The sequence below is a fragment of the Oryza brachyantha genome, chromosome 1 (assembly GCF_000231095.2).
Source record: "Oryza brachyantha chromosome 1, ObraRS2, whole genome shotgun sequence".
In the NCBI taxonomy this organism is placed as follows: domain Eukaryota; kingdom Viridiplantae; phylum Streptophyta; class Magnoliopsida; order Poales; family Poaceae; genus Oryza; species Oryza brachyantha.
In genome coordinates, this window is record NC_023163.2 from 8,700,491 (window position 1) to 8,760,933 (window position 60,443).

The following is a 60,443-nucleotide window of genomic DNA, read 5'->3' on the forward strand; positions in this document are numbered from 1 at the left end:
AACATAATTAATACTCTCTCTATCCACATTTGATAGCCAGCAAGCCGGCTATAAAGGCATGTTCAATGGTAGAGCCCATTATGAACTCTATCTCAAGCCATATTAGTAGAAAAAACTCTTTATACAAAGGACTATTTTTCAAGTTGACTCTTCATAATTACAGACTAATTAATTGCTCGTTCACATTCCATCTGATCAGCATCTCTGATTAGAGTCAGCAACACACTACCACACAACATCCAGATACTGCAACACAAAAGCGAAGAAACCAAAACCCGAGCACTGTAGTAGCAGCTCAATTTGAAGAGAATTGCCATTAAGATTTTGTCCTTTATCTGAATGGTGCTCCTTGGATATCTGCTTGCTGTCACTTTGCTTCAGATCACTCTCTCAGTTTGGGCCTGCAAATACATCAACAAAAAATCACAACCGTTTCATCAACAAATGACAAGGCAACAAAGAAGTCAGGGGCTTAATATGGATCTTGCTTCTTTCATGGTGCTCTACTTGAACCGTTCAAGTTGAGCAGGACCATGCATGACAGTGGAATGGATGGCACTCCACTTGAACCACTGTTGTGTGACCATCTGGATGAACCGAAAGAAAAGTCACATGGAAGAGAAAATTAGACTTTGGAGAGTATTGGGACTGTGAGAGAGCCTGACCGCCTGAGTACATCAGCCGACCGCGAGAGTCCATTCGCTCTACTACCAATCTACCATCAGTCAACGCACGCTGCTTTAGTTGTAGGTCAATAGGGCCGTCTTGTCCCAGTGGTGGAGGTTGTATTTAATAATCAACATGCATATTTTCTTTATTTAATAATTTATTTTTCATTTTCAAAAATATATATGACATTTTTACAGTTGTAGTGTACTGCTTAAATTATAGATTAGTGAACAACCTACACAGGTTCTTAGTCCGTGTATTTCTCTGGACCCGAAGGATTCAATTAGTCATTTAAAATTAACAAGACGTCTTCTCTAACTTTAAAATTCTAACCTAAAACCTTCTTAGTTTTTGCATTATCTATTAAATGGTATTTTCTTAGTATTTTGTATTAATATGGTCATACAGGTATGCAAATGACTATATTATTTTACTTATCTTTCTAGCACCATGTATATATTTCCCTATCTCCACCCCTTTCTTGTCCTACCCTTCTTCCAGCACCAGAGGTGGTGTAGGATGGATGGCTCAAAGAAGAGGCCTCTTCCTCTATTGCTCTAATGTGACGGGGGGATGGGGTTGGAAGTTGGAACCCAACAAGCAACTACCCTGTTGCTCTAGGCGCGACTCCCGCCGTTCATCCGCATCTTCCATTGTCCTTCCTCTTGATTCACCACGTCATCGCCATAGACCACCTTGATCTCCACCATCCTTCGGGAGCTAGCTTTTTCCAAATTTCCCCTTTTTCAAGCATGGAGAAGACCAGAGCTATGTTGGTTAAGTCGGTCAGATCAGAGCTACGTTGGGTATTGGTGACTAAGTCACTCGCGACTCCTTTGGGGTGATCCGATTGCCTATCATGCAGACACACACAACAGATGATTAATGGATTTTAGGAGATAAGTCAATTTGAAGATGCGATCTGTCATGTGAGAGGGTAGATTATCTTGGACATTACTTTCTACATAGATGTTTTTGGGCATAAAATTTGAAGAATGGTGAATGAAGGATGATGAAAATCACTTGGTATACTATAGGGTAGATCTTATAGAAGGCAAAACAAACAGAAATAAGAAAATAGATTGCTATCAACTTTGTAATATAACTGTGTCAAAAAAAAAAAGTAAGTGCAAAATTTATATAGGCATGTTAACACTGCCTTTAAGCTTCTATTCCAAAAGAATGAATCTATTGTTATGTGCCATGTATCAATTAGTCAATCTTAACCTTCAAGTTGAACCATGATCCCAAACTTTTGAAATATGTATTAGAACCAAGATAATCTTCTTAGCAATGACACTTGAATGTTATAGCCACAAGAAGGTGCTAGCTAGAACCTCCAATGTCTACCAAATCATGTGAAAAGTGTGACAACATCTTTTCTGTATCCCCTGACTATTAGGATCCGTGGAATGTTCTCTACAAGCATATCCATGTATTCCATGTAGCAATAGGCTAGGTGGTTCAATGGTGGCGGTGGGAGGCTCACAAGCACCACAATTGCCATCCTGGAGTACCTAAGGATAGTAGCATTCAGTTTTAACATCGTGTAGAGAAACTTATCAACCTTTTGTTCATCAACCACAACTTGCTTTCCACCCTCCATTAGGGGTTGGCCTTCACGTTTGGCAGCTTCTTTCAACTTGGAGATGTATGTTCTAGTTCTACTTTGCGCAATTTTATACACTTCATGGTCATCCTTCTTTGATACATTATTGTGGCTTGTATGTGCTTCCCATGACTTCATAGTCACAACAATAACATCAGCCTGCATCCTTAGATCATACAAGAATTTTTTCACGTCAACTTTTAACTCATCAGCCTCAGTATCTTCTTCGGCTATGCAGAACACTTGAATCTTACAACTCTCAAAGCTTTCTTTGGTGAGTAGGAGTTGAGACAGTAGAAGCATCAATCCCCCATCCCTCACAATCCAATACAGGTCAATTGACCCATATTGTCTCTGATACTCATTAGGCCATTCATCTAGTCCTTTCACAATGACAACAGCCTTGTTAGCAATAATACAATCATTTATGATGCTCACAAATGTTGATGGAATCTGTGTTAGATTCTCACGACGCCAGATTTCTGGGTATCGCATCACAACAATGTTTGGTTTCAAATTCCCTAAGCCCATGGTCTGAACAATGCTACGAAAACCATTAGATGTTGAGGGTGCTACAATAATCTCTGCAACGCCCTCGCAACGCTTATAGTCAATATAAGCACTCAATTGACGACATGCTGTCTTTGCATCCTCTGCAGATTCATGATAGTCACCTTCAATAATGGAGACAAATATTGACATACCACGACCCTTTTTCTTCATGCAATTGGCAAAATCCGCGAGTTTTGGATGGCATGAGATAGTATCTGGAAGTTTACCCCAAGGGCGACAAAATATGAGAGGAATAGGGTACCAATTCTTCGGATGAACTTGATTTGCTGAAAAAAAAATCTAAAAGTTATCACACTGTGTCAAAAAATTCTAGAAAAGCTTGTTTAAATTCCACACAAAAAAACATACCTCCCATTGATCGAATACTTCTCAATGCTAGTTGAAAGTATGCACTCTTAAATCCATCTCCCCAGTCCCCAGCCTTTCCTTTTAAGCTAACATAGTAGTATATGAGGCTTGCAAGGGCAAGAGAGACCAAAGTAAAAGTCCAAGATATCATAAACATGATGACTGGAAATTAAGGGAAAAAGTCATATGTCAATATGCTACACCATTAAGAGTGCATGCTATTTACTCATGATAATAAAAAAACTAGGTTGCAAAAGAGACATAGTGCAACAATTTCAATTGATGCCTACCATCCCAACTTTAACATTTTATTTTTCATAATTACGAGGAAGAGCTTCATGTAATTCAAGATAAAGTATGAACATGTTCATCTCCTTCCAACATTTGTAACAAAAGCATCACACAAAGAAAAAAGAAACGATTAAGACTAGAAAATATTCCATCATTTGTTATTGCTGCACATCACCTTGGAGACCACATCAGACCCTAACACACTATCCTAGAATCCTTGTCCATAAAAATATTAAATGATTCCATTATCACATAATCACATATTTTAGATTTATAGACATTTATTTAGACACTTTGAATTATTTCTTCATAATTTCTTCCTAAATATTCATTCAGTTAAACTAAGATGTTCCCCGATGTAATTTTGTATATATTTAATAAATGAAAATACACTGCTAGGCAAAGTCCTGGTAGTATTTCCAGTCAAAAAAATTAAGCCATATTATATGAACTCTGACATTTCTTTTATTACAACAGAACAATGTACTTGTAGATAAATATATTGCAAGTTATTTAGTTATTATTCATCAATAGTGCTAAGCTATCAAATGTAAAGTTAAGGGACGAGAAATTGTACCAATACAAATTAATGCTCCAATGAGAGAAAGGCTCCAGTGGTGCAACTTCCATCTAGGACGCCAGCTAGGAGCATCAAGGAGGTCAAGCAGAAAGCATGACAAGTTCACACCAGCATAACATAGAAGAAAAAACATGGTGATAGTGGGTGTAATTAGATCTAAATTTCCAATGATGACACATGCCACACATATGAAACTTGTAAATAGAGTTGCCACATGAGGCTCAGACCCTTCAGAAGCCTTAAAATAATTAAGCACAGGTAGGATGTCATCATTTGCTATTGCTGCAAGTAATCTTGGAGCCCCTGTTAGACTTTGTAGGGCCGCACCTAAAGTAGACAAAATAATACCGGCATAAATTACTATTGGAGAGGGCCAAGCAACTGTAGCACAAAGAAGCCTGCAAAGAGAAAAATGTTGTTTATTTTATCAACTAATAGAAATTTGAACTTATATTTTAGATTTGTGGCACTCATGCACAAAAACATGATTATTACTTAGTATGTTCATAAGTTATATATATATATATATATGTTCTTCATTGTTTGAAAGTCAATATAAAAATCATCTACCACTTTCTTTTGTAACATTTCATATTCAAAGAAATGAAAAATATTAATTACCATTGTGACAATAGGAACCTATAGACATATAATAAAAAATAAATAAGGAAGCACGCTAAACCATGTCGACACTTCTAATAATTGCTAAAAGTTCGTTGACAATGCTATTTCAACAACCTTGGATGGGGAGATCTCCATAATGCTGGACATGGAGTGAACAATATTTACCAAAAAATGTGGAATATTGATCTTCATAAATATGACCTTCACTCGTAATAAAAAATTTTAGCTATTCTTAACTAATGCAGAAGGTATAAAATGAATAACTAAAACTACAAGGACGGTAATGCTCCATGGTGTCACAAAGTTAAAAACGACACGCATTAGTCACTAGGAAATATTGTTTTAGCACTCATTAAAATATGCATGTGTATTCCATGTGTTTTAATGGATCTCAAGAGTTTTTCTAGAAGTCTAAGGGTAAAAAAGAAACTTATATACATGTAGTCATATTATATCAACAAAAAGTATAGGTTTACATATGCAAACAATGCAATACTTTACCAAAATATTGTACTAATGCATGAAGTTTGATGATATGTTGTAAATAAAGTTCAAACCTATCAGTTAGAAGCCCCTCTCTTGTAGACAAGGCTCCGAACAAAAACACAGACAATACATACATCACCGTAGTTGAAATGGTAGCATGTAACGTTCCAACTGGTATTGAATATTGTGTGTCTTTTAATGAGGCAGATCGGTTTGAACCAGCCATGATTCCTGTAACTGCTGGGAAATAGAGACCCAATAAAGCACTGAAAGAATAAACTAAAAATAGTTAGAGAGTGCATATTGAATCTATTGAATAGAAAAAGAAAAGTTGTGATCAGCTATAACATTTTAAATAAAAGCATCAATTAAAAAAGGAGGACAAACTTAAAATCCCAATATATATGCCCATTTGGATCAGGAACTCCAGCGTTGTTTGTGCATTGGTAGTTTGAACTCCAGTTGTCTTTCATTGTGGTTATACTCAAACCAGTTATCCACTCTATGTAGGAGAAAAACATCATTAGAAATATGACGGAAGAAAAAAATTAACACTAATTGGCAAAATGGTACTTACTTGAAGCATGTGGCCTTGGTGCAATGAAGATACCAATGAAAATGCACATGATTGAGAGAAGGACTGGTACTAAAAAAGCAGGTGCAACTTTATTGATAATCTTTACACCACCAAAGACAACAAAACAAAGCAGTATGGTGATGATGATGCCATAGAGCTGGAGGTCATGCAAGCTGGGTGTTGAGATAGTGGTTGCACTTCTGTTTGTGGTACCATTTACTAACACATTGCTCACCACTGTTACACTTTCTGCTGTTTAAAATCGTTACAAGTTAATTCAAATAAAAATGAATAAACAATAAAATTTAGTAAATGGAAAACATATATCTACATCACAAAAGAGATAAAAAATATGAATTTAGCATTCAAATGAACAAGTTGCATACGAAAATTATAACAATTTACTTCTCACAGTTGCATGAAATCGTCTCCTAGTTACACATTTACATAACCTTACATTTCATTATAAATTGGAAAAAAGCCATACCCCCACCCTAGACACACAAAAGCATTTTATGAAATTATATAGAGGACCCTAAACTTCAAAACCATCGTCTAAGCCACATAATTTACAGTAACCCCTAAAGTGGTTGTGCAATAGTTTTGCCAACTTTACATATGTGTTGGATAACTTTGGCTATAATTATAAGGGTGCACGACAAACACAATAGACATACAAGGTAAAATCATGACTAAATTCACTCGTTTTATCACATTTTTCTCTTGTGCCAATATCAAAATATAGTATGAGTCAAGAACTAATTATTGACAAAGTAAAAGTATGCCGTCTTCGTTAGCTAAAACCTTCATAAAAGTATTAACATTTGCAGAGCGACTTTAGGGGGGCTATATCTAGTGGTTAGATGACTTGGTTTTAAAGTTTAGGATACTAAATAGATTTTGGTGTAAAATTAAGTAGAATATATGCACTTTTCCATCTAAATTTTACATAAAAACAACTTCCACAACATGAAATAAATATATTTTGGACACTCGTTGTACTATGATTTTTAGAAATAAGTCAATATTATGGTACCTATATATTTAATTGGTAATTGACTTTATTAAAGAATTGATAGATCACTCACCGCCTCTGATTTAAATTTACTTCCCTGATAGTGACCTAGTTTACTAAAAAAACAAGGTAACATTAGAAAAGAAATATAATTGTAAAACCTTGTAATGCATGTGTGTAAGTTTTAGTAACAAATATGAAAACTTAATAATTTAGGAGAGAAATGGTATTTTGTAGACATGTAAAGTATCAAAACAAAACCTTATTTAATTTGTACTATATTGTTGTTCCAATTCATTATATTCTGCATAATGATACTATATAGTAATGGCTTCATGTGCTTGTATACATATATTGTGCTAACTTATTTTTTATTGCTTTCATGTCTTACAGCGATAATTTTTAAAAGGATATATTCTATTCATGAAGAAATGTCCAAATTTATTGATTTATTAATTATGGCATTCTAAAACATACTAACAACATGTGCATGAATAGAATTCTCAAATAGAGTACCTTGAAAAAACCCCGCAGAAGGAACGGCATCCAAAAAAGTTTCTACAGCTCCCAACACGTACCTAGAAATAATGGTTCATATTGATAAGAGAACACCAGAAAATGCATCTTATGAACAAGGAGTGTGAAATAGCGAAGTGTAAACTGTACGTGTACATCACTCAAAAAAAATCAAAGATTAAATGAAAGATATATAGCGTAAAATCTCACCAAGCACAATAAACAACTCCTATTTTGTCACATACTGTAATATTCATTGGTTTTTAGTTGTTTGTTTCTCTTTTCTCTTATACATACTACCGATGGTGCAATATATAGTGTTTCCCTTTGAATGTTAATTTCTCTAAAGAATGTGTGTGTGTCTATATATATATATATATATATATATGCATATATATATGCATGTTTTGCACCAAACCTAAATATTGCCTAATATCAAATAAGAAAATAAAGGCACTATCTGAGAGCTTCAATTTTATGAAGATACCTTTCGTTAAATACTATAATAATTAAATAGTGAGAAAGAGAATCCTCATGCTAGTCCAACCATACAAAAAATATATGCATGATGGAATACAACACTAACATATCTTTGACCAAAAGCAGACATAAACAAAAAGGACTCTTCGGAAGGACACCATCAAGTAGTTGGAATGTTTGGACAAACACTTACATGGCTCCAGCAACAGCATTTCCAAGGAAGAAACACAATCCAATACTAACTCCAACTTCTGGACCAAGTGCCCTACCAATGAGATAGTAAGGACCACCACCCTGAGTAGCAAAAAATACATATGAGTTGGATAATTAATGGTGGAGATAGGCGAAAAGACTAATTAATGTTCAAGCCATAGGCTATGTTGAGTATTTAGCATTTGGTCTCAAATGGCCTATAATTTTCCCCAAAAATATAATTATATAAACCAACTATTCCAACATACCTTCATCGCGCCATTTGTCGCGATTGCACTTAATGATATCGTTGTTAAAAATGTACATGAACCACAAAATATGACTAAAACAAGTGACTGCCATATGCCTCCCATACCAACAATCCTGTAGAAATCAGAATAGAAAAGGTTGGTTGCTAATGGTATAAATATATTTGGTCAAATTAGGCATGGTGTAATTTGAAGAGAGAGTCAAATTTTACAATGTCAAATATTTAATATAAGAATAAATTGGCAACAACTTGGTTATATAGTAGTAAATAAAGAGAGCAAATGTAACACGATATCATGAAGGCATCACTTAGGAAGTCACATTTGCATTATAAGATACTTGATTATAAAGAAATGTAAAATTACCCGACATGTCATATATGTATGTCATAAATTAGCTAGTAATTCGAAAGACAGAATTGCAACTAAATGGAGACACCTTGCACTGAATGCAGAAGTAGAAAAGATAGATACAAAGTTACCAGGTAAACCGAATGTAATAGATTATTCCCAAGATGTTCTGCAAGCATGGCACAAAAACACCCATCATGGTACCAAGTTTAGGTTCAGTTTCCTGTACAATAATGGAAACAATATAATCAAGGTATATCCAGAAAGTGTGGCTCCTTCGGTCTTGGTGGCTGTAAGCTCCGACGTCATAGGTTTTTTCATGTTTCACTTGAATTTGATTAACTATTATTCTTCTTAACTAAAGATATTACGTATGTTATATGTATTTTTGTTTTCTAATATTTTTTCACAAAATGATGGTAATGACCTTCCTAAAAAACAAAGCCAAAAATTGAATCAAAGTATAGCCTCATAGCAATGCAGAACGGTAAACTAAACTTCAACTAGTAGAATGGAAAAATCATGTGAAGGGAAATAACCTTGTGGTGTCCAATGGCAATCCCTGCATTTTCTCCATCCATAGGACTAGCAGATGTTTGACCTTGTTCACCTACCATGCTGTTTAGACTTAATAAAATGTATGAGATGGTTTGAACTATTTTCATAGTGTACATTAAAATGATTATTCCTTGATACATATGCTCAATATATGATAAACATAAATATGAGTAAGCAAATTTAGAAACATGTGATCGTACCTCTTAAGCCCTAATATTGTAACCAGAGAGTCAAAACCAAATAGCTCAAGCTTTGAATCGCTTTGAGATCTATTAGAGCTATGCCCAATTGAAGAAGCCATAGACATTCTTGCATCAGTGTGTAGTTTAGTTCCCAACTTGGACTTGATATACCTAATTTATAGATAACCGAATAAATCAAATTTTGCATATATCCTATCACTAAATAAATCATTTCATATAATTAATAACCATATAATCTTGGTAATAAGAATGTAATGACTATGACTGTTACGTTTCAATGGTGAAAAACAGTGTAGTTTAAAGGGCAGTTCAATGGTTTGTATCAGTTCATTAATTCTTTTATAGATAGATTTTGACCTATTCAAATTGACAAATTAGTATAGGATTACATAGTGAAATAATTATCTTAGTAAGACATTTTAAGAAGCAACATAAGAATTCATGTGTGAATCATTCATCCCTTTGTTCATATAGGTAATTTCACATGCTAAGTCTATCTAGAAGAGAAATTCATATGCTGAGATCAAATATTAGGAATTAGACTACAAGAAGATCTAACAACTTACAATTGACCACTAAACAATGCAGAGCCTACTAATTAAATTCTATTCTAACCTCCCTTTGTTCATAAAGGTAATGTGCTGAGTCCATCCAAAAAAAATTCATATGTTGAGATCAAATATTAGAAATTAGACTAAAAACATATATAACAACTTACAACTAACCACTAAACAATGCAGAGTCTACTAATTAAATTCATATTCTAACCAAAACTATAATAGCTCAACTGATAGACCTAAAAAGACATTCCGTGCATGATGGGTGAAGTGTTTAAATCTTAAGAACATCGTTAAAGATGCAATTCTATTATGTTTTGGAAATTGTTTGAATAAAGAAACAAGGACTACAACATCGAAAGCTTCTCTAATTACAAAACACAAGGTTATAAGAGCACATATTTGATCAATGTGACACTATAGGTATGTGTATTGCTCCAACAAATTAACCTAAATGAATTATACTACTCATAACTTTGAGCGGTAGCTATACCAACTATTCTAAAATAGAAAAACAATTGAATAAGTATTGGCACAAAAAAAATTAGGACACTACAAATCAACTTACTCAATTAGCACCCAATTTCTTACTCGATGTGGTGAATTATGATAACAAAGCAAAAATAGAAAAAGAGGAACATAGCGTGTAAGAACACAAGTTTGGACAGTTTTCTAGGGCTTTCTCTTTGGAATCAAGTCTATGAGTCCCATTACATTGTTCTATCGTCTATATAATATATGAAAGTTTAATGATCTCTAATATTTTGTTACATAAGTATATCTCGACCTCAAATATGGTTAGCCAGACCCAAGAGCATGCTCACTGTGCATGCAACAACAAAAATACATGCACTCATAGTTGTCGATCATGCACTTGGCCAAACACTTCTATGATGACATTTGATGTGTACAAACCAATGAAATACTTCTAGTTTTTTGTTTGTATTAATTGGTTTGAGAGCGTGTACAAAACAATTGAAATACTTCTAGCTTTTTGTTTGTATTAATTGGTTTGAGAGCACTGTAGGAATATAATTAACAATGATCAATTTATTATTGTAAACTTTTTTAGATGAGCTAAAAAACATTGTGAGACGTTGTGCATGCAAAATTAGCACCAATAAATTCCTTAGTTCTCTCTTATAAAATATTGTTTTTGTTCATTCAAAACTCTAGGTGAACAAGGATTTGGATCAATATTGATGTCAGTTGGTCTAATTCTTTGACGAATGATAAACTAATGTAATGGACATGCTTATTAGCTATGAACGGATCAATTTAGCCATGTATAGATGGATCTTCTTTTTTTTCCTTTTACCATGGCATAATAAAAGCACTATTGCGCTTTTACGGAAAAAGCTAGTGTTTTTAATATTAGTTTATTATCCATGGGATACTTATGTTATAATTGTCATTTAGTGTGTATACTACATTTAAATTGCTACTACAATGCACACCTATAAAACTTAAAAATGCAAACAAGGTATGCAATTGCACCTTGTAATGCCATCTGAATCATAATGCTCATTTTTTTGTAAATATAACACAAGTAGAATGAGAGTGAAGAAGGCATTAATCCTAACATCACATAATGCTCTTCCTAAATCCCAATAGCCCAATATAGCAAAATAGATCTGCCATAATCATCTGTTGTAGCAATATGAATACATGATAAACTATTAAAATAGCCAATAATAGAGCAAGAGGAGCTTATTAGACCCATTACCTCATCAATTCTGCCTGCCTTGTTTAATAATATTACTGATAATGCAAAACCAAGAAAGTCCATGTTATCGATAATAGTGATACAAATTTTGATGATCCCTAGGTTGACTCCCCATAAATAACCATCACTCAAAATGTGCACGAAATGGATGTGCGTCATGTGTCAATATGACCCTATAGAGGATTCAGTAGAAGATCCAAACTCCATGGATTCCATGAGGATGAAGGCATGGTCGTGTGACTCCACCAATCAATACCATTGTTACTACGCCGAGGTCTTCTCATTAGAAATCCTAAACCCCCTCCTTCTATTCCACAAGGGTTTGCCATGCATATGGTAACGAGAAGGGGATGTGGCTGTCTACTTCGAGCGGTGCCATAATGGTGAGGATGAAACGAGGGATAGGTGGTGGGCAGGGAAATAAAGGTGAGATACGAATAAAGATGAGACAAAAGGTCCAATGAATGATCAAATGATTTTTATTTGCACCAACCATATTCGAGATATTTTGAGTCAACACTATGACTCATACTACATTGTTGTAATTGCTTCTATATATATAATACATGAAAGTTTAATAATCGTCCATCCCATTACCTCTAACATCCTCATGCTCATGCAGAAACACATGCACACGTGCATATGAACTATACACTTGATTATTTACTTCTTTGAATGTGTTTAGTGTGCATGCAACAATAGAAACATATGTACTCACATTTGTTGACTATACACCAGTCAACCGGTCCCCAGAGTAAGCTAAGAGTTCAAAGGACTTGAATTGTTACTTGTATTGATTCGTTTGAATGTGAGAAGCACAACATGTAGTAGCATCAATAGTTCTTGTATAGTTACAATATTCATAAAATGGATTGAAAAACATTTTAAGACCTTGTATTTGCAAAATTAACACCAATGAATTATTTAATTCTATCCTTAAAATCTACTTTTATTTAGAACACCAGTTGAACAACAAAGATTTGGATGCAATACTACAATAGTTCATATCCAAGTCATTTGGTCTAATTTTCTATGAACACCAAAAAACTAATGCCATGGACATGTTTATTAGCCATAAAGGCATCAATTCATACTTGCATATATGAACCTCACCTCTCGCTCTTGAAAATGTAATTCTATGACCAAGGTACCATGGCATAAACGAATCTATATGGTTTGTATACTAGTTTAGTTTGCATTGTCAAGGTGACCAAAAAGCATTGATTGGGGAAAGCTTAGCATTCTATAATAATTAAAAGTAGTTCATGCTTCTAGGATATCTATGCTACAATTTCCATTTAGCACCGACACTACATTTCAAGATGAAAGTGCAGTGCACTCATGCATAACACAAAAGTATGACAAAATTAAACAAGTCATGCAATTAGACCTAGTAATACCGTCTTAATCACAATATGTAACTTAGGTAAATCTAAACTTTGTAACACCGATACAATGAGAAAGTCCAGAGTCATCAACATAATGCTCTCCCCAAACTAGTACAGCCTAATAAAGTAGAATATGCCCACCATAATTATCAAGCATAACAACAAGGATACTTGATAAACTATGCAATGACCAACAGAGCAGGAGGATCTACACTTTATCACCACATCAATTCACTTTTGACTAATAATATTAATGATAGTGCAAAACCACAAAAAATCATATCATCAGTAATGCTAATTGAATACTGATGATCCTTAGGTCTCCTACCTAGAAACAAATGTGGCACACAAAATATGTGAAATGAGTGTGCAATGTGACATCACCTGGGGCCTGTAGAGGATTCGACGGAAGATCCAAACTCCATGGGCGCCATTTGGATGACAGCGCGACCATGCGACTCCACTGTATTGTATCGTTGTTGCGGCACCGTTGACTCCTCTTCGAGGATCCTGAACCCTCCTCCTTCCATTCTACAAGTATCAATGATCGAATAACAAGGTACAAGGAAATCTATGTAAAATCTAGAGATAGTTATACATAGATATGACTCCTAAATGATTGGTATTGGCATTGGTATTGTTGTAGTTTCCTATGAGAAAAACTAAAAGAACAGGAAGGCACAAGATTTTTCATGCGGTTGCCAATGAGGATAGGATGAGGCCACCGAGGTAACAGGGATGAGAGAAGGGATAGGTGACAGGAATGTGAAGGTGGGCGAGAAAAGGTAGGAGAGGAGGCAAGAGATATGATGGATGATCAAGTGGTTTTTTTTTACATCGTGGGATTTGGATCCGGGATCTTTGGATTCAATACTATGACTCACATTACATTGTTCTAGCTACTGCTATATATAGAACACATGGAAATTTAATGATTGTCCATCCCATGATCTCTATCATTCTAATGTAGGAACACATGCACTCACTCATGCCATCCACTCATTTGGTCAGCTATTCCTAAGAGCGCGCTTGGTGCACCTGCAACAGTAAAAACAAATGTACCCATGAGTACTCGCTCGGCTTGATCTAGAAGAGAATGGAGTGGATCAAGCACTAACAAGAAATTATGAATGTCACCAAAGTTTCCAAATGTCAACCATTGCCATTGCTACCAATGCCAACCATCATCTAAATTTGAAAGGGCACATCATAGATTGATCGAGTATCAATAAAGGGAGATCAAACCTTCTGTATGAGGCTAATATTACAACCTTCTCGAGGTAATAGTTTAGTCTAAGGGTGGTTTCATCGTACCTTCAACAAAGACACAATTATTGTTGTATTTAAACTTATTGCTTATTTTTATTTTTGAGAATAAATTTCGTCAATGATGTCTCTCCCTCAAAGCAAATCCATCAATAATATTCTATCTCTACAACAAAAATTTACTCTTACCAGAGTATTTATTTGGTATGACATTTGTTTGCTATCTGAGATTTACTCATACAAACCATTGTACATCATAAGATTATTATCTTGACAAAACATCCAAATAATGTTTATGACTTTTCTTTAGCGATTTCACTTGAGCCTCAGTTGCATTTTCATTGGATCCAATGTGACCAACCCATGCTCATGCCATGGACTTTGTTCTGTATCCAAGTTTTCTCAGAGAAAAGTATTAACAAGAAGTGACATATTTATTTCCATTGACACTTTCAACTGGATTCTTTGTTATTTCCCTAAACAATCTATCCATAGCCACTCCTTTTGCCAACACCATAATATCCATGCATTAATAGGAATGGCATCCCCAGAATGTGTATTGTCATGAGGTACATCATTTCCCCATGATGAGTTATTTGCCTAGACAGTTAGGTAATATCCTTGCAATGAGATTTCTCCTTATGCTCTAACTTAAGGCCCATGGATTGTGTTCGTATGAGTCCTTGCCACTATGCCATCCATAGTTTTTGTCAAGAACTAGATTCATTTTCAACAATCCTCATAAAAAAAACTAAGATGGTGCTCAATAGTGCTGTTGGTTAAATGTGACCATGGTACCTGGGTATCAATCACTATCAAACTTTATGGTTAATTCCCTTATAAGCAACATCATTCGTGTTCTATCAATCAACAATACATTTGTGACCAATACAAAACCAATATAGCATATATTATACTAATAATAAACAAGATTTATTCATTTACCTATTTTTTGACCTGTTATTCATTTATCTATTTTGATATATGTGTGTTTTAAGGACTTGCTTAGGTAAAATAGTACTCCCTCCGGTAAAATATAGGGGCTATTGCATAACTAACCCTATTTTAAGAGCTAACTGTATATTTGACCTCTTTTTTTTTCACTCTCCAGATTTGACCCCGGTTTTCAAATTTGAAGTAGTCGTCTGACCCTAATGTTAGGGAACCGTGAGAAATCAGAATAAAAAACGAAAAAAAAGAAATGGACACGTGAAAAGAAAAAAACTACCCCCTCATCTAACCTTATCCCCTTCCTTCTTTTCCTAGTAGAGTCTTTCCCCAGCGTGTGGCGGTAGCGGGCAGCAGTGGGAGGCGGTGGCAGTGGGAGGACACGGGTGACGACGGCGCGAGGCGGTGGGCGACGGGCTCGTGTGGCGGCGCCGTGTGTCAGTGGGTGGCAGCTGTGTGAGGCGGCAAGCGTCAGGCGTCGGGCTCGTGCGGCACCAGCGGGAGGCCACAAGCGCTAGGCTCATGTGGGGAGGCAAGGGAACCAGAGCTCGATCGGTGTCACGTCATTTTTGGCCGGTTCCAAGGTAGGCAGGGCATGCAGTTAGATGCAGCGCGTGGAGACGATGATGGCTGGTGTTCATAGTCGTCCATGTACGTACGAGCTGCACAGGGAAGCCTCCTCCTCCTCCCTTTGGTGAGCGAGTTGGAAACCTACGCTGGTCTTCCGCTCCTGTGTGCCTTCGGACAAAGCGGGTGAGGAGAGGACTAGTTAATGGTGCGGCTAAGCGTGTGTGCGTCTCCTTGCTCTCTTTGGCGGGGAAGCAAACTGTATGCAATTTGGCAATTTTGGGTAGTATGCTACCAAAATTTTGTTAAACATAGGTGAAACCATGTCAAAATTTTGTTTAAATTAATTCAAATTTGAGCTAAATTTAGTTCAAATTTTAGTACAATTTGTCAATTTAATCAAACTTCAGTCAAATATTAATCAAATTTGTCTCAAAATATTAAACATAAATCAAACATTACAATTAAATTATTTGTTACAAGGGACAAATGTACCAAATTGGGCCAAATATGCAATAAGCATTTAGAAAGTAGGGTCAAATATGCAAGGGTAAAAACGTCCATTTATGTCTCATTTGACACCGTTATGCTCACTTAACATAGGGTCAGCCGACTGCTTCAAATTTGAAAACCGGGGTCAAATCTGCAAAGTGAAAAAAAGGGGGTCAAATTTGTAGTTAGTTCTCAAAATAGGGTCAGTTATGCAATAGCCCCTAAAATATATTTGTCATTTAGGACCAGATTTTCTCGAACTTCTAAAATTCTGACAAGCAATTTTGTTTTGAGATAAATTTGTAAAACCTAATAGTTTATGATATTATGGTAGTTCTTATCGATGGGAATCTTTGCATATCATCATTTGTGTTGTATTTAAACTAACCATTTAAGAAATAATCAATTGTCAGAATTTTAGAAGTTTAACCATCTTGTTCTAAATGACAAATATTTTTGACTAATGACAAATATTTTTGACTGGACGGTGTCAACATAGTACTTGTAATGCCCTGGATTTTCACTAACCTAGAATGTCACACATATATATAATATCGATCATCTAATCACAAAATAATTAGTTATAATATATTGGAACCAAATTCAAGTTAGAGGTGTGTGTAAGTTAGGATGAATAGGATGCTACTTCCCGCCCTTGCATGTTGATATCTCACTGTAACTAAAAGAACTAAATTAAACACAAGGGTGAATATACAATATTCAACAAGTAAAATATGAAACAAAATATACATTAAATATTTTGAATTATGGAGCAACAAGAATCAATTCCATTCTTTGAAAAGTAACTCCAAATTCAATTTAATGGTAGTTCTCATCCTGGGCAAATATGAATAAACACAACATTCAATGAAATAGTAGGTGTTTTCTTAAGAATGTATGCTACGGTCGTGACATATTTGAAAAATATAACAAGCTTTAGTAAGGGAGATATTTGCCTTTATGCAGTGAGTCTAGATTTATACCAATGCAATGGTATGAACATGGAATTCTTCCTTCCTCCGAAGGGTTCTACTCAGTATTCCGATTAGAATATACAATTGTGCAAACCCACTATTGCTACCAAATGCATATGCAACTAACATGTCCCATAGTGACAAAATTTTATACTAGCTGGTTACTTTGATTAGTATAGAACTAGGTCTCCAACAGTTGTTAACACCATAAAAGAAAGTTACAATGATTAAGACTTAGTACTTGATGTGCCATGATTAATAGGTGTGTGCAATTGTGTGATTTATTTATCCCCATAGTTACTTGGAAGTATGAAATAGATTACATTGTTTAATAATGTAGGTATCATAGTTTATGACTGGGACAAAATGCTATATTCTTATTTATCCCCGTAGTATACTCTATGTATCCTATATTCTTATTTCATGGTGGAATGAGATAAGTCATCGAGACGTAAGGTTGGAGAACCTTATGGGTTCTTGCCTATGCATACATCTGTGAGGTGTTTATTGCCATGGGAATAGTGGTATTCCGGTATGAAAAACATTGCTATTACTCATTAGGGGGAGTATATGCTATATGTTGATTGTCATTGATAAGACCTCTTAATCTTGTGGTGTGGGATGTTTTGGTGCTTAGCGATAACATATGTTGAGACTAAGTATTTCAATAAGTTGGAAGGATTAGGTTGAATTTTAACATCAAGATAAGAATATTAATGGATATGTTGATGAATAAGAATCTAAAAGATAAAAATCACTGATGATGATCAAGCAAAGATGTTGAGATTTAGGGTAGGAAGTGGGTTTATTTGTTAAGATAGTGAAGACCAACCAATGCTCGGCTGCACTAGACCATGTGGTCGTGAAGGACAAGTAGAGGTATGGCATCGACAACCAATGTAGTGATAAAGAGTGAGTAAAGACTGTGTTGATGGGCCATGCAAGGGGCTATGTTAAGTTATAGATGATTAGAATCAATCAAATAAACAAGAGAAATGTTGTCAACCACCAAGGTAAAGAAAGAAGATGGCACAAAGGCATCTGTATTGGTACAGTTTTTCTAGTTGCATTTGAGTATTGGAATGAAGTACTATTAAGAGGGATGCAATGTTAGATATTTTTGCATATGCTTCGGTGCTTAAAGTGAAATTTACTAGTGCTTCCTTGAGAAATAAAAGTCTTGACATATCCTCTGAGCGTATTTTAACCTTGTTTTTTTTCGGGTTGGGTAGTCGTCTCACTAAGTTTTCAATAGACCCTAAGTTTGTTGAAAACAAACTCTGGAACACCGAATTATGACCCTTTTTCGAAGTGTTACTAGAAATGGTCATAATTTTGTGCTTGGTTAAGGAGGAGTATAAGTTCTAGTCTTAGGTACTGAAGGTACTGGTCAAGACTCTATGTTTGACCAAGGAGATTAACCAAAAGTTTTGATCTCACTGAACCTGACGTTTCAATCCCAAATCTATGAATAATTGCAAGCCTTTCGGGCTTGAGTATTTACATTTCGCATATTTCTCCATTCTTAGCAGTTAAGTTTGGGCACTAGACCTATCCAAGGCCAAATAATCCTTCCCAAATCTCTTTGTGGTGGTTCTTCGTGCGAGAGATATCAGAAGAGAAAATTGTATTGAGAGGTGACGAGGACATCTCCACCAAGGATATAACGATGGTAAGTCCACAAATTGAACCAGTGTTAGAAGGACCAATCTGTAACACCCTGGGTTTTCACCAACCTGGTGTGCTACACAAAACACGCAAAAAGCACTACATCAGAAACTTCATGGAGTCACATATATGAGATCATCTAATCACTATGTAATCTGTCGTAATATATTGAAACTAAATTAGAGTTGGAGGTGTGTGTAAGTGTCGAGTAATAGGGTGCTACTTCCCGTCCATGTATGTTATGATACTCATCAGTACCTAAAAACCAAATAAAATACAAGGGTGAGTATAAAATGCTCAGCAAGTACAATATGGAACTAAAAACATATATTAGATATTTGGAAATACATGGCAAAAAGAATCAGTTATCTTCTTTGAAAAGAAACTTGAAATTTCATTCAACGATAGTTCCCATCCTGGGCAGGGCAGACATGAATAAACACCAAATATAATAAAATAGTAGTTCCTCTCTCAGACAAACATGGACAACCTTTTAGCATTACCGGTAAGCCGAGTAAGCGAGACCAACACTTACTATAAGGATCATTATGAAAAATCAACTGAAATACTCCATGGCTTCGCATGGCGCTTGATTGAGTTAAGCGAAAAATAACTAGAATCATGAAACTTGAAAACGAAATGAGGAACTCAATTATCAACTCAAAACATGAATATTTAATTTGAATAATAATATGAAATTAGGTTCAATAATTATGCACAACCAAGTAAATATATGTATAAGAAAATAATGATAGCATAGCATTTCAGTCGTCACATCTCAATCATATAAGTTCGTCATGCACTTGTCTCAACCCTTGACGCTAAGTTTAGCTCAACATCTCCCAAGTTTGAACCCCCCACACCTATCGAGTGTAACATCATATAAAATCTATATACGTGACTAGCTAATAGTACATGGAATACTGAATGCGTTTACAATGATAAAACATAAAAACTCTATTTATTCCGTCAACCTGTATTTAACTATCTGTGGGGATATACTGAAATAAACAGGAATCTCACATGCCCGACTGTCCAGGATGCAGTTGCGCATAGAAAAGGTATAACAGCACAAGCTCAGTGAAGAATACTTACTTAGCAGCGGAAATATGGTACGTCGGCCTAGCTTTTGAAAAGACCACCCAAGCAGCAAGCAGAAGACCCAATAACACCACAGGCGAGCCTGAGCGAAGGAAGCGACCCTAACACGAGCAACCTTGACGTAGACCTGCTCTTCTGAACCACATTTTATGCAAGGGGTGAGTACGAACGTACCCAGCAAACCATGATCCAAGAAATACAAGTAGAATACATGCAAGTAGTACAAGGATATAGGGTTCATCAAGATGGTTTATAACAAGCCTATTGTAAATAGTTTTCCCCTATTTTGATAAGCAGTTTATTTGTAAACATTTATAAATCGACAGTTTAAAACGTGGCAATGTCAATCACCAAATCCTCATCTTATTCCAATCAAAATTTTAATTATAAAATCTACTCATACCATAAGAAATAGGAATCACCCAATGACACATCTCCAATAAACGGGAGCACGGCATATTCGAATACAATACGACTCTGCAGCATCTGCCCAGCTTTACCAACACGATACCACGACTGGATCAGAGTCGAGATAATAGAACCGTTCATTAGTCCCACTTACTACTAGTACCGCCCAGTGGGATACCGTCTATCCTAGCAGTCGGGCACTCGCTCAGCCATAAGCAAGGCATAGTAGGGTCGCTGCTTTCACGGGTGCCACTGTTGTGAGATCATGTCAACTTGGCCCGCGGCCTCTTACACATGTCCACTCCTATATGCTCCTCGAGCCTCTAACAGTCGTTCATATAGTGGAACCACGTACTAGGTTAAGTCCGATTACTCGGTCCTGTGGATGGGCACGAACTATATCACTTTCCATGGCATAAGAGGGTTTTTATCCTTATATCCGAGGAAGCAATTAAATTAACACATCATATACATACAGTAATACATGTCATAATATCCACAACATCAACCTTCACCCGGAGTCGCCTTCCATATCACTCAAGGCGAGTGATTTATATCAAAACAATATTTTATGCAACCCGATAGCGTCATCAGGTGACGACGGGCAAAACAGATGTATATGTGTAGAAGTTTGGTGGTATTATCCACTATAATATTAATCTGATGAAGTGTTCATCCTATACCTAGGTTATCAGGGAACATGGTATGGTGGTTTATGGTATCGGCAATAATAGTAAATTAAGTACAGGGCGATAACTAATGTAACATGGTTATTTGAAAGTAAGAATACGCCAAAATAACTTTGCAAGTAAATAATATATAAAATAACTAAGTGGTTCTCTACTTAGGTTCTCAAGATGATCAAAGGATGGTTTCGTGGCTTGCTTTGCAATATGTGGTTTTCTGGGAACTTCAACGCAATCGTCTGGGTCCACGTCAGCTCATGCAACGACTTGATAGACTTTTCTTCCACACGATCTAGCGCACTCACACAAGAACAAGCAATAAACAAAATCATAAAACTAAAAGCTATAAATAAACAATAAAATAACAACAGAAGTTGGAGCTAGCTGAAGAGAAATAACAGCTGGATAGGTGATTGGAGAGATTTGGAAGGCTTTTAGACTGATCTAGGATTAACATCATGATGGTATAGCTAGATGGTTACGATCTAGAATTAGAGCGGTGGATGATAGATATCGAAAGTGAGTGATATCAAGGAATTGCGTTATGATTTTATGTGACTTTGCATAATGTGGGATTGATTTAAATACCACATAAATGGAAATTGAGTATACTCGGGATGAAGGTTGAAATTTGAAGAAAATACACATAGACAGTGGCTGGTTGAAGTTTAGGGCTTGTTAAGCTTGGATAGGAATAAGAGTTTAAACTATAAATGGGGAGGCTATGTGGTAGTGTGTTGAAAGAGAAAACGATAAGTCTGAGGAGGTTATTTTGTGATAAACAAGGTAAGCTTGGAGTTGGGAGGATGTTGATAACTGGATCAATGTGCGAGTCGGGATACCATGGTCGTAAGACAGCTTGAAGTGGTGGTTTAAAAGAATATTGTGGCAAATTGACGGATGGATGGATTTGAATAGGCTTTAGTTGTTTCCAAGAATAAGATTAGTTTTGAAAGTTCATAGAGATATGACTTGGGCTTATAGTTGCAACCGATGATGATGGAGGCTAGAGTTATGTGGTGGGATGATCATGCTATGGTCATATGTGGCTCTATAAGATGAGTGGGTGGTTTCATGTGTTAAGCGCCAGGCAGACTTAGTGTTTAACCCAAAATATTGTCATGAAAATGGAAATTGATATAGATAAAGGAATATAAATGGGTATATAATCGGTAAATGGTTATGGATGATTAAATAAGAAACAATATTAACTATATGAATTGCACACGCATTTAAAATTAAAATGTGTATTGAAACAGAATAAATGAATCATGTATAGTTGGCTCGAATTAAATGAGTGGTTAGACCATGATGGCAGACTGCTAAGTTGTTGAACTAAATCAATAACTCAATTCATACATGGTTTAGTGTATAAGAATAGAAGAATTTAGGAATTAAATGAGGTCGGGTCAAAAGAAATAACATGAAATCGACGTTTCAAATATCGTCGATATATTAGGATAAACTTTAAATTTGACTATATAATTATTTAGTATAGCAGAGTGGCTAACCAAATAATAATACAACGAGTCAAAGGTCTAAGTTGATTTCGAGTGGTTTCGCCGGTACTAGAGAATAGTAACCCTAGGATTAAAATTATGGTTTTGACTTTGAAGTCTTGGATGACGACGAAACTATCGCCGTTGAATTTGGAATGACTCAAAGAGTTGGATGATGGTTTCGGATTTTAAATCCGGGATTTGAAGGTCAAAGAATTATTCAACTCGAAGAAAAGAATAATTTTCGGATTTATTTTGGATAGAAAAAGAAATTAGGATGGACTCTAATTATTTTATTTTCTTTCTCCCATTTATTTATTTATTTATTTTTCTTTTCTTTCTTTTATTTTTCTCCTTCTCCTTTTCTTTTTTTTTCTTTTCCTTTCTCTTTTTTTTTTTCTCCTCCTCCTTTCTTCTTCCTGCGTTCTTCTTTTTTTTTTCTTTCTCGTTCTTCTTTCTCCGTTCTCCTGTGCAGGCGACAGAGGAGGGGCTGGTGGCTAGGAGGGCAGTGGGGTCAGGGAGCCGAGGGGGTTCCATTCCCCTCGGTGGCGGCGCCCAGAACGATGGTGAGATGGCCGGCGGCAGCGGTCTGTGCAGGACGACGGCGGCGGCCATGGCAGCGCTAGCTCCGGCGAGCTCCGGTGAGGGCAGCGGCCGGGGAAGGTCCAGGTAAGGGATGCGAAGCTTTCTGTAGCCTCAGCCGAGGCCGGGGAAGCCGGGAGCAGCGGCGCGACGTACGCCGGTAAAGGTAGAACAGGGGAGCGATGGCCGGCGGTGGCGCCGGTGGGTTCTGGCGGTGATTAGGCTTGGGAAAGTGAGGGGAAAGAGGCACACTGTTAAGGCGAAGGTGATGGATACCTTGATTTGGAAGAAGAGACAACGAGGCCGCCGAATTTCTCAAGAACGGTGCCGGCGGCTGCACTGTGACCGGCGGTGTCACCGGCGCGAGCTTGGGGAGGCTTCTGGGAAGGAGAAAAGAGGATCGAGAGCTTCACTTTCCTCCGGGGTGTCGGCAGCGGGAGAGGAGGGATTGGAGAGAGAGGGCAGAGGCGGTGAAGAGAGGCGGCGGCCGGGTGAATGACGAAGAGGGAGAGATGACGACTTGGCTGAGCTCTGCTTCATGTCGGTTCGAGGTGAGGTCGCATATGCGATGGCAACGCGTGGGCGCTGGCGTGGCGAGAGGTGTCGACGGCAGCAGCTACGTGGCCGTGGTCGGCAAAACGACGACGGCGTCGGCGCCCACAGGGAGGAAGTGAGAGAGAGAAACAGGGCTGGGCGGATGGATAGATAAACAAAACCAAACAACGATTCGCGCGAGATCGATGGTAAATCAGAGTAATCGGATTTACGGGTTTTTTTTATGTTGGAGATAAATTTAATATATTTAAGATATTAGGATAAAATATGAATATGAGAGATTTTGGTTTGGGTTATTTTGAGTAGATGTGTATGGCTCAAGATTTTGATAGCGGTGATTTGATATTGAAAATTTATAGGGGAAATTGAATTTGATGTTTGATATTTCAGAAGATGACGACAGATAAAAAGATAAAAGAAAAAGATTATGAGAGTTTAGAAGCTCCAACTTGACAAAACAGAGGATGAAACTTTAAAACATTTTTGTAAAAATTTTACCCTAAAATTTCTAGTATGTTACCCTACCCATACTGATTTATTCACCATTTTACACTTAAATCATAAACCGTCTAACGGAAAGAGAAAAATTGATAGCATTTGGGATATAAAAAGAAAATTTTCTGCAACTTTTGTTTTGGGAACGAAATCATGTGAGGCCTCTATCAGTCTCAGTTTAAAGGAAACAAAATACGCTGCACCAGTTCCCGACCCGACTAGCAGCACTATTTTTAGTGTTTCTCCTAAACCGTTTATCGGAATTGAACGAAACCAGCAGTGTTAGGGAAATAACGACAGTGGATACAAACTTTAGTTAGGTCATAGAATCTCGATCAATAAATCCCATATTGAAAAAATGGGTTCAACCCTAGATCAAAATTTTAAACTTGTACAACCGGTAAAACAAGTGGTTTCTATTAGAAATTTAAACTTACATAAACTAAAAGCAATTTACCCTTATGGATTGAACACCCAAAAGTTATAAGAATGTGAGGAATTCACAAGAAAAGCACCAATTTCCTTTTATTTTTCCTCTTTTCCTTCTTCTCTGCCTTCCTCTTTGTCTTCTCCTTTGCCTTGATGATCGTAAGCAGCAATAGCAAATTAGCAGCAGCAGCGATGGCGGCGGCAACCAGGCGAGCAGCGGCAGCAGCAGCAAAACAACCTGGCGGCAAGGGCTGGATCGATCTAGCAATAGATCGATCTGTTCGTTGGCTGGATGGATTTTATTGGATAGACATACATTTGTTATCTGATAGGACTCTATATGTGGCTGGATTGATATATCTCTTCTTTTCTCTTTTTCCCTATTGGTTAAATAGAGGATATTAATGAAACTCCCATGGTCAAAATTAATTCAACAACTGTGAATTTATCTGGACTTCGTCTAATATAAACTTATACTCTATTTTGCACTACTCAATGAACCCTACACATCCATGATCTCCGATCGTCGATTTAAGAAATAGTAAAGAAGTTGAATATTTTGCACATCCTATTAATTGTTACCGAAAAAAAACCCTATTTGAATAGCAGAGTATTACACAATCACACGTGATCCTCTGTCAACTTAAATTATCAGGTGAATGCATTCATGGGATTGGAGAAGCATGTTTATTGAATTGGATACTAGTAAGTGTTTGTGATGATGTTATTGTACTCAGGAACAAAGGGCGAGATGAGCATGTGTGACATGATAAAGGTATATTGTCTATGCCTCGACATCCTGCACAATGTCAGATTCAAACAAGCGTAGTCGTTGATCCATAAGTCTGTTTAGGGTGTATGGGTACTTGATGGAAAAGTCCTAAATTCTACTTCCATATGGATGCGTCCTTGTCTCCATATTCTACTCCAATCAGTTGAAATTACCAAAACAATATGCCAAAATCAATCGGTGCTGCTTCACAAGTTTTGGGCCGTAGGCCCATGTATCAAATTGAGTCTGTTAGGGACGCGTCTTAGTGTTAGACAATGAACCCAACTTGTCCTTCCACCTATAGGTTCCCCTTAGACGCCATATATCAACTTGGGATTTGTTTATATCAAAGTTTAGCTTTGCTATTTTACCGTGTAATCCCATGATCGATTACATTGTTAGTTTGCTTGTTTCAGAACCCCACCTTTTGATACTCTTGCTAATTTAATCTTATTATCTTTATTTTGTAATTCGAGTTGCTTATCCACCTTGTTCTTGCTAGTTATTGATTGCTTGCAGAAACAAACAACCTCGTGATTGGGCTGACCGTACATCCTTGAGATCACAACTAGAGATGACAACGGGGACTCGCGACCCGAGATCCGATGGGTATTTACTGTATTAGGGTACGGGTATGAACTAGATATTTCACCCGTGGGTAAGTAATCGAGCGCATACCTTCACCCGATGGGTACACAGGTATTAAAACGTTCTTATGATCTCCATACTCGTTTACCCATGGGTAATAAATACCCACAAGTTCAAATGCAAGTCCTGACCCAATATCAAATTAGCCTAGTCCAATTAATAAAAATCCTAGGTATTTAAGCCATCCATCCCTTTCTCACCACACTATATGATAATATGAATGTGTGATGTCTTAAGTATTTAGTGTCTACTATAATCTACTATATGAAAACTATATAATTTAGATTGTTTTAAACTGTTGTGGGTATATGGGTGACCCGACGGGTGAGATTTACCCAAGCGGGTATAGGTTTGAGAAAATTTTTTTGACGGTACTAAATTTTGCTAGTGGATATGGGTCTGAAGTACCAATACTCGATGGGAATTTACCCATTGCCATCCCTAATTACAAATGCCTCTGGAGTTGCTGTAACAATATCTAAGGCGCAACGTCCCTATACAATTATAGTCAGATCGCCAACGTCGCTCCACTCAGCTAGCTTATCCTCTTATCGAAAGATCAGGACACCCTTTCCTACATCAAGAGGTGTCAATGTTGATGGCTAGTGAGCTTCACTCCATTGTTTGAGCACTTGACTACTTGAGTTCATAACAGGCAACTCCTCGATTGTGTTTATTACTCCAGGAGATTAAGGTCTCTGGATGGTTAGGACTTATCAGTGAGCTCCCAATATTGTGGTCAGCCAACAAAAAGTTTTTTGAATATATTTACTTATCGCCATAATGAAAAGGGTAACCGAGTGATACTTAAGCTTGATCTTGGAGGTTGATTTGTAAAACAAGCTTTCAATAGAGGTAGTTGCTCATGGTCCAAGTTTGGATCTTTGGTGGTCACTTGAAATGGTGTTTTGCCTTGGTGGTTGGTTAGAGATCACAACTTCATCCGTGGTGCTTGTTTGATGAGGCTTGAGATTGAGATAGATCCAACCGCTTTAGTTCGTCAACAGAGACGTAAGATCTTGGGGTCCAAACTTTGGAAAACAAATCGGTCTATGTCTCTCTTGTGTTATTACCATTGTTGCTCTTTATATTGCTCAATCTACTCTTCTGATGGCTTGTGTTTGTTGGTGAACTTATTTACGACTCATATACATTTGTTGTCACTTTTTACTCATGTACATTGCATGTTACTTCTTACTAATATACATTGCTTGTCACTTTTTAGTTCAAGTAGAGTTTCAATTTATGAAAAGATTGATATTGTGATTACTTTGGTTCCTATGGAACAGAACCACTAGGTACTATTTGTGACCAGAAGTTCTATGTGTGAATTTAATAAATGTTAGGAAACAATTATGCAACCCCTCTAGGTGTCATCAAGGTCCTTTCAATTAGAATACCTGAAAGATATGTATCGACAATATAGATCAACAGTAATACACAGGTGCATAGATCAATGGTTAGATATAGACACGGGGTTATACAGGTCTAGGCTCTCGATATACGAGATAACACCGTACTCTGTTTGGCAATTGTATTTGGTGATGATCGGATCAACTAGGAGATAAGTAATCTGAATATGGCCTGCCCCATGAGAGGAGCATGTCCCCCTTATATAGTGAGAGACAGAGTTACAGATAAAGATCTAATCTACCAAGACTAAGGCCTACCCGACCTAGATATGGTAGAGTCTAGTAATCTTGCCATGCAATCCAGCTATAACCAAACTCTAACCGATTCAGTACAAGATATACTGCCTTCTTCATACAATACCCCTTCCCTATACGGATACGTATAGGTTATGAATACCTTGGGTACATGTATCCCACAATATGCATGTGATATTAGCTCAATGATGACCAATTGGACCTATTCTGATGGTTTTATCACGGAAAAATCCGTTTTGATTGTCATATGCCACTAATACAAGTGGGTTATCTCACAGTTATGATGAGAGGTGAGTGAATATATTGCAATTCAAGTCGATAATCTGGCGGATTGCTTATTATGCCTTGCCTACCTATTAGTTCTCAGATCTTTTTCAGAGAATTAAGATGAGAAAACTTTGTGGCTTATAGCATTGATGGAGAGACTACCGTATAGAACTTGGCGTAATATCTGTTGGTCCATGTTAGTGTTGCAGCCTTTTCTTTCCTTGAGGAAATAAAGTTATTGTTGTTCATAAGAGGTTTTTAATGATGCAACAATATGTAATGCATGGGTAGGAAGTATGTACTACTTCTCCTAACTCTTTTTCACTGTAGGAGTTTTGATAACTTTGTCAGGGATAAGGTTCTTATGGCCCAATCTAAAGTCGAGCAAAGATAAAATTTATCACCCAATGAGAAAGGATAAATGATTTATCTCTTATCAAAGACCCATATATATCGAGAAATGTGCAAGCATGCATGCATGCATGTAGGAGTGGATAGAAAGCTCGTGGCTTGTTAGCTCGCTCGACTCGTGATAAACTCGGTTTGGCTCGACTCGGCTCGTTTCATTTTTATAACATGCCGACCTAGCATTTTAGCTCGTTAGAGATAACGAGCCAGCTCAGAGCTGGCTCGTGAGCTGCTCGCGAGCCTAACGAGCTAGACCAAAGACACAAGATTCACTGGTGTTCATTGATTTCATCCTGAAATGCATGTGTTTAGTATTTCATAGGTTCACCACGTGATCTGTTGGTTCAAACCTTAATATTTAAATACATTTTCATATGATTTGCATGTTTGAAATGATAATTTGCTTGTATAACCTATTGAAAAATTGTTTAGGTTAACTTTTTATGCATGGCTCACGAGCCTAACGAGCCAGCTCGTTAAGATAACGAGCTGGACCGAGCCGAACCGAGCTTGCTCGTTATCCAGCCATACATACATACATACATACATAAATGGTCCTGAAAACATATCAAATCAAATGAGTTACCCATACATGGTCCTGAAAACACCAAAACATACATGTATGCATGTATGCATGTATGCATAATAAATGATATGTTTTCACGGCGAGTCGCTATTCATGGGCTGCTCGTGTGTCAGGGTCAAAAACATATCAAATCACCTTTAAATTTTGATTTATATGGCACAATAAATTCTTCATAAAAAAATCTTATAGCATGCAAAAAAAATTTCTTTTTTGGAGATTTCTAAGTATTTTTTTGAGATTTTAAAAGTGAATACAACATTAATAAAATAATCAATGTTTTGTGTATCATTTTATTAAATCTAAAACAAATACTTAAAAATCTCTAAAAATAAAAAATAATTTGTGTGCTCTGATTGTTTTGATACGAAGAATTTATTGAGTCATATAAATCAAAATTTAGAGATAATTTGATATTTTTTTGACCTCGACTTAGAAATGGACTCATGGTAACTTGATTCCCTCTGTATATATATGTGTGTAAGGTGAACATTTGATCTTGTTTCTACTCTAAGGAATAAATATAATAAGAGAAAGATTCACCCTATATCTGATTCATTAGCTAATTGTCGATTCTTTGTATGGGTGTGGGCATTCTACACCTTCTCACGTCTCTACTGACGTAAGAGAAAAGAGACATATCTGGTGATCCATTAATAGACATGTTGTTTTATAGTACCATATACCATACTTATTAAAGTTTTGTTAAATACGTGCATGTAGGGAGCATTCTAAACTATTTAATAAGAACTAGCTCTCTTAACATCCAGATCCAGTAGCATGTTTTTTAAGGATTAATTAGATTTATGCCATTATAAATTTGCTAGTTTTAAAATATACCATTACAATTCGACTAATTGTAAGGATGCCATTATAATTTCAGAACAATTAGAAATATATCACTCCATACTCTTTCGGTGTATTTTTTAAAAAAATTTAGACCATATTGCCCATCTGCTGTTTATTGCGCCCTTGCCACGTGCAAAGAACAATTTTGATCTAAAAATGATATATGTGAAATAGTTCTAAAATTATAATGGCATCTTTATAATTAATCGAATTATAATGGCATATTTCAAAACTAACAAATTTATAATGGCATGGATCTAATTAACCAAAAGGCTGCTAAAATGATGTATTTTATATAAAAATTATATATATAAGTTTATTTAAAAATCAAATAAATCCATTTTAACTTTAAATATTTAATTCTCAATTAATCATATTCTAGTTAAGTTTCACATTTTACGTGAGCCTAGTCGGCTAATTCTAGCCTCTGAAAGGAACGCTCCTGTACTAAAAACATACGTATTAAATCTATTTTATATTACAAGATTCTGCTCTATTTAAGTTTATATAATAGTAATAAATTTAGACACACGCATTAATCATATCGTCCACCAAAATATTTTATGGCACGAACAACGATCGTCCACTAATAATATAGTCCCTCCGTCCAAAATAAACTAATTTTTCACTTTTTACCTTTAATTTTTGATTCTTCGTCTTATTTAATTTTTTTTAATTAATATTTTTGTTTTTATTAGATAATAAATCATGAATAATATTTTACGTGTGACTAATTTTTTTCTAATTTTCTAAAATTTTTTCAAATAATACGGATAGTTAAACGTTAGACACGGAAATCGGAGAATTCGTTTTTTTAAGGAGTTAGTACTTTTTGTCCGTGCTATGGTGCAGATACACCGTACCAGTTTGTCACAGTAAAGGTGAGCCAGTTTGTTGGTACGTACTCCCCCTCCCAGAAAATAAGGGATCGAGGCTATTTCACTTTATCATTTTTGCCTATTCGTCTTATTCAAAAATTTAGTGTAAATATAAAAATTTATAAGTAATACTTAAACTATTTTTAATAATAAAGAAAATAATAAAAAATAATATTTTCAATTTTTTTAAATAAGACAAGTAGTCTAACATTGCGAATAAAAAGTCAAAATCCTTTATAATGTAGAACGGAGGGAGTAAGTACTACACTGTTTAGAAAGAACACCATTCTCTCAATCTCAAAAAGGAGAATAGAAAGATCACCTTTCTAGAGAAGAAAGCTCACCTGCTGCTTGCCTTGTTAATTGTTACGTTCGACCTTCCAGGCTTCCAGTCCGCACCTGTCTTTTCGTTTCTGTTTAGAATTATAAGTTAAAATTTTAAATTTTAGTTGATTTTTGAGGTTTTTATTATAGTATATTTTTTAGTTTTTGCTTTCGGATTGCTAAAAAATACGCAATATTGAAGTTTTATTACAAATTGTTTTTCATTTATAATATGTCATTGCGATTAAACCATCTTCTTTTTGACATACTTTTGAACCAAAGTAAAAAAAAATCAAAATTGAAAGGCATAACAAAATACCACCATAGGACATCACATAATAACTCGAAGGACAACTGGACAAGTATATTTAGCATAACAAAATTATATTACTGAGCATATTATTGCCCATATTATCGATTTGATTATATGATAAGTTAAACATGTGGCCAGAAGAAAGTCTTTTTTAGAAAAGGTATTCTTCTAAAAGCATGAAGCAAATAAGTTATTTTAATAATCGGATAGTTAGCTAAAAAACAGTGCCTAATCACAAGGATACAAATTATTTATGCTACTATTTAAGAGAGGACACATGAAGAATAAGAGAGGCACCAAAATACACCATTCAAACATGTGTCTCTTTTAACTCTTTTCACATATGAAAATTGAAGCCTTTTTCAAAAAAAAAATCAGGCTTTCCAGCCTACTCAATTGCAGTATCCGTTTCTCAATGAATTGAATATGTCTATAGCCGTTTGTGTAAAGTATGGATTCATGGACGATTGTACGCACATGGATGAGAATAAATGAATAATTTTATACATATTCAGGTCTCACTTAGGATAACAGGTGGTCATCGCATCGCTTTTTTCATAAAAGCGAAATAACATATCTACAAACGAAAAATAAATTATAAATAAAATTTTATAGGCATATTTTTAGTTATTTAAAAGTAAAGGCTAAAAAAATAAACTACAATGAAAACCACAAAGTCAACTTCAAATTTAGGTTAAAAATTTAAAATTTAGCTTATGAGTATAATTAAAACTGAAAAGGCGAGGCTAATAGTGTTATATCTTGTTGGGTTTACAAAATATTTAAACTAGGGGTGTGGTAATGGGCTTATCATTTTGCCTATAAAATTTAAGGGGCGAGTTCAAATAGCTGGTTGATCAACATATTATAACTAGATGCTGCGGAATATATGGATGAACACATGTTAATGTTAAAATAATACATAAATATACTTCATGTTGGATACGTCGATGAATATATGTTAAATAAGTTAAAATAATAGATGAATATATGTTCAAGTATTAAGAAAAATTATTATAAAAATAGTAAAGAGGATGATAATTTGATATTGTTTTATATTAATCTTTAGAATCTAATAAATTATATATGATGTAGCATGATTATATAAATTTTAAATGTAATAGTTAAGCTCACGTAGGCATGAGTTTTAAATATAATAATTGCTTGATATTTTTGTACGAGCTTTTTAAATATAATAGTTGTTAGTGGGTGATGACGTGTGTCTGCCCGGAGGGGTGTGTGCTTCGGATGACGGCCGGCGCGCAAATATTGCGATCGACGCTTTAATGACAGGTTAATCACACCTGTCTGATTCTCTGAACAAAAAGGAGAGTGAAGTCCTACTAAACTGTAAGCTTTGCACGTACAAAGAAATAAAAATAATATATTTTCATTCACGTATAAATCTGAAAAAACAATATGCTCGGGTTCACGGTTATTGGCTACCTCAACCTTTCACATTGGCTCCCTATCTTTTCGCTTTTGTTTATGTTGTAAGTTAAAATTTAAAATTTTAATATTAAATTTTGAGTTGATTTTGGGTTTTTTTACCGAAGATTATTTTCTAGCCTTGTGTTTTTTATCGCTAAGAGTACGCATATAAAATTTTTATTGGTAAATTATTTTTTTCACCACCCTGAAACTAGTCAAGCTAAAATTGTTAAAAATACTATCACATTAGTTTGCAAATTTGAAACCATAAAAACTACTTCTATGACATACCATAAAATGTTTTGTAAAATTTGTCCAAAGATTCCAAACAAAACATCTCTTTAGTTCCTAACTAGTATAATCGTAATAGACCAAATAATGCCGAATATGGCATTGGCATCTTCCCTGACCCTTATTCCTCCATGCATAGCACAAGTGACCAAACTAGCCATTTATTAACTACTTTAAAAAGCACAGCCATCCTCCTTCCTCTAAAGTTGTTCAAAAAAACCCTCAAAACTAATGGTCAAAAACATGTGTAGAAAGAAACCAAATTATCTTTACATCTCTGGATACTGTTGTAACCTATGGACAGTATAATGTTAGGGCTTTTGCAAATTTGCTATTAGTTTTCTCTAAATTATAAAGATATTGACGGTTCTAGTGGCATTTTACAATTTTTTATGGCACTTTTATAATAACGATTTAAACTATTAGTAAATTTATAATTGTCCTAATAATGTTATAACCATTGTAGTAGAGATGAAAGTCCTATTTTAGCGATGTATGCCGATGTTGCCATAAGAACATCCCCAGCCGATCTTCAATCATCTATATCTTCATTTGGATGATCATCTAAAACAATTTTATCATTCATATCTCTATGTACTTCAGCAGCTCATCTATATATGACATACTTTATATTTCTTTGGAGGATAGAGAGAACATCCAAATATATAGTTTCTCTCTTCAAATATGGATGCCATCAAAAAAAATAGAGTATAAGATAAATGTTCTGCTGGAGCTCAATTTTTATCTTCATCCTCTATTTTTAGGATAAATAATTGGATAGATAAACCGCTGAGGACGCCTCCTACGCAAGAATATTACCGCATACAATGAAACAAAGCACGCATGGTTTTTAGGCCATTGATAGTTGTGCCATAGTTTTTCTCAAAATAACATTAGCTGGATAAGTTAAATCGTCCAATTGCAGTGAAATAGATATATCATATTTTTAATTCTTTTAATTTCAAGACTAAACTTCACTAAAATTTATTTTTCTGATTTAAATATTTTGATTTGGCTACTCACTCCTGAAATAACCAAATAATATGACAAACCACGAGCATTTTTAATTTTTGGGTTTTTAAAATATACTACGCTAAAATTTCTTTCCAAATGAGTGTGGCCAACAGATTTAGTTCTATAAATAAATTTCGGTATAATTCAGTTTTAAAATTTAAATAAAAACATTCAGAAAGAAGAAAAAAGACCTAACAAAACAATAGCTAGTTCCTACAAAAATCACAGCCACGATTTCTCTCCCCCAAAAACTTGAAAAAATTCATCACACGACCACACGGCCCCCACGATCTCTCTCTCCAGTCCCTCCCCGTGTGCCTTTCAATCCCCAATCCGGCGCTCCCGCCCTCCTCGATCCACCCGCATTCTCCGATTTGTCCCCGAATTTACTCCAATTCGGGGGGCGCGTGTTCCTTCCCGAGCTGCTGCTGTTTTGGTTTCGAATCGGAGGGAGGGATCTCGCCGTGCTGCTTTTCTTCCGCGAATTTGAGCTGCTCCATTTTGAGAGGCCAGAGGCGGCGATTTTTTCTCGTACGGATTGCGGTTTCCATGGTCGGTGCTGGATCGACTGCCAGCGTGGGGTGGTGGTGGTAGTTGGTGTGAGAGTCTCTCCTCTGTGATCTGCCGCTCTGCGTCGGCCAGACTTGGTGGGCGACGAGCTGGCGCCGTGGCCTCCAGGGAGGCGGCGGCGGCGGCATGAGCGGCGTGGGGTCACTGGGGCTCAGGTCGTCGGGGAGCTATGGATCCTTGCAGCAGTCCAACGGCCAGTCGCCGTCGCCGTCCCCGCCGCTCGGCGCTCGGAAGCCCGGGAAGATGTCCCTTGGCGGAGCAGGCGCCGGGGGCCGAGGCCTCCTCTTCGCCCGGATCTGTAAGCTCACCAGCCGTCGCCGGCGGATGCTCCTCCTCCTCCTCGTAGCCGCCGCCGTGGTGGTCTGCTTCTTCTTCTCGTCACTTGTCAGTAAAGGTAGCAGTTATCTTGCCTCATGTTCTATTAATAATCTTTGTGACTACTAGACCAAATATTTTGTTATGCATTCAAATGATGTGATGCGACCTAGTACAAGTGTTACTACTTTATGATACCATGCGGATGCCATTTCCCGTTTCAGGAATGGAAAACATCTGGCTTTATGGATTTTAGTTATTCACATGGGTGTTATCAGGTTTAGTTGACAAGGTCTAATGCTCATGCTCTAGTGAAGTGAAATTGGGATCAACAACTTTAGTAATGGCAAAATAAAAGGGTCAGGGTATTACTATTTAGTACTCCAACATGGTGCTGACTCACATTATCTTGTTTAAGTCAACATAAGTTGTTTATGTGTGTAAGCATTTGATCACTTTTATCCTTGTTTACTTGCATTCTTTAATTTGCTTCAGCTGACTATATCCCTCACCTGTTCATGCATCAGTGTCCTGTGACTCCTATCTATTCCCAAGTTATTGTTTAATAACTTAATATCAGTGCCTTTTTTATATGTCAACAGCATATAACCTTTAATTTTGATTACTCTATCCATCTCTGTTACAACTATGTGAATAGATAATGGTCGATTTTTCTGTAATTTCACTCCATTACTAATTAAAACAAGGCAACTGCCTGCTACTCTAATGGCATCATTCAGGGCTTGAGTAGTAACTGTTAAAGTACTTTTGTCACATGCATCTGTCTATGTTGGTGATTCTACTGAACATCTACTGTGAATCATGGTATGCTTTTTCTTTCTCATGTTGCATGTGTCAAACAGTGTGAGCTAAATTTTTTGTGTGGGTACCAAGAAGACTGAACTTATATAATATTCAAAAGCATACCGAAGTAAGATGCCATCTTTAACATTATGTACAGATTTTTTTTGGTTAATTTTTATGATCTCACTTTCCATTGTTTTTCATAATACTGAACTATGAAATCTTATCATGACCTATGCTAGATGAAGATGCACCACCTGGTATTGAAACCATGCTGGGATTTTCTGATCAAGTCCGGAGCTTTGTGAATCCTGTTTGGACATCTTCGGGTAGACCAACAATCCATGGAGATTCTTTGAGTAGGAATGGTTTGAGTACAGCATCACAGACAGAAAAACAGTCTGGCAGTAGTCATGATAAACTTCGGGGTCTCTCGTGGAGCTTCCCACCATCTGTGGTTCTGGAGCACCATCCTTGTGAAAATTTCTCATTTTCTTCTCCACCTATTGACAGGAAACGGACTGGACCACGACGTAAGTTTATCATTTTGACTAATTAAATTCAGAGTTATGAAAAGGTTTCAATCTAACTGTAACATTTTGTACTTTTGTAGCATGTCCTGTTTGTTATGTGCCTGTTGAGCAGGCCCTGGCATTGATGCCAAGCGCACCATCATCATCACCAGTCCTTCGAAGCTTAACTTATTTGTCTGATGGTAATTTGATTTTGAAAGAGTCAAATAGCGGCTCTCTGTTTGGAGGTTATCCATCATTGGAAGAGCGAGATAAGTCATATGACATAAAGGACTCCATGACAGTTCATTGTGGGTATGTTTACAGACATAGCTCATCTGCTTTAGCTTCTGTTCATCTATATGATAACTATCAACAAAAGTACAAATATCAATACATTTTAGTATTTTACGATGTAACTGAACTTTACTGCATTTCTTCAGATTTGTGAGAGGGAAGATACCTGGTGTCAGTACTGGGTTCGACATAGATAGAGCTGATCTTTCTGAGATGTGGCAGTGCCAGGGGACAGTTGTTGCTTCTGCTATTTTTGGTAAATATATCATCCTTTCATATGAATTGTATTTACACATCTTGTTTCAACTTGCTTATTTGTGCTTTCTCAGGAAATTATGATTTAATGCAACAACCAGAAAACGTCAGTATGTTTTCAAAGGATACAGTTTGCTTTTTCATGTTTCTGGATGAAGAAACAGAAGCAGCAATAAAGAACACTACAACAATTGATAATTCTAAAAGAATTGGGCTATGGCGCGTGGTTGTTGTCCGCAATCTACCGTATTCAGATGCAAGGCGCAATGGAAAGGTTTGCATATTTTAAAATTTTTATTTTCTAGTTATATCTACGAGGCACCAAATTCTATCATGGCAGAGGCGCATGTGAGCAAGTTAATTTTCTGTTCTGTGGACCATATATATTATACTTAGATGTAGAGTAATTAAGATTATTACATATGTAGTTGGTTTGTAATAATTGATCTCTGTTTATAAAGATGGGAGGTTGGTCCTCTGTTTAGAATGATAAGAATAATCTTATACATAATACATGAATTTATCATAAAATGCACCTTGATCTGGTAGTGTAATTACTAAAGTAGCACTTGCTGTTAAGATATGCACATGTAAATTAACCTCTAGGTATGTGCAAGTCTTTTGAATCTTTATTGCATTACACAGATTATAATTGATAGTGTGGTCTGTAACTGATACTTTGAATATGAAGTTTTTATTGTCCTGTACAAATTGAAATGGGGCCATAGACAATGGCTTTTTCACCAGTTTCGAGTGTTTACCTGATTTGAAAACAATGTTATTTTGTAAAGGCAAACCATGCTTAACATAAGTGGATTTGTTAGTACCTAATCATTTCTGACCTTATGATCATTTTGTCAAACAGGTTCCGAAATTACTACTTCATCGTCTATTTCCTAATGTGAGGTATTCAATTTGGATTGATGGGAAGCTTAAACTAGTGAGGGATCCTTATCAGCTATTAGAGAGGTATATATCATGTTTTGTACTTAAGTTGTACGTGCTACTGTTTTGATTGCACTCAAAATAGCACAGGTACTTAGGCCGTGTTCGGCTGCAAACTATCTAACCCTAGATTCCCTCGTTTTCCGCGTGCGCGCTTCCCGAACTACTAAACGGTGTATATTTTGCAAAAAAAATTTATAGAAAAGTTGCTTTAAAAAATCATATTAATCTATTTTATATTTTTTAATAATTAATTAATATGTTCTCATCTATTATTACGTTTTTCGCGCTGAATAACTAACCCCTTATCCCCCCAAGCCGAACGCAGCCTTAGGTATGCTATGAAAGTAAAGTTACTAGTTGTCACTGCAATGTATTCTCCATCTAATGTATAAAGACCTAAGTTGCATCAATTTTCTAAGCTTTATATGAACTTCTGTTATTGTTTGCTTTCTAAGAGCCCTGTTATGTCACAGATTCTTGTGGAGAAAGAATGTTAGCTTTGCTATTTCCAGACATTACAGACGCTTTGATGTTTTTGAAGAAGCAGAGGCCAACAAGGTTGGTGGAAAGTATGACAATGCTTCAATTGATTACCAAATAGAATTCTACAAGAGAGAAGGTTTAACCCATTATTCTCCAGCTAAGCTTCCTATCACGAGTGGTAAGTGCTTATCTAGCTACTGACTAGTAATCCTTCCGTTTGTCTTTTAAGTTATAACAGTATATTGTGTTGTGCAGATGTCCCTGAGGGCTGTGTAATTATACGGGAGCACATCCCTATCACCAACCTCTTCACGTGCCTTTGGTTTAATGAAGTTGATCGCTTCACCTCCAGAGATCAGCTAAGCTTTAGCACAGTGAGAGATAAAATAAGGACGCGAGTTAATTGGGTTGCAGATATGTTCCTGGATTGCGAAAGGCGTGACTTCGTTGTGCAGGTACGTTTAGTGATAACTCGCTTAATTTGGAATTCTGCCTTAACGACAAGTGAGAAAGGAAAACCACACATTTAGCTGTTCTGGCGCCTGTGTTCAGAGGATCATTATTCTTTTTTCTGAATCTAATTTACTTGATGTGCTTCTTAACAGGCATATCACAGAGAATTGTGGGAACAAATACTACGAAATCCGCCTCCACCCCAGCATCCTTTGGTGCACCAGCAACACAGAAAGATGCTCCCAGATAACACTGCAAAGGAACCTGGAAAAGCCTCTGCGCCCAAGAAGTTACCAGCGAAGCGGACACGGGACAAGAAATCAAGCTCGAAACGAGCTCATAGAACTAAGGTCACTGGTGGGAAGGAATTCATCCAACTGTAAATCTCGTGGCAATTTTGCTCCATACAATTGCCGTAAAATTCCGGCATGGGTTCATTATTTAACCTCCATTCATTCTCCCCCCCTCTTCAGAGGCTCGAAAATTTTGTGGAAACTGTTGATAGAGGATCATTTTTTTTGTTTGGTTGTAAATAAACATTTTAGAATAAAGACGCATTCGATTATTCAACTAGGAGCTGCTTCAGTTCAATATATTTTTGAGTTAGCCTGGTGCAGATTCTTGTTATCAGATTCTTGTTAGGCTGCTCTGCCGGCGTCCGACGGGAGAGTCAATCAGCAGGAGTTAAGCTCGGCCGTCCTGGAGAGTTTTTGTGACATTCAGAGAGCAAATCAGAGCGGGAGAGAAGACGGACGGGGTGCGCGTTGGTTGATTCGTGGGTGTTCAAACTAAGTTAAATATCATTAGGAATAAATTATGTTCACGGTACATAAATTTATCATATTGTTGCACCTTAGCAAACCTTACGAAACATTCAAATTGGTACAACTTACTTGGTACGTCGTACTCCCTCCGTCTTGTATTAGAAGACTTATCTTCTTGTCTCCTATTAGCTAGATTATACCTTTTTTATATACGAAGGTGGAATTTTTATCTTTAACAGAATTGTTTGGTTCCAAATGAAAGACTTCCTTAGCACTATATCACTACACATTTTTTAAAAAATATACATGGAATTGATGGTACCATTCCTTCGAGTTTTCCACATGAATTCGTCAATTTGTTCTACCAAGCTCACATGTGATTTTTGAGCTTTAATTTCCTGATACATCCTTAAAATCTATGTGGGGGCAAATCAGCGTGTTTTGTAGGACTACTTTTGTTTGGGTCAGAATGTACCGGAGAGTCAAAATTTAACCATTCCTATCAAGTTTGCCAACTCCAAATCTAATATACACTCCAACAAACTATCTATCTTCACTCTCCAAATTTATCCAGGAAAGAATAACCTATAGGTTCATGAGTGGGACCCACGAATAACAATCTTGAGAATGACTTGTTATATTTAGTCATTCAAATGATATAACAAATCAAATAGTTAGTCTCTTGGAGTATAATTTTTATATAAAATTGTTAAAATTTAGTATGTCAAGTATGATCCTAGTCTCTTGGAGAGCTCTAAACATGTTTTCGCTACTTCCTAATGTTCGGTCCATATATATTATTTTAAAAAGTTTGCCTTGTCAAACACAATTTAGTAATATATATCCACAAACTTAATTTCTGTTGAACTGGCCAATAGCTAGTTGCTACACGCCTACACCAAGTCCGGAGTCGGCCATGCAACAGCACGCGCAAACCGGACATGTGTCCGATCGACTCCGGCCAGCCGACCTACCGAGAAATTTAAGATTTTGCCACTGCTGAAGGTTAGATTCGATGATATGCCATTTTATAAATGTGCTTTGATAAAGAGTCATGCTTAACTGGATAAACTTTGATCTTTTACTATTTTAGCACATTTATGCATTTTAGGTGTGTTTCGATGGAATTTTAGGATTGAGTGACCGATTTGCCCTGTCTCATTGTTTTTTTTCCCCAATGAGTCTCCAGCGACGACGACTCCTGGGCCTTAAACTCACCTCGCACCCTCTCCCTCTTTCTCTCTCTGTCGCGAGTTTGCCCAAAATTCGCTCCCACGCCTCGCACTGCGCCGACCTCCCCTCCCAGCTGCTCCGCCGCAGCCGCCTTCCGGAAGCGCACGCCATGGCATCCCACCTCGCCGACGGCCCTACCGACCCAGTTGTCACCGACACGCTAGTGGCCTGCCACTCCTGCATCGTGGACGTCTCCTCTGCGCTGTCCCACTTCTAGTGCCTCGTCCAGTCGGGCGGCATCCCCTCGGTCACCTCTAGCGCCGCTCTCCTCACGTCGCCGCCAACCAGGCATTAGGTGGCGCCAAACCCTAGCCGGAGCTAGGCCAATGTCTGCACGCGTGGCGAGCGAGGAGGAGTCAACATCGATAGTTCAACCACAAAGCTAAGGGCAAACGGTCCTATTTTTAATAAATTCCAACAAAAAATACACCTAGAATATATAAATGTGCCAAAATACAAAAGATCGAAGCCCACCCAGTTAAGCGTGACTCCTTATCAAAGCCTATTTATAAAATGACGTACCATCGAATCCAACCTTAAGCAATGACACAATCTCAAATTTCTCCTCCCCTTCCCACCCCCATCCTCCTCAGTCCTCCCCCGCATCGCTGCCTCCCGTATAAAACACGCAGCCAAATCAAGCAGATCGACGAGCTCCCCAACCCTAGCAGCAAGCAAGGCGAGCGTAGCCGGCACCCGATCAGCAAAACCAAGATCACATATATACATCACGTCGATGAGCAACTCGCTGGTGGCGGCAGCGTCGTTGCAGCGCTTCTTCGGCGGCGGCGCGAGGCGGCGACCTCTGGTGATCAGGACTGACGGGCGCCCGGTACGGGTGGTGGTGGAGGCGGCCGCGGTAGCCGTGAAGCTGATGATCGAGGCGCCGGAGCACGTAGTCGCGCGGGTCGCGGACGTGGCAAAGGAGAGGAGGGTGCTGGCGCTGGAGCTGCCGGCCGACCAGCCGCTGCGTGCCGGCGAGGTGTACGTGTTCGAATTGATGGATGGGCTAAGGTTCATATCTAGATTAATTTCTAGAAAAATAAAAAAAGCTCACCTCAGTGAAACATGCATATAAACCTTTAGTACAATCTTGTTAGTTCTATAAAAATGAGATCCCTTTAAATAGAAGAGTGTTCTCTAGGCAGTTGAGCAAGAAAGAGAGGTAGAGGAACACGCGCGCGCTCGCTTGCTCTAGCTCAGACACGGGCCGGGCTAGGTGACGAGTGTGCACGACATGCGCGTGAATGGTCCGTCAAAATTGGCTCCTCGTGTTTGCGCAGATGCGACTTACTTTTATAGTTTTGTTTTACTGCGATAAATAGAAATTCGAAATTCCGGTGTTAGTTTTGAAAACTTATTGGATCTTTCCATACGTGAAATAGCGTAGAGCTCACATAGGTTACGTGCGGCCTATCCGGTTCGGTTACGATACGGTAGACGTATTGATCACACGTCCTATTTATATATACTGAACCGCTACCTCTTTGCAACGCACGTGAAAAACAATCTAGTATTTGTCTTTTCCTCTATACTGCACCACCACCGTCGTCTACTCTATCCCCTTCATCGGTGTGCACCAGCGATTGAGAGAGCAGGTCTTCGGAACCATCGCCCTCGCAAAGTCTTACACCGCGTGAGGGCGAATAAGGTTTTTGAGAAGCGCTCCGCGCGACTGCTTGTTGTTTGTCCACAATGGCTCGTCTTCCTCGTCGATCGGTTGTGGCACGCCACCGTCAACATCTTACGCCGCGAGTAGTCCGTGGTGCGCCCAATCCTTCTCATCAGAACAACCTTCGGTACTAGTTAATTATGTTTAATTTAGTAATGCATATGTTCAATCTATTCGTATATACCTCTTTTGCATACATGTTCAGATTAAGTCTCATTGTTATGTTTATGTTGGTTGACTCATGTGTTGCTATGCTTTCGTTATACAATGTCATGATTTATTTATGTAATGAATTAAATCATTATATGCTTATATTTTCAACCGTACGTCCTTGTCCCTATGAGCCGGGCCGGCGCGCCTGGGAGACAGGGAGGCGGAGGCCATCGGCCGTCTCGTTGTCTCCGGCGGCAAGAAAGTAGCCGGCGCGGCAAAAGGTTCTTCCCGGAAGCCGTCGACCACACTGGCACGGAGGAAGGAATAAGTCCACTAAAGGTCCCTAAACTTGACTGCGAGTTTGTTTTACATTCCTTAGCCACAATACCAGAAATGTGTACCCCTAAACTCACCGAATCCGTTCACAAAAGGTCCCTCGACAGTATTGACCTATTTTTTGACCGATTTTGCTAACGTGGTGACCGGTGGGTCCCACATCAGATTTTTTATCTTTTACTCTCTCCTCTCTCCCTCACAGAGCACATGCGACGGCGGCTGGGAGTCGTGCGGGAGCCCGGCAGCACGATGGCGGGGGTGGCTCGGCAGTTTGGAGTCGCGCGGGAGCCCGGGGCTCGACGACGCGCGGTAGCAGCAACAGCGCGGCAGCCGGGTGGCGCATGGGAGCCCGGCGGCGCAACGACGGGAGCGGTGACACAACAGCGGGAGCGGCAGCGGTGGCTCGGCGATCAGGTGGCGCATGGGAGCCCGGCGACGTGATGACGAGAGCGGCGACACGATAGCGGCAGCGGCCGCTCGGCGGCTCGGCAACCGGGTAGTGCGGCAAGGCAGCGCGACCGGGGCTCAAAGACGCCCGGCGGCAACAGCAGCACAGGGTGGCGTGGCGGTGGCTCGGCGGCACGACAGCAGGAGCGGCCACGCGGCGGCGGCGGTGGCTCGTCGGCCGGGTGGCGCACGGGAGCACAACACGACGGCGGGAGTGGCCGCGCGGTGGCTCGGCGACTGGGTGGCGCGACGCGGCGGCGCGATTGGGGCTCAACGACGCCCGACGGCAACGACGGCAACGATAGCGCGGGGCAGTGTGGCGCTAGCTCGGTGACTGGGTGGCGCATGGGAGCACGGTGACACGGCAGCAGGAGCGGCCGCGCGGCAGCAGCGATGGCTCGGTGGCCGAGCGGCGTGGCCGAGGCTCGACGACGCCCGGCGGCTGGCAGCGCGGGGCGGCGGCGGCGGCTCGGTGGCCATGTGGCGCACAGGAGCCTGACGGGGCGACTCGGCGGCCGGCTGGGAGGAGCCAGACGTGGGGCGAGGAGATGACGGGCGGTGTCGGCGCCCGGGCAACGCCGGAGACGAGGACGGGCGCGTCGTTGCTGATTCCAGTGAGGACGGGGAAGGCTGTTCGGTCGCCCTCGCGGAGGCCAAGCTCGCCAGCGCATCCGCCCCAAGCAACCAAGCCTGTGCCCGCTGCCGCCGCTGTCGTTCCACTGCCACCCAGTTCGCGCTCCGTGTCATCGCCTTCCTGCCCACGCCCAAGCTCACCGATGCCCGGCCGCCGGCCTCGATGGAGAGGGGAGAGTGTGGGTTTTTTTTTTTGTTCTTATTAGGCTGACAGATGGGCCCCATGAATTTTTTAATCTATTTTTGCTGACTGGGATGCCACATCAGCAAAACCACCCTCCAATACTTCCCAGGGACCTGAATTGAACGGTTTTCGTAACTTCGAGGGCCAACATTTCTGGTATTGCGGTTGAGAGACGATTTTGATACTTTGTGACAACTTGAGGGACACATAGTGAACTTATTCCCAGACGTCCAAGTAAAGGGGATGGGCGTCGTGGCCCATGGGCCTGGGCCGAGGCCGTGGAGGCCCGTCCTCGATACCATCCACGAAATCTGAAAATATTCAAATGATTCTTTGAACTAGTGATAGGAATTAGGACAATAGGAGATTGTTTTGTTCATTGGTTAGTTCGTCGATCCGTTCGTTCATTTTTTTTTTCCTCTCTCTGTCTGTCGAACAGTTGAAGATTGAAGAGGTTTTTTACATCAAAATTGTAGAGTTTCGAAATTGATGGTGTAGTTTTGAAAGCCTCAAAGGTGTGCCATTAATCATCTTGTACATTCTGCTGGATGGAAGAAATTAGTATACGTGTTGACTGGCTCAAAAGTAGTTGTGGTTGTTTGGGTTTCTCTTTCAGCTGTTGAATTAAACAGGGAGATTTTTCAGAAGCTGCACGTGTTTATTTATAAGAAAGACATAGGAGATCTGAACCCATAATCTCCTGCACCACAGTTGCTTTACCACTGGCTAGAGCGCCACAGCGACCACAGACCGCTCCTTTATTTTGTCGCTTTGTTACAACTTTAGCCTGTACATTGTATGAAATTACAATGGTACTCATCCATCAAGAAGTTCTTTTATCTAGGTTGGACAAACTTAGACACCAATACAATATATATATATATTGATTAATGGAACAATGTCACAAAATGAAACGAGGGGAGTAGTAAATAATTTTAACATAAAGCTATATATATATACACACACAAACACAGTACGTACACACGCATGTGTGTTTGTCTAACATGTGCCCAAGTAGCACATATATGAATATTCCATGTGCGCTTGATGTGTGGGGTCTGAACTAGAGATGACAATCATACCCATTTAACTATTTACCTGCGGGTAAAAACCCTAATAGGATCGGTTTTGTTCTCTATTTAGTACCTGTGGGTATTTTATTAGGTCAAGATTAGTACCCAACGGGTAAACGGGCACTACCCATACCGTCTCTCCCGTTTACCTGTCTATAGGAGACTGACTAATAGGCCCAACTATCCACACACACATATATATGGAATTTTAGATTTCCATCCACAGCAAAATCATCCCAGTCTTCCACCCGACCAGCGGCGGAGGTGGCATGGGGGCTGGGGGGGTCTTGAGCCTCCACTACCGGCGCGCGATCCCATGGAGACCCCCCTAAGCCCCTATAAATTTTCTCCATGGTTTCATGGGATGGGGGATAGAGTTCTTCAGTTCGTGATTAGAGGTAGAAGATGAAGTTAGTTGGATCATTATGAAAAGAAGCTTAGTAAATTTGTTTCCTTGGCCTAGCCCACTTAGAACACAATCATCAACATTCAGCCATCCATTTTTATCTATTTCCACCCAAACCATGCATCCATTCTCATCCCAATCCACACCTCCTCCCCACCACAATACCCTAATCCTCACTCACACTCACCCAATCCCAGGCAGCTGGCGGTGGACGATGGATGCACGGAGCGGCGGAGGCGGTCGTCAGCTGGCAACCACGGTGGGCGCGTAGGAGCGGACCGAGCGGCGAGTGGCCTACGCAGGCGGTAGGGGTCGGCGGTGGTGTGTGGCATGGCAGGGAGCCTGGCACACGCAGCAAAGCGGAGGGCGACAGGGGCGCACCCACGCAGGGTAGCCGGTTTGTTCAGCCCCCCTATGATTTTTTCTTGGATCCGCCCCTGCACCTGGCCGCCGGCGCCCCCATCCTCCCCCTTCGCCGATCCCATCTCCCCCTCTGCCACTGGCGTCGGGCCGCCCGTGCCCCATCCCCTCGACGACGACGACGACGCTGCTGCCGAGGATCCGACGCCTGCCGAGGCCATCACCCCTATCCCCGCACGACGCCCGCGCCCGATGCCGGCCGAGGCCATCGCCCAGTCCCAATCCTCGCCGACACTGGCACCTGACGCCGCCCGAGGCCGGCGCCCCCATCCCGATCCAGCACCCACATCCGATGACGACGACGCCGCCGCTGCCAAGGATTCGTGGCCGAGGCCGCCACCCCGTCCCCGCCGACGCCGTCGCCCCCATCCTGGTCCGGTGCCCGCAGCCGATGACGCCGCCGCCTCATCCGTTGTCGCCTCCATCTTCTCTGTCCAGTTTTTGTGGCTGCTACATTGCCTTGTGATTGGCGGGTCAACGTGTTTTTTCATGGGTATACGGCGCCCGCGTGTATCGCGTATGGGTAGAGGTTGTTGCCCGTGATGTAATAACAGGTATATCCGTGGGCACGGTTTCTCTCACGGGTATAGGTATGAATAGGCAGTACTCGTACCCGTTGTACCCGATTGCCATCCCTAGTCTAAACTATTAGGAAAAGATTCTTGAATGGCTGTCAGAATCGGGATTTATCCCGTTGGTAGAACGGTAAACCGTAGTGTAGTGTAGTGGTCCATTTTATTTAACGTTATTGTATTTTTCAAAAAGTTTACATGATTATCAATTATTTTGTTGTAATTTGATTTATTATTAAAGACACTGTAGGCATGATTTATAATTTATATATGTAAAAAATTGAATAAAATAGATGACCAAACATAGCTCAAAAGTCAACAATATTAAATAAAAAAACGGATGAAGTATTATATATCCAAAGACATAACATCCTCTTCGTCACACATCATTCTACAAATAAAAGAAAATCTCATGCATATTCTAGACAAGACGAGTCACGGTATATTCTCGACGCAAGTAGAAGACGAATATCCCTCGAATCAGAGTACATCTCAGGCTACGTGCACAGATAACCCCCGGAGATACCATCGTCACGCACGGCACGGCACGGCAAGCGATACAAGCTAGCCGTCCGCGCCCGGCTCACCGCTCACATCTCCTCTCCTCTCCCACGACGAGTCCGTCCGTCCCACCCCACAACCCCCCAAACCCCAACACCGCGCGGCGCCCAGCGCCTCGGGCGGACCACGCCGCCCCACCGGCCGCGCGCGCGGGGGGTAATAGGAAATTAGGAATACGACCTGACCTCGCGCGCGCTAACTTCCTCGAAACCGACCTCCATCCGTTTCGGCTCAGCTGCGCCCTTGGCCCTTCCGCGCTGCCCGCGTGAACGAGTGAGAGTATCTCGCCCGTCGTCACGCACGCCTTTTCCCTCGCGTCCGCTCCTGCCTGCCTACGTAACGTAACCTACCTCGCTCGATCTCGCGAACTCTAGCTCTTCTTTCTGCGTCCTGCCTGCGTGCGTCCCTTCCCATCTGAGTTTTTTTTGCTCTCGCCACCTACCTCTACACCCTCCTCTCCTCGGTCTCCTCTCCCCTATCTATATCTCCACACACATATTACGTACGCGAGTCCTCGCTCTACCCGGCCACATACTCCATCGTTCTGGTTCAGGTTCAGGTCGATCAAGGTTCAGAGGGGCTTAGCTAGCTACCTTGCTCCGACGAACCAAGAGGATGGCAAGCTTCGGTGAAGGCAACCGAGCCGCCGCGACGCAGCGGGAAGAGGTATGTACCACTCCTACTCAACTCCTCCTATGTAAACTCCAATTCTCCGTGCCTTTTTCTCTTCACTCGAGCATGTCCAGCCTACCTTCGTTAAAAACAAAAGAAAAGAATTGAAGAGCATGATCAGCCTCCCATGGCGATGAACATTTCTTGCTCTCGGTTATCGCAACCAACTATGTTTGCTCACTGTTACCTTCCCTGTTTCTCGTGCGAACATAGTTATTTTGGTGATAAAGAGGATAGTATTCAGTTGTGATTTTCTTTTCCCCGTTGAGAAGTAGATATTCATAATCGGGAAGTGCACATATCCATGTCTGTGAATATTTCCGTTCATAAATCTCAACCAAATATTCAGGTGGGTGTTTCGATCGCGCGCGCACCCGGTCAAATAGCAATAACTACCTCCTAAAGAAGAGCTTCTCTCATGAAAATGATCGGACATCATCCATTGGATGGTCCAAACGTTGCCAACATTTGACTGAAGAATTGGCCTTTTTACGGGGCTCTTGTCCGAAAGTTCAAATCTCTCTCTCTCTCTCTCTCTCTCTCGGTTAGTTCAAAATTTTCTTATCTGCATGCCACCATTTCGCCGCGTTTATTTATTTCGAGATGAAAACAGCACCAAGTCGCCGAGAGCGTCACGTGGCATTTGAAAACTAAGGTCAGGGAAAGGAACCCAAACAGTACAATTATGCCGACTTGGAAACCAAAATCAGAGGAAGTAGAGGAGGCCAATTTGGTCTCGCCGTTTGTTGCTTTCATGACGAAAAATAAATGGATCAAATTTTCAAAACGTGTGGCTCCGTCCATCCAAGTATAAATCAGCTAGGATATTCCATGGCTGCTTACTTCTGCCTGCAAGTACTAGACTTTCTGCTGGTCAACTTGCGCTACATGTGCTGCGTTTGTTTGTCGATAAATTTGGTCCTCAAGTTGTGCAGCTGAATTGAACAGCTGCCGACCGGTATACCAGGTCCATATATACATACCTAAGAGTCAAAACAACAGGCGCCTTTTCGTGCGATAAATTGTGTTTTATCTTCGTGTCATTTGTGTTTTTATCTATATAGAATCTTGCCACTTCAGAATTATGGTCAACGTTTGATGTCTCTTATCTTTGCAATATCTAAGTATGTAACCTAGATTGACTGGAGCATGGATTCTCAACCCTCGAGGGAATATCACCTCGTCGGCTTCTCATCTATTGCATACTATCTAAATAGTCATAAAAATATAAAAAAAATTATAAATATAGATTAATATGTGATATATCACTACACAAACATACAAGTTAAAATATGACTTCTACAATTCATAACAAAAAACAAATTAAACTATAAATAGTATATACATAATTACAATCATATATTTATTATTTTTTCTATGAATTGTAGAAGTTATATTTTAACTTGTATGTTTGTGTAGTGATATATCACATATTAATCTATATTTACAATTTTTTTCATATTTTTTATGACTATTTGAATAGCATGCAATAGATGAGGACGTTCTCTCGAGAGTTTAAAACAGTTTCCCAGATTGACTGACCATGTAAACTAATCTCCACTGTTCTTTCTTTTATACAGTCATTTGGCACAAACTTATTTTTTTCAAACAAAAGGAAGATAAGTTATTATTGTGTCAAACTTATATATAAGACACTTTTTCTCTTACAAGAAACATGTGCACAAAACAATATATGGTTTTAAAGTGAAAAGGGTCTCTTTCTGAAATCTGACCTATTCTCACACCAGAAGATGTGATGGTATCGTCGCCCTTTATTTGTCAAAAGAAAGATTTTTTATAAAAGCTACAATCATCAACCTTCATGCAAATATCACTCGGGCCCATTTAGATGATAAATTTTTGGGAGAAGTGTTACGTCAGATGTTTGATCGAACGTCGGAAGGGGTTTCCGGATACGAATGAAAAAAACAAATTTCATGGTTAGCCTAGAAACTGCGAGACGAATCTTTTGAGCCTAATTAATCCGTCATTAGCACATGTTGGTTACTGTAGCACTTAAGGCTAATCATGGACTAATCAGGCTTAAAAGAGATTCGTCTCAAGATTTCTTCCGTAACTGTACAATTAATTTTTTGTTTCATCTATGTTTAATACTTTATTTAGATAACTAAAAATTCAATATGATGTTTTTGAGAAAACTTTCTGGAAATTAAACAGTGCCTCCGTCAGGATCCAGCCGTCTAGGAGCCAGCCATCAAAGATGGCAATAGACACTGCAGGTAGCACATCTTTGTCGTCAACAAACACAGTACCCATTATTAAAATGGATATAACAGAAGCACTTGATGGCTGGATGCATCCTGATTGGCGTGTGTGGCTGGAAAATACTTGAGCACATCGATTAGCGAAAAAGTTGGTCAGCTTGATCCTTTCCAAACACTGTCAACTGCTGTGCCTGTTAACATATTTCTAACATGTGACCTAATTAAGACACTGCTCATTTAGTGCAAGTTGTTGATGTGATGTTCAACTAACCATTTAGCCTGCGGTTCCACAGAGGTGTAAATCTGAGTACCACTGCTGACGCAAGTCTGAATTTTGCTGTCGCCGTGCACTTATTCTTTTACTAACCGAAGGTTGTGCATTTGTAATTTGTTTGCAGGGATCATCGCAGAACAAATATGGAGGGATTTCTCCAAAGAAACCTCTGATTAATAAGGTATGCTGATACCATGCTCAAACAAATATCCTGGATGATCAGCAAGTCATCTTTCAACAGAAACCTGCAGGAACATTTGACTTGAGAGAAACTGATGTTTTTATGCTGCAACCACTTTTCAGGACCATGAGCGTGCTTATTTCGATTCAGCTGACTGGGTACTTGGCAAGGTAATGTACAAAAACTATGAAATTTTTTTTCTTTTCTAGGCAACAAGAGGAAAATAATCGGCAGTGAAATTTATGATTCGTCTGAACTAGTTCTAAAAAATCCAATCCTGCCTATTTCTTCAGCAAGGCGCAACCAACGACACAAAAGGCCCAGCGGAGCCCCTGAAACCCAAGTTGCAGGTATATGAGTTGGATTGCGTATGGCAATTGGGTCATCCATGACCATGCACACACCTTTTTCGCTTGTTCATGGTGTAAGCAACAGTGATGGATCCTCTGAACATTCCACTTCCCATATGAAAGGAACTTCCTTAGAAAATATCCTGCCAATATAAAACCATTAACTGACAGTGAAATCATGATCTTCCAAGTCAGTCCAATCAATATAACAATCTGTGCACACTGCCAAATATATATATATATATATATATAAATATTGACTGGTTTGTGTTTCTCTTCTGCTGTTCAATATCTGAAGCGGACGGCATATCACCAGCTTCCCCCACGAAGGCCTGCGTGCACGTCAGGCGGGACGGAATAGTTGTGCTCTAATCTCAGCATCACATTAACATGTGAGTAGAAAATGCAATTGTGTTGTTTGCTTTCTCAAGAACCAAGTGAACAGTTGATCTGAACTGTTTCCTGCAGTCTGTCCTGCTCACTGGGTTATGTGATCTTTGTAGGTCATCGAGAGCACAGCAGGGCGAATCAGAGGACATGGAGTTTGGGTCAATCATTAATTGGGATGTAAATATGGACATTACCGGTATGTAGCTATGTGCAATGAAATTGACAGGATTTTTGTCGCGCTCTCATCGTTTCCTCTTGTTGGTTCCGTGAGTTTTATGGATTGGTGTTGAGTACTGACCACCGAGGTCTGAGCCCAAGATGTTGTGTTCATGTTAATAATCTGACTAATCCTAGTGAGAGAAGTTCGACAGATTATCTCTGGAAGACGGAATGCGTGTGTTAGGAAAATTCACCGAACTCAGAATAGAGGTAATCATGTTCTTGCTAATCTAGGAAGAGCAGGTTCTCATGCCGGCTTTTGGTTTGGCCATGAGCATAATCCTGTTCAACAGTTTGAACATCTAGACGATTGTAAATGGGCTTAAATAGAGGTATAACAGGCCGAAGAGCGCGCACAATATATAGTGGGCTGAAAATATTCTTATTTGCCGAATAAAAGGCCGAAACCAGCCCAGAAAAGTGAACAGGCCTAAACTACGTATACGGGCCCAACTGTAAAGCCCAATTCATAGAAAAGTGAGGCCCAAAACGCCCCATTACGGTTGTTGCCGTTCTATTAGCGGACACGTCAACGCAGGTCTAGTTTTGCGTGATTTTTCTTTGGGCCTTGATTTGTTGGCCTATGTATGTGTTGAAATTCCTGTTTCTTCTATGCTAATAAATGGGTCTCCTACGTTGGCCGGTTTGATGCAAAAAAAAAAAAAAAACAGGACTATTTATACATCACTCAGCATGTTTGTTCACTATAAATCACATTAATGTGATTATGATGTTATAGTGTAACTACTATATAAGTCTTATGTAAACAAAGAAAAAGAAATTCCTTATGTGCACATGAGTTTTTCCTCAGGCTCTTGTATGCCTCTCAATTTTGCCCCATCCTATAGATGCCCCTAAGTTATCATCTTGATACCCAATTTAACCATTTTTCTACTTGATCATGTCTTGACCGCTAACTTTTTTTAAAAAAAAATAACTATATTGCCCTATCTCTATCACTTATGTTCTAGTTTACTGGGAAAACATAATTTTTAACTTAAATTCATTTGTAAAAAAATACCAAAGAGGATAGAATTATTTTACCACAAATTTGAAAACTAATATTTCAAAATTTTCAATAAGACTAAAACAACATTTTCACCAAAATTTAAACCAAATTAAAATAACTATGATTTCAATTTCCCAATGAAACACACGTATTGATTCAATCATTTCTTAAATATGATTAAAATTTTGATTTTTTTATTTGGCATCAAATAATTATTCCCTATTTGATTGTATTATAAAGAAACTCGTTTTGATCTTGAAATTTATGTTTTCAAAATAGATTATATATAAGTACGAGAGAGTGGCATTTTAGAAAAATCCAATGGCAACACACAATCAACTGACAGTATGGGTATAGCATGAGTCAAAGTAAAAATTGGGGGTACATAGAGGATATAGAAATTTTCAGGGCTATGTAGTTGATTGAGGAAAAACTTATATGCACATCTGAAATTTACTCAATAAATAAACACTCGTAGCTCAGTCAGAAAGGCTTGTACGTGCAATATCAGAGTTCGGGACTTGCTGAGATTCCCCATGGTTATCGGAGACAAAGCTGAAGTACTAATTTCAAACAAGATATGAAAGTCATGAATTCACGGCGACAGTGTTGTACTTTCTATCTATTCTTGTTCAGTGCTTTCATATACATATGTACTACTCCGTCCAAAAAAAAAAGAAGATTTTTGGGTTTTTTGGACCGAGCGTTTGATCATTCGTCTTATTTAAAAAAATTATTAAAAAATTAAAAAAAATAGTCACATATAAAGTATTATTGATGTTTTACCGTGTAGTAACAATAAAAAATTTTTAAATAAGACGAAGAGTCAAAAATTCTAAAAAACACTGAAATTCGTTTATTTTGGGGCGGAGGTCGTAGGTTGCATCCACATGAGATGGATTGATAGTTTATATATTAAATATCAGAATTTATTTATAGAATAAATGAAATCTACATATGCTTAAATTTTCAACACCTCCGGCGTTGCATCCTCCCAAGAGGCGTCGTCTAAACTATCTGTTCCTTGATAGTTTGATCTTTTGGCAGTTTCTTGGTTATCGTCATTAGGTTGCACTGCCATAGAATGAGTCAAATCTGTCGGGCTATTGGTGTCGGTTCATTCAAATCCGACACTGATAGCCGCTACCATTGGGCACCCCGTACGCTAGAAAAAAGAACAGGCACTCTGCTATAGTGAATCCTGATACAGTGCCTATTTGTATTATTTGTAGAGAAGACCCGATTCATATGACCTCCATCTGTGCCTGTGACGGGCAATATGTGAAAGCAAACAAATTTTTTTTATTTCCCGATCAGGCAGAGTTACACATTGTTCGACCTTATCTCACTTCGATTCTCAACTCTCTTTCTCTTTCCCTTATCTCTTCCTCCTTCCACATCATGTTGTACCAACTTACTCGCTAGTGGGGAACTAGGGATGTATACGACTGTCATTGGAGGTGTCATGTTGGATGATCCTAGGTCTCGTCAGAATAAGAAGAAGAGGGTGCACTAGGAGGAGAGCGGGAGCACAGCAATGGACGCACCAATAGCGACAAATCCTTTTTAATTTCTCGATCGGCTTGAATTCCATTGGCTGACTGTCTTTTTTTACTTGTGTAACCTCACCCATGTTGGGTCTTAAGTATGAAACTGATGATTATGTCTCATCAATGTCGGGTATTGTTTTGGATCTAACAGAGATGGCTATATCTATAGTAGCGTTGACCCAAGAGATGAGTGGATATTCTTGTTATTTGCCTGTTCCTTATCTCTATACCAAAATCCAAATCTTTCTGTGTGTATACCTATAGGTATAGAGCTTTTTCAACATCATTGAAAAGTACATCAAGTTATCATATTTTTTAGTGTAAAAATTTAGCACCTTGATATATAAGATACCTTGAGCTATTAGAATTTTGTACTAAAATTTTTAGTACCTCGAGATACTTTTAAACGATGATAAAAAATCCCATAGGTGATAGGTATACCAAAATGATCGATCGTCAACAGGGCCATCATCCGATCGTCAAACAATCACTTACGATCTCCGTGGAAATGGCGGCGAAGCATTGATGAACCAGTTTGTACGTACGCGCGGATGCACGCTGTGTCCGACGGGCGCAAGAGAAAAAACAGTGCCCGATATGTCCGGAACCACGCCAAAAAGCAGACGTACGTCCGTCCTGCTGCCGCGCGGCAGGAAGAAGGGCTCCTCACCATATGTGCTCTCTGTATGCGTGCGGCTGTCAACGCTCAATATTTGTCTGTTTGATCGTAGGATGGCAATAGGTCGAGTTTAGGATGGGTTTTATAAAAACCCGTCCGTCATAAAATCTGTGACAGTAAGCTAAATTCATACCTGTAAACCTTTATGGATGTAAGAATAAACCCGTATCTATACCCGCTGGGTATCCAAAACCTAATGAGTATCTGTCGGGTGAAACCATGTCAAACAAAAATATCTTAAACGAGATATCTCCATGACTGTATTGAAGTTTTTTAATATATAATTGCAGTTAACACACAAATACTATTATTAATTGATTAATATAGTAATAAGAAAATGAAGAGGGTACAACAATAAGAAGCAAGTAAAACTAAGCTCGTCGAATTTTAGCGCTGAGTCATCACATCATATCAATGCAAGCATCCAATTAAGCATCAACGATCATCTCGTGCTCCCGATTTATAATACCAAACACAATAAGCATATTCTTTACCGAGTATTTCGAGGCGTCGTTAGATTTTTGGGTCCCCAATAGATACCCATGGGTTAAATCTAAAACTCGTGCCTAACACATAATTTCACGGGACCCTATACCCATAAACCCATAGGTGTGAATATCCACCTATACCTGTACCGACCGGATACAAAACCCATTGAGACTCCGGACCCATGGGTCCAATTGTCATCCCTATTGATCGGCAACGAGAGAACTATCCAGCATCTGGTCATGGACGTACTACTCAAATCATAACGAGAGATGCCAGTAGGTGTGTCAGTGTCACCGTTATATATACAGTATACTGCTGACTTTCTCATGTTCTATAATTCATCATCGTCCTTCTATAGTATAGATCACAGTCCAATTAATATTCATTAATTAGTACCGTAAAATTTTATTCTAATGATTGAAATACATGTGGAACAAAATTTTCAATATCTAGATAAAAAAATATGAAATGTCAAATTGTAAATATCCAAATTTCATCGAAGACTTAAAAATATGATATTTTGGAGTTTTTCTCTACATTTTACAAGCTTTTGTTCTAGGGATATTTTGGTCATTAGGACAATAGTACTAATATAGACTTACCGAACAGCAATGGTATATTGTAGAAGTTAAGTAAAAAAAAGATGTTTAAATCATAAAACATGATAAAGTCAGTGACATATTTTAAAATCGGTGATAGACTCCATGATAGCTTTTATTGAGACAGGAGTGTGGGGAATATTTATTTTTTTTCACCACTATGGAAGTTTCTTTTCCTCTAGATTTTACATTAGCTTGTTCTTTTCCTATGTAGATTTTGAATTTTTCACATACAGTAATCCCAACGTCTCATAGAAAAAATTATTCCATCCATCTAAAAATAGTTTAATGTAGTAGTAGAGGTGATTTCTTTGGGTCTTTCGTGCAAAAAAAAACATACAGTATATTTGTAAATAAAAATTTTATATACATATTCTTAGCAATTTAAAAGCTAAAATTGTAAAATAAGCTTTGATTAAAAAACTAAATCAACTCCAAATTCAAGGTTGAAAATTTAAATTTTAACTTGTAAGCATAAGCTTAGACCCTGTTTAATTCCCAAAAATTTTCACCTAAAAACATTATATCGAATCTTTGGACAACTGAATAGAACATTAAACATAGATGAAACAAAAAACTAATTACACAGTTATGTGAGAAATCGTGAGACGAATCTTTTAAGTCTAATTAGTCCATGATTACCCCATAAGTGCTACAATAACCCACATGCGCTAATGATAGATTAATTAGGTTCAAAAGATTCATCTCGCAGTTTCTAGTCGAGCCATGAAATTCGTTTTTTTTTATTTGTATCCAAAAGCTCCTTCTGACATCTGGCCAAATGTCTAATGTGACATCTAAAATTTTCATTTTCCCAACTAAACACCCCCTTAAGTAAAAAGATGGTGGTGTATGTCTAATCATATACTAGGTTTTTTTTATTTCCAAATGAAGAAAATATATTATATTTTTCTTGATAAAAATTCTAACTTTATGATAGTTAATTATTTGTTTGAACCTTGAAATAATCAGATGATATAAAAAATTAACTACGGAGTTTTGAAGGCACACACGCATACATCATCTACCACTCATGCATGCATAAAACTTTGACAACGCCATGACGACAATAACAGCCGGCAGATGCACGCCCACGCCACTGTACAAAGCTCCACATCACCCTCCACATCACGTAATTATGTAGGTGGCCAGCGTGATCAATAAGCTAGCAGCAGCAAGCTAGTACAGTGGGGGTAGTCCGCGTACGAAACGTACGTGTCGAGCTCGATCGTTATCGATCCGACCCGGACCCAAGGGTGACGTGACGTAGCCGCACCGTAGATACGAGACGATAGCTACACCGTATGCACGTACGTGACCGGCCGGGGTTATCTTTTGGTTTTTTTTTCGCGAAAAAGAAAAGCTGAAGGACTGTGACGAAAAATTATTTGTAGAAAAAACTTTTATATATGTTTTCTCAGTGATCTAAAAGCTAATATTAAAAAATAAACTATAATTGAAAACTCTTTAAAGTCAAATTTAAAATTTAAGACTAACCATTTAAATTTTTGCTTATAATCATAAGCAGAAGAAAAAAAGATAAGGGTAAGTATGTGTGTGGTCATTACTACGAGTTTTGAGATGTATGGTGGCAGAATTGTTGATAGGAAATTAGTATTCAACATCGGACGAGAATTCGTTATAATATTACCCGTAGTGGTAGTAATTGATATACTAGACCACGATATGTGTACACAGTAACTTAATATTGCAGACGATTCAGACTCTTTATATACCCATATAAAGTGAGTTAAAATAAGGATTTTTTTTAGGACAGACGAAATACTGGGTTAGAAGATCTGAAATAAAAGTGGAAATCTTGAATGGGAGATGCACTATCACCGTCACGTGCATATGTCCCCTAAATGTCAACGTACTTATGGTCTTATATATGCAACTAACATTAGGGGTTTGTATGGCAATCTAGAAGCACCGTTACAAATATCGAACACCGACCTCTAACTGTAGTGGTTCCGTAACGAACAATATCTGCCTGAAACTATAGAACTAGAACAGTTATATATGTACATACGGTTTTAATTAGTATGTAATTAACACCGTTGGATTTTGGTATTCGTTTGATTATTTGTATGATTTAAAATTTCTACGTAAATATGAATAATATAGATTACACCTAAATTGCTTCTAATTAATAACAAATAAAGCCACAATAAATAAATGATACTCAATATAAGTATATTTCTAGCCCTTGAGAGACAAATTAGTTGGAAAGAAGAATAACTTAAATGATAATCACTAAATAAGAAGATGGTATAGAATGACTGAATGAGAGGTAGGTATGAATAAAGGAGGAGAAATTGCATTTTGATGTAATTGATATGATAACTAGTACTTTATAAATATATTCTTCATGGAAGAAATTTGAATTTTACTTTATAGGATGGATGTATTAATTGCATAAGTTTTAATAAGACGAGTAGCTAAATGCGTACCTAAAAGTTAATTATAATATATATATAATCTTTATCTAGTTAATATAATAATATATAGGTATATATATATATATATGAGTAAATATACCTTCTATTTTTATTTATTGTACAACTTTCTATTTTTTGTGTTCATTAAATAAATTTGGTAAAAGTTAAAAAAATCGAACATTCTGAAATGGATGGAGCACATGCATGCAGATTCTACAAGTCCATTTTCCATTAATGAATGTGAGAAGAGATAGCATGGTAACCAAATGGTGAAGAGATTTAGGGGTTATTTAGATGGGCCTATTCATGTCACATCGGATGTTTGGACATTAATTTGAAGTATTAAATATAGACTAATCAAAAAACTAATTTCATAAATGAGAGCTAATCCGCTTGACGAATTTTTTGAGCCTAATTAATCCATAATTAACAAATGTTTACTGTAGCATCACATAGGCTAATCATGGATTAATTAGGCTCATTAGATTCGTCTCGCAAATTAGTCCAAGATTATACATTGGTTTTATTTATAGATTACGTTTACTATTTATAATAAGTGTCCAAACATCCGATGTGAGCCTCTAGAAACAAACACCCCCTTACACACATCCATAACGGCTGCGTTTGAAACAGAGGGCCATAAAAGCTAATTAGCCGCAGGGAAAACGATAAACATAATTAGCACATGATTAATTAAGTATTACTTATTAAATATTTGAAAAATGAAGTTATTTGATCTTTTAGAATAATTTCTATATAAAAATTTTTTGCACGAAATACATTATTTAGTAGTTTAAAAAACATGCTAACGGAAAACGAGATGAAGTTTAGCCTAGCAGGCTGAAACGAACGCATCCAACATCGAAACCATACACCATTACACCGAAACCATATAGGCATAGCCACTGCTAGTATCACTCCTTTAGGATGTGGCCCCTATTCTGCCACTGTCATGCATCACGTAGTACGATAGAGCACGCTATACATATCTCGATCTCACCCATCTGCAGCCATGTGCATGGAATCCACGCATTTTTGCTTCCCATTTCACCATTTGAACAAACTGTACCAGAATTTTCAAGACGCCGAGGAAACATTAAGTTTGGAATCCACATGTTCCATGCAGTGCAGTTAGTATGAATCCTTCCGGAATCACAAATGAAAAAAAAAAGAGCACGCGGGTTTCATTTCGAGAGACCACGGAGAGAAACTAACGTACCGAATTCATGACGAATATAATTATGGTCATTTGGAAGTGGAAGAGGATCGAGTACTGGGCCATATATACTAATATAACCCATTGTGAATAAATCGAATAAAAATCTCAAAAGATTTACGAGGCACCCGTTCCATCTTTTCGTATGCTTATGATTATAGGTTAAAATATGAATTTAAATTCTAAATTTAGAGTTAATTTTTTTAAAAAATCATTGTAATTTATTTTTAGCCTTGCCTTTTAAATCATTAAGAATATATATATATTATTTATAATTTATTTTTAATTTATAAATATATCGATTGATTTTTTTCCTAAAAGCGAAACAATCATCTCCATCCTCCGCGCGCGAACTCTTCTCAGACCCGATCAAATCATTCAGGAGGGATTCGATGCGACTGCGAGCTATAGTAAACCTCGATGCGTGCGTACGCTTGCGGTCGTCTTCTTCACGCGCCGTCCGACCGATCGCCGGCGGCCGGCCGGGAACGGCGCCAGCGATGCTGCTGCATGCATGTTTAATTTGTCATTTGTCGATCGCTGGCGGAATGATATGATCGATCGATGACGAGTGATCGATGTGTCGAGCGACGAGGACGACGGAGCGAGCGAGCGAGCTGGACCGCGCGAAGACTCGATCGCGCGCGTCTTGATTGCGGGTGTTAACTCGCCACCGATTCCGCTGCGACATGAATGAATTCCCCTCTCGCGCGGCGGAACTCGCGCGTGACGGACGTCGCGTGCTTTTTCTCTCGTTTTGTTCGTTCTACTGCGTGCATCACAGTACTGCGCGAACGAGCTCGTTTTGGGGGGGGGGGGGGGGGGGGGGGGCGATCGAGAGATCGGCAGATACTCACATCTGCAGTTGATATATCACAGTGTTGTAGTAGCCAAATGATTTACACATGTTGGCAGTGTAAGCACAGTTGAA

General features: G+C 38.5%; 3 protein-coding genes and 1 long non-coding RNA gene across 6 annotated transcripts; 2 read left to right on the forward strand and 2 right to left on the reverse strand.

The window, feature by feature from the left end:
• Nucleotides 1-1,678: 1,678 nt before the first annotated feature.
• On the reverse strand, nt 1,679-13,878 carry LOC102719345 (cation-chloride cotransporter 2). 3 transcript variants are annotated; one of them, XM_015832858.2, is made up of 13 exons: nt 13,397-13,878; nt 9,339-9,491; nt 9,120-9,198; nt 8,712-8,803; nt 8,230-8,344; nt 7,962-8,062; nt 7,289-7,350; nt 5,758-6,006; nt 5,568-5,682; nt 5,252-5,446; nt 4,068-4,468; nt 3,200-3,361; nt 1,679-3,117 (listed from the first exon to the last, which is right to left on the reverse strand). In XM_015832858.2, the coding sequence occupies exons 1-13, from the start codon at nt 13,540-13,542 to the stop codon at nt 2,024-2,026; spliced, it is 2,964 nt and encodes a 987-aa protein (XP_015688344.1). In that variant the 5' UTR covers nt 13,543-13,878; the 3' UTR covers nt 1,679-2,023. The 3 variants fall into 3 exon arrangements, with proteins under 3 accessions (XP_015688344.1, XP_015688343.1, XP_015688345.1); XM_015832857.2 differs by having other exon boundaries at nt 5,758-6,009; nt 13,397-13,877; XM_015832859.2 differs by lacking the exon at nt 13,397-13,878 and having other exon boundaries at nt 1,680-3,117; nt 5,758-6,009; nt 9,120-9,190; nt 9,339-9,359.
• Nucleotides 13,879-18,601: 4,723 nt separating this feature from the next.
• Nucleotides 18,602-23,853, reverse strand: LOC121055744. The gene is made up of 3 exons (XR_005812742.1): nt 23,480-23,853; nt 20,023-20,163; nt 18,602-19,185 (listed from the first exon to the last, which is right to left on the reverse strand). It is a non-coding gene; the product is annotated as an uncharacterized LOC121055744 (long non-coding RNA).
• A 10,504-nt stretch (nt 23,854-34,357) lies between these two features.
• LOC102719635 (probable hexosyltransferase MUCI70) lies at nt 34,358-39,374 on the forward strand. Its single transcript, XM_015832832.2, has 9 exons — nt 34,358-35,091; nt 36,059-36,349; nt 36,430-36,643; nt 36,772-36,881; nt 36,955-37,154; nt 37,746-37,849; nt 38,302-38,489; nt 38,567-38,766; nt 38,917-39,374. The coding sequence occupies exons 1-9, from the start codon at nt 34,824-34,826 to the stop codon at nt 39,145-39,147; spliced, it is 1,806 nt and encodes a 601-aa protein (XP_015688318.1). The 5' UTR covers nt 34,358-34,823; the 3' UTR covers nt 39,148-39,374.
• An 8,206-nt stretch (nt 39,375-47,580) lies between these two features.
• On the forward strand, nt 47,581-51,555 carry LOC102703072. Its single transcript, XM_006644050.3, has 6 exons — nt 47,581-47,884; nt 50,514-50,570; nt 50,693-50,740; nt 50,864-50,920; nt 51,219-51,312; nt 51,424-51,555. Exons 1-5 carry the CDS (start codon nt 47,834-47,836, stop codon nt 51,279-51,281), a joined length of 276 nt encoding a protein of 91 aa, XP_006644113.1. The 5' UTR covers nt 47,581-47,833; the 3' UTR covers nt 51,282-51,312; nt 51,424-51,555.
• Nucleotides 51,556-60,443: the final 8,888 nt, after the last annotated feature.

Excerpts from the sequence above, each read along its gene's own strand:
- LOC102719345 (XM_015832857.2), bottom strand. The coding sequence starts at position 13,542 with ATGGAAGGAGGAGGGTTCAGGATCCTCGAAGAGGAGTCAACGGTGCCG. Across the intron at positions 9,199-9,338 it reads ACAATATTAGGGCTTAAGAG|CATGGTAGGTGAACAAGGTC; the intron begins GTACGATCACAT and ends AAGTCTAAACAG. Across the intron at positions 8,804-9,119 it reads TTGCCATTGGACACCACAAG|GAAACTGAACCTAAACTTGG; the intron begins GTTATTTCCCTT and ends ATTATTGTACAG.
- LOC102719635 (XM_015832832.2), top strand. The coding sequence starts at position 34,824 with ATGAGCGGCGTGGGGTCACTGGGGCTCAGGTCGTCGGGGAGCTATGGA. Across the intron at positions 36,644-36,771 it reads TCCATGACAGTTCATTGTGG|ATTTGTGAGAGGGAAGATAC; the intron begins GTATGTTTACAG and ends GCATTTCTTCAG. Across the intron at positions 38,767-38,916 it reads GGCGTGACTTCGTTGTGCAG|GCATATCACAGAGAATTGTG; the intron begins GTACGTTTAGTG and ends GCTTCTTAACAG.
- LOC102703072 (XM_006644050.3), top strand. The coding sequence starts at position 47,834 with ATGGCAAGCTTCGGTGAAGGCAACCGAGCCGCCGCGACGCAGCGGGAA. Across the intron at positions 50,571-50,692 it reads AGAAACCTCTGATTAATAAG|GACCATGAGCGTGCTTATTT; the intron begins GTATGCTGATAC and ends ACCACTTTTCAG. Across the intron at positions 50,741-50,863 it reads CTGACTGGGTACTTGGCAAG|CAAGGCGCAACCAACGACAC; the intron begins GTAATGTACAAA and ends CTATTTCTTCAG.